Source organism: Carcharodon carcharias, chromosome 7, assembly GCF_017639515.1.
Source record: "Carcharodon carcharias isolate sCarCar2 chromosome 7, sCarCar2.pri, whole genome shotgun sequence".
In the NCBI taxonomy this organism is placed as follows: Eukaryota; Metazoa; Chordata; class Chondrichthyes; order Lamniformes; family Lamnidae; genus Carcharodon; species Carcharodon carcharias.
The window spans coordinates 168,483,664-168,555,752 of NC_054473.1; the positions used below are offsets into that span (position 1 = coordinate 168,483,664).

A 72,089-nucleotide genomic window follows, 5' to 3' on the forward strand; every position below is an offset into this window, starting at 1 on the left:
TTTCAGCTGCTTCATCAATGACCTTCCTTTCATCATAAGATCAGAAGTAGGGATATTTGTGGATGATTACACAATGTTTAATGCCATCTGTGACTCCTCAGGTGCTGAAGCAGTCCGTGTCCATATGCAGCAAGACTTGGACAACATTCAGGCTTGGGTAGTAAGTGGCAAGTAACATTCATGCCACACAAATGCCAATCAATGACCATCTCCAACAAAAGAAAATCTATCTCCCCTTGACATTCAATGGCATTACCATCACTCAATCCCCTATGATCAATATTCTGGGGGCTCCACCAACCAGAACCTAAATTAGACCAGCCATATAAATACTGTGGCTACAAGGCCAGGTCAGAAACTGAGAAATCTGAGGCAAGTTACTCACCTTCTAACTCGCCAAAGCTATCCAACATCTACAAGGCACACGTCAGGAATGTAATGGAACTCTCTTCACTTGCCTGGATGAGTGCAGCTCCAACAATACTCAGGAATCTCAACAGCATCCACGACAAAGCAGCCTGCTTGATTAGCACCTCATTTACCACCTTAAACATTCACTCCCTCCACTACCAACACACATACCAGCAGCGTGTATTTGCAGCAACACATCAAGCTTCCTTTGACAGCATCTTCCAAACCTGTGACCTCTACCACTCAGAAGGGCAAAACAAAAAATGCATGGGAACATCACCACCTGGAAGTTTTCCTTCAAGCCACACACCATCCTGACTTGGGACTATATTGCTATTTCTGCACTGTCATTAGGCCAGAGTCCTGGAACTTCCTTCCTAACAGCACTATGGGTGTACCTACACCACAGGGACTGCAGCGTTCAAGAAGGTGGCTCAATATCACCTTCTCAGGGGCAATTAGAGTTGGGCAACAAATTCTGTCCTTGCCAACGACACGTGAAAGAATAAAAAAACTTAACCATAGGAACAGGAGTAGGCTTTTTAGCTCTCAAGCCCACTTCTGCCCCATATCCCTTAGGATGTTTGGTGAATAAAAATCTACTAATGTCAGATGCAAAGTTAACAATTGCCCTTGCAACAATTGCCCTTTACAGAAAAGAGTTATAATGTTTTACCATCTTCGCATGGAGAAGTGTTTCCTATCCTCACTCCTGAAAGGTCTGGGTCTAACATTTAGGCTATGGTCCCAGTCCTAGGCTCCATAACCTGCGGAACATATTTGAACAGCAGACAAAATTTTCTTTTTCAATTTATTAGCACTTCCTTTTGAAGGCAGTGTCTCATTGTGAAGTAGTTTCAAAAGTGGCAGTAACCCTCCTTTATCTCACTCAAGTAGGCATTCTTTATGTATGATTCTGCGGACTATGCAAAATAGGAACATCAGAACCAAGACTGACCCCATCTTCACATGCTTTCCCCATATCTACACTTACCAGCAGACTCTAGTTGACCACAATCCGAAGCAGAAACCCTGGAAGTTTACCCCAGTCCCTTCCTGGAGACACTGGCCAATGGCCTTAACCCCTCTCACCCAAGACCTAGATCAAATAAATCAGCATGGATGGAAAATAGATCTGGGATCTTCCTAATCAATATCACACTAGGGCTGCTTTTACCTACAGAATCAATGCAGCCAAAAATCTCAATAGTAATGCAACTTCAAACAGAATATATATTGGAAATTACAATGGACACAAGAAAATTGTATTTTAAATTTTGAAATTAAATTAAATTGCATCATGACTTCTGCTTTTTAAATAGTTTTAAGTTCAGAAAGTTACATCATGCTTTCTTTGTGATGTACTCAACATTTCTTTTTACATAAAACTGAATTTTATTAAATCCGTTAATGATACCATGTCTGTAGATTACATTTATTTTCTTAGTTTAGTTGACTTTGGCCTCTTTGAACTACATGCAATCTGCAGTCTTGAAAATTATGGTAATCCAAAAAGAACTTAGTAATGTAGTAATGTTCGGAAATATCATTGCTAAAAGAACCCCCACATGAAAATCTAATTAACAGTAAACGATGGTAATAAAACTAAATGGAGAATATTAATTACAGTTCATTGGGTTCCTGCAAACTGGCTATTGAATTGTTTAACAACTATTGATTCTGTAAGAGAGTCATGTGCTATATCTTCTGGTTCCTATAATTTAGAAATAATCACACTTCAGACGCAAAGTGCTGCAGCTTCATCGAGTGTATTTCTTGCTGCTCTCCGCATAGTTGGCAGACTGATGCACTGTTACTTGGCAGATGACTGCAGTGCAGCAGTGAAAAGTGGCAGCTCGGGATATATACCTGTATTCACATAACAATTAGATCTTAGTTCCTTCCAAATAATATAACAATAAATCAAGTAAATTCATTGCAAATCCTCTATCTGTAATTTCTTCAGGTACACAATGTTCTCTTCCCCTATTCAGAAAGTTTTTACTGCTCAATTCACTCAATGTTTAAGTTTAACACAAAATTTTGTTATTCAATTGAAATAAATTTCCAAATTGGTAATAGTAATACTAGGGCAAATTAGATATTGTCAATTATTAGAGTGTGAACTTCCCTGTGGAGGTATTATGACACAGCTGATGGTAAAGGCCGAGTTGCTCAAATCTCAGAGGGAAACTTGAAAAAACTGTCATAACTCATTTTTGAAATTTGTAATTTTCAAGATGCAGGCTTTGAATTCAGTAGTAATAAGACCAGAGTCTCAAGAGATTTTTTTATAAAATTAAATTATACATTTATTAATATATGAAAAATTGTAAACACATACATATGTCTACAAAATTACTATTATAATAACTACAAAAACCCCCTAATTAATCTGACTTACCGTTACACCCCCATTAAGGCAATGGTAAAACTCAGATTTAAAGAGACACCTGGCAGAGCACACCCTGGGCAGTCACATTCAAAACGTTTTTTTTTCAGTCCTGAGTCCTTGCAGGCAGGCTTGAGGTTTACAGGCTGGAGGCTTCTCACACTTGATAGACCTTAAAATGCCTGGGCTTTACACACAATCTCCGTTTATACATATTTTTCCCTTTGAATGTAAATTTTCCATTGTATCACTAAGCTTTTGATTTTACCTCTTCTAACAATAACATCTTTTTATTCCACCAATTTTATTAGTAAGCTGAAAAAAATAAACACATTACTTGGCATCTTCTAGCTATGTGCAAGATTTCACCCATTCTTTTGAATGGTTTATTTAAAAATGCAAATTGCCCTCTTGACACCTGTATTTCTAAACTACCCCACGTTTATCTAATTGCCATTTCAAACCTACTTCTTTCTATACATTAAAGCCTCGAAACTAACTGGCTTTAATCCAATTATGACACACACAAATAGACAGACACCACTAAACTCTATTTAAAAATATAATTTCCAATAACATTATTGACATTAATCTCTTCATGACAGGAGGCCACAAGAGAAGCTGACCTAAGGTTCAGCAAGAAGGTTCTGAGGAACCTACACTGGTTATGAAATGACCATAGAAAACTGTCATGCCTCCTTACAGAAGAGCTAGGAAAGTCTGACACAAAAGACATGGTAACTATTGAGTATTTTTATTTGGAACAAAACAGCATACCAAACACCAAGCTCATACAAAGAGACCAAGGCAAAACTCACATGGGGTTGAGTAGTAAACTGGTATCTTTGTAGGCAGCAGTGCCTTCATTACACTATTTCCCTACTTCAAGCACAAATGGGCTCATTTTTACAATAGAATGACGTCTAGTGATCAACAAGCATAAATTCCTGCAAATTGTTCCCTCATTTTTGTTAACTAGAGAAGATCAATCGAAGATTACCAATGATAGTACCTAGGGCAGGTAAAGAAAGCAAATTGCCTTTATTACAAAGGGATTGGAGTCTAATTGAAAAGAAGTCTTACTACAAATATGCAGGGCCTTGATGAGACCAGATCTGGAGTATGAGTAAAGTGAGGTGTCCTTACCTAAAGAAAGATATACTTGCCTTGGATGGAGTATAACAAAGGATCAATAGACTGATTCTTTGGATGAGGGGATTGTTCTATGCAATGGAATGGACCAGGCCTATATTCCCTAGAATACAGAGGAATGAGAGGTGATTGTAAGGGGTTTAACAGGGTAAACATTTGGAGGATGTTTCCCTGGCTAGGTAACTAGAACTAGGAGCAACAGTCTCAGAATAAGGGGGCTGAAAGGAGGGAAATTTTCTCCACTCAAAGCTGTATATCTTTGTAATTCTCCCGCTCAGAGAGCTGTGGATGCTCAGTGGCGGAGTATATTCAAGACAGAGATTGACAGATTTTTGGATACCAAGAGAATTAAGGGATATAGGGACAGTGCACAAAAGTGGAATTGAGGCAGATCATGATCTTGTAAAATGCCTTTACTTCTGCTCCTATTTCTTATGTCCTTTTCTGCCCAATGATTACTTCAGCCCAAGTTGTGGGTCTTTGCAATTCTCCGTTTTCCCCCAACAGCTGCTAGATCATGTATTCCATATCTGTTCTCAAACATGAGTTTCTGTTAAAACATTGTCTTTACCAAGGTTCTGCTTTGCATCTGCATATTTCTTTCTTTCTGGGAAGAAGCAGATAGTCTTGTATCCCTGTTGTTTTTTCAAGCATCAGAAAATATTTTTAAAAATGCTACCTAGTAAAACATTTAATTCAAAATAGTTTATTGTTCATTGATTAGAAGCTTTAAGGGGTAATGATACATTGATAACTACACAATTTCCAAACTAGCATATTTACTGACTAAATTAAACATTTCAAAATGTTTTTTCTGGGTGCAAAGGTCCATTTGAAATGACTGCCATGAGGCTCAGATTCCTTTCAACAGAGTGTTTTATCTTTTATTCTCCAAATGTGAATGCTGGGAATTGGTCACGAGGAGAGAGTGTTGAACAAAGTAAGGCATTTCTAAATTGAGGGGTGAATCTCCAACTCAATATCAGTGGTGACAATTCAGTGTTTCATCTTTGTTGAAGGTAATAACAGATTATTGCACCATTTTTCTAGCCCACGTTTTCCAGTCAGTATAGGAATTCAGAACTTACAATCACAGACACAATCAACAATAAAAAGGACTTGTTTTACATAGTGCCTTTCATAACCTCAAAGCACTTTACAGGATTAAGTACTCCTGTAGTGTGTTCGCTGTTTCAATGCAGGCGTGAATGGAAGCAGCAATGCACAATTATCCTTAATTAAAACTTGCCTAATTGAAATGATTGGATAACTTGATTTTATTCTGTTTTTTAAATTGTTTATTTTAAATTAATGGATATGTTCAATTTTCTCAGTGCAAATGATGAATCTGAGATTATACTTTGAATCACCCAATTACTGGCTGACGGGTGACTACGCCTGGGAGTGCATGAGTATGGGACAAAATAGGAAATTTGTCCTGACTTCGGTGCCCATTTGTTGGAACCTGCTCACTCGCTGTTTCTTCCAATTTTGTGGGCTTTTTGCAGCTCATCCACAAAAAGATGTGGGACAAGTGGAAGAGCTCTCATATTTAGCTCTCATATCATACTTAGATATTTAGCTCTCTTTGCTCACTGTCCAGCAGGAAAGAGCAGTGACACAAGAGAGTCTGGTAAATAGTAAACGTTATAACAAATCAGAGTGCAAGTACTGATTCCAGAATTAAGCAAACAAATGACAGGTTATATATTCTAATGTTATTCAGTTTCAAAATCTTCATGGCATGAAATTCTCTCTTTAAAAAAGGAAACAAGCTCAAGTGGCATTGTTAAATAAGTTCTTTTCCCAAAACTAAACAATAATTCATGTATATTTCTATCTTGCAAAGTACTTATAGTAACAAAGGAAGAGATTGGTCATGGAGAAAGTTCTGTTTTCTAATATATAATAGCCAAAAAGGGTAATGTGCTTTGGGATTGGTTTCATTCGGGAAACTGTCTTCAGTCAGTGGGCAATAGGGTGAGGGATGAGTCCAAATATCTACAGATAGCATTTTGTGTTACAGCTCAAACTAAAAATGGCAGTATGACCCAAGTGAGTTGGCAAGTAATTCTCTCTTTGAAACATATACTAACGATGGTAAACTATCCCTGAGGTAGACTTTTCAGAAGTGGTATTTAAATGTGTTTGATTGCTGTCACCAACATAGGTGCTTCTAAGTGAAAATTAATGATCAGCTGAAGCGTATTAATAAATTGAACAGTTAGTTGGCTCTGAAGGCTGTTTAACTTTGAAGAGGCACACTGATGTCTGGTAAAATATAACTATCCTTTCCTCCCAGGCTGACAGATGTTACAATAACATTGCACGGTATTTAGAAGTGACTACATACCAAACTTGTTTCATTGGTAGTGGGACATCCTGAGTCATGAAAGTCACCATATAAAGGTATGTCTAATGACTTACCAACTTAACATGCAGTTAGACATGCCAGACATTAATAAATTTTACTCTCATTAAATATTTGCATGGAATTTTTGATGGGCTTCAGCATTCATGTAATGATTATATAATGATAAACATAATAAGTTATCAGTAAAATTGCCTGTTCCATAATGAATTTCTTAAGGTTACAATTTTTGTTGCACTTTCTTTTTATTTAAATAATATTAAGTAACTATGAACTGGTTAAAGATTTTCTTTTTTAGCTGGCACAGACACGATGGGCTGAATGGCCTCTTTCTGTAGCATAACTTTTCTAGGTTCTATTTGAGAACAGTCATTGCCCTGTGAAGCTCTAGTTAAAGTTTACTGATTTTCTGACATTGAGTTACAAGACTCAGAATCTGCTCAGAGGCTTCAATGTGTCGTGTCCTCAAGTACTGGACACTGTTATGATTGGTATTTTCCAGGAAATATCGATAGTTTGCCATCATTCCAGAGGATGATGAAAGACCACGAGGACTTGTATCAGCCAGCCAGTTTAATCGCCATATCACAGCACCATTCTGAAGGTGAAAGTTAGCTACTGGATTAAGGGCAGCCCCACGATGTTTTTCTCCATACAGGTACCAGGCACAAAGTCGCATTAGTGGCATCTCAAGAACTCGAACTAATTTGTCAGATCTCACCCACTCATTGGTGGTAAGTAGGCGCTTGAGCGTTTCTAGCACAGGTCCTTCAATGACGTCCTGGATTTCTTTGTATTCAAGTTCTGTAAAGATTTGGTTCCTTTTCCCTTCCTTGATGTGGACACTGAGGGTTCCAAGCAGCCACGTTGTGAAGCCAGGAATAGGAGACAAACTAGAGAACTGGTTCATGTGAGGAAACTCACCCTGCAGATTACACAGACAAAAAAAAAAACAGATTGAGGTGAAATTGGCACTACTAACGTCCTATGACTGTTGTCCTGTATCACAAAGTCTGCTCTGCTACTCTTTTCAACCTTAATGCCATTCTGTGGAATGTAAGCCAAAGTGCTACACTTGGGTTCCTCAACAAAAAGTTTCTTAATGGGAAAATGTAAAATGTTCTCTTTGTCCAGTTGTTCTCATTTAGAATATTAAGGTGGCAAAACTGCCGAGATGTTATTTTGAAACAGGCAATACAAACAGTAGATGAATGTGCTGCAATACATTTTTTCTCAGAACTAGATAAAAATTTGCTTTAAGTTTCACCATTCGTTAACTGACAAATGAATTGTGTAGGTTTTTATCAATAGCATACTGGCAAGAGACATATAAACTCACTGAGCAGAACAGTCTTCAATATATACTTCAAAAACACATTTTGCAATATTAATAACATTCACAGACTAGTGACTGTAAAAATAGCAATGGAACTTCTTAAAAACAATGCTGTCATTAATATTGCAGAGTACAATTTTAAGCTATTAAAATTTTAGTTCTTGAATGAGCCGAAGGATAAAATGTAGCTGCAACACACTGCACATGCATCATTTATTGCCCGATTGTATTTCATCTATATGAACTACAAGTAAGGATGATAACCAATTAGGTGACAGAAAGAAATAGGAATCTATAAAAACTACTTTTGGGTAATTCTTTACTTGCAACCCTTAAGTTACCCACTTTTTCCCATTTATCTCAGAATGGGTTAGGGATGTATCAAAGCTCTTCTGGCAGAAAAACACATATTTCCAGAGCAACTGATAACCTGTCATTTCCCACCTACTAAAGCCCTTTAAATGCTTCTACCCCATAAATAAACATGGATTAGTGCCCAAACTGGAGTGCATTATAACACATCATTCTGAATAGTATTGGGAAAGATCATAAGGACCTGTAGATTTAAGCAACAACAAAAGAAAAAGAATTGAAGCCCTGTGAAACAGAAGACTGCAAGCTGTAGGTATTCACCTGATGAGTTATTCTGTTCATTTCTTTACTTATCCTCTATCAAGGGGTTGGAGCAAATGACAATCCAACAGGCTTCTGCCAATGATAAAATGACCAATCACTTGAGGTTCCTGAATATCCCCATATGGTGATTGTATGCTTTCCTCGTGTAGAACTTCTTCCCTCAACCCAACCTTGATCTACTCCCAACATTCTCATATAGAGGAGGTGCCTCCAATGGAGAGCACAACTCCCATTCCCAGGCTAAGGGAAGGCTTCCTGAAAGCTGCAGGCCCCAGAAATGATTTCTGCTGTAAGTCCTGACCAAGCAGCTGGTATGAGTTTTAAAGTCTTCCTGCTCACTCAGGCAAGTAAGTTACTTTCACACTTAAATATCTGAAAGATCACATTTGCGACCCCACTCACCCCTCTTATCCTGAGATGAGGAATGGATAATAATAGATGTATGTTGGCACATTATTTCTTTACCACCACTGATCTGGTGATTTTTATGAACAGCTACATTTAAATCATTTTACCTACTTTATTAATAAAGTAGCATTCCTCTTTTTCTCAAACACAAAACAAAGACAATAAAAACTGGGCAAAATACAGATATACTTCATGGATTTCCAGCAGAGGGAATGATAAAATGTTTTTTATTTAGGGTTCATCTAATTTGGAAACACAGGCCTGAATTTTCCATTGCCCCCGCATGCCCACGTGCCATCACGATATTTGGGAAGGCGGGTGTGGTATAATTTCAGATGTGCGCCCGCCACCAATTAACAGGCCAGTTAAGGCCCCTGAGGCAGCAATTGATCTTGATTTTTCGCAGCCCGTGCGATCTTCAGGACGTCGCACAGGCACAACGGGCAGGCGGGTGGGAGACATTTGTATAAACCTCATCCACGGGCAGGATAAGAGGGGTGAGTGGGGTCGCAAATGTGATCTTTCAGATATTTAAGTGTGAAAGTAACTTACTTGCCTGAGTGAGCAGGAAGACTTTAAAACTCATACCAGCTGCTTGGTCAGGACTTACAGCAGAAATCATTTCTGGGGCCTGCAGCTTTCAGGAAGCCTTCCCTCAGCCTGGGAATGGGAGTTGTGCTCTCCACTGGAAGCACCTCCCCTGAGGAGGAAGGGAGGGTCAGAAGGGGGAGGAGGCCGTCTCTCAAGGGAGACAGTCACCTCCATCTGTCAGATGATAGGCCCCGAGATCTCCGCAAACTGTGTGGGTGGGCTCCCCATGCCAGTGGCCCTAAAGGTTCAACTTCTCATCCTCAACTTCTATGCCTTCAGCTCTTTTCCGGGGGGTGATCTCTGCAGTCTCCCAATCAGCTGTCCACACTTGTGTCAAGCAGGTGACAGGTGCTCTATTCAGGCGTGCATTGACTTTCATCCACTACTGCTGGAATGATGCCAGTCAGACAGATTGAGCCAGAGGATTCACAGCCATTGCTGGCTTCCCCTGCGTCCAGGGTGCAATAGACTGTACACATGTGGCCATCAAGGTGCCAGCAGGTGAGCCCGGTGCCTTCGTCAACAGGAAGGGCTTCCACTCCATGATCGGGCAGATAGTGTGTGACCACAGGATGCTGATTCTACAAGTCTGTGCAAGGTACCCAGGCAGCTCCCACGACGCTTACATACTCAGACACTCCCAGGTGCCAGGGCTCTTCAGTGCTCCAGCCCGGCTGGATGGATGGCTGCTGGGTGACAAGGGCTATCCCCTCAAAAGGTGGCTCATGACGCATCTCCGCCATCCAAGAACAGAGGCTGAGCAGCGGTATAATAGGAGCCACAGGGTGTGGTGGAGAGAACCATCAGTCTTCTCACGATGTGCTTCCGATGTCTGGACCGCTCGGGGTGCACTACAATACCCCCCAGATCGTGTTTCACTGATAGTGGTTGCATGCTGTGCTCTCCACAATCTGGCGCTGGAAAGGGGTGACGCAGTGGGTGAGGAAGACATGGACGCAGTTGCTCTGGATGCACACGAAGAGTCCAGCAGTGAGTCCGAGGATGAGCATGCACAGGAGAACGCTGAGGGAGTAGATGCTGAACCTGGCATACTCCAGGGAAACAGGGACACCCAGGAGGCCTTAATCCAAAGAACCTTCAGCTAGCCCACCACAGATGGACCTTCTACACATGCCAGAGCTGCAGGCTCCGCACTCGATACCTGAGTGCTATATCTGCCTGGATAATAACATTAACTAAGGCCCTTGTCAATAAAGCTCAACTGTTAAACAACTCGCTCATAACAACATGGCTTCCCGTACACATGCGGAAGTAAGGAATCACCCCGAGGCATGGCAACATGTCAAAACTTATTGAGTAAACAGAAGTAAGTTCATAAAGCAAAACAAAAATGGTGTTGGACATCACACCAAGTCTTCCACTAAGTACTATGGGCCAACATAAAAGCACCAGTGAGAAACCTGTGATGTGCCTAAGGTGCCTTAAATTTACACTTATGGGTGCCATGTCTAGGTGCTGTCTCCTTGCTGGCACTGGCATCTGAGACACCCTGCTCACTGTGCTGTCCTCATGGCCTCGATCACCTTGGTGGACGTCCTCTGGCCCGTGGAGCATTTGATGGCCCCGCCTGGGAGGGAGCGGCCAGCTCCACAGCTGGCTTGTCCCTCGTTGCCGCAGCCTCATCAGATACCACAGTCACTGCAGAGGGGCGGAGGAGCTGCTGCTCTCATCCAGAGCGCTCTGAGAGGAGCCTGCAGAGATGACAGGCAGCTGCTGCGCTGACGTGAGGTCACTTTTGGACCTCCCTGCTCACTGTAGATGGATGGCCACCGAGCTGGGATACTTGATGCCCAAACCATCTCCCACACTGACAGTGACCAGCTGTGGCCAATGCCGCTGTGAAGGCTTACAGGTCTGAGCGCAATCCCAGGAAGCCCCGATTGTTCTCCTGGAAGTGCCTCTCTATGACAGTCACCACTCTCTCCAAGGAGGAAGCATGGTGCTTAGCCATGAGGTCCATTGCATCGGTGATACTCAGCGTTGACTCCTCCAACATGGGCACCATGCCACGAATAGCCTCATGTATCTCCGTCAGATCGTCCCGCATATCCTGCTGCACTTCCAGTGTTTGCTGCCTCACGGACGACTCCAGAGGCACATCATCAGCCACCGAATGAGCAAGTACCTGGTCCCCAGCAGTCCCCAAATGCTGGCGCACTGGGCACTCTCTGTCTCTGCCGCACCTCAAGCGAGTGTGAAGTACCCTCACCACCATGCCCCAGGACACTAGCCAAAGATCTAATTCCCACCGAGGTGCTAGTATCTGCGCTGGCCTGCCTGGCTGAGATGGTGTGACGCTGGTGACTGCATTTGTTCAGGGGCTTCAGGAGTGACAGGTGGGCCCTCTGCCTCCTCCTCCCGGCCCTGCTCCGGTGATACTGAAAGGAAGAAAAAGGACATTTGATTAGTTAAAGTGCAGACAATGTCAACTTGCATGCCACTCCCCCAGATCATTATGCGCCCGTTCTTCCATAATCAAGGGTAAACCCACGTTGTTAACTTCAATCATTGAGCGTTCAGCAGTGCCATGGCTTCTGTGACACACATGGTAACCTCAGTGCTCACCAAACATACCACCCTATGGCATCCCAACCTCACCGCCACCGGTGGACCCGGGGGCATGGCGCCTCTCAAGATCCATGGCCTGCTGCTCGAAAGCCGTTAGGATGGCCAACTGTCCTCCAGCAGTTCGCATTTGTTCTGACGCATTGTGCGCAGTCTTTTCCTGAAAAGGAGAGCAGAGCATTGATTAGTCCAGCCTGCACCTGAATTCCCATCGCATCTCTGCCAACCCAGCCAGAGTGGGACATTGCAGGACTCCAGTTCTTTGTCACTCCGCAGCTGCCGCACACTCACCCAAACAAGCCAGGGCTGACCCCCCTCCATTGCCCAAATGCTACCTCCTTCAAATGTGGCACAAGATGTCACTTCGCTAAGCAAGGAGGCACAAGTGCGTGGAGCACAAACACCAGAAGATGGATTGGTGCCCCACCAATTGGAAGCTCCCCATTCAGCATTTTAGCATCCTGACTTTGACATGCTTCACAGTTCTAGCACTCTGCCTAGGTGCAGACCCTTGACTTTCAACCCCCATTCTATACTCTGGGTGTCGGTGTCACACATGCTGCGGATGCAGAACACATCCTAACTCAACCCTCTCAGGGTGAACTAGGCAATCTCTGTTGTCACACCCAGTGAGGGATAGATACATGCTGTGAGGGATTCAATGACATTAGTGCACTCAAGAGTTGGCAGGGGTGTGGAGGGGATGGGTTTGGGGGAAAGGGTGACAGCTGCATTAAGTGACTTGAAGCAACATGGTACTCACCCTTCCCGAGAGCAAGAGATCACTGAACGTTTTGTGGCACTGGAGCCACGTGCGCCACACCACATCATGAGAGCTAACACTCTTGGTCGCCTCCTCCCATGCACATTTGGTCAGGTGGGGGGGCCTCAGCCTCCATCCCTCGGGAGAAGGACCTCCCGCCACGCTGCCACCTCCTCCAGGAGGGCAGCTAGGCACTCGTCTGAAAAATGAGGGGCACACTGCCCCGCTGGCCTGCTCTCCGGCCTGGCCTGCCTCAGCGGCCTGCTCTCCGGCCTGGCCTGCCCCAGCGGCCTGCTCTCCGGACTTGCGTAACCAACGCTGCCCCTCTGCCAAGTCCTTCTCCCAGCCATTGTGAGCAGCCTTTCCAAAGCTGCCAGGCCTTCATTTATATAGGCCGCTGGGTCACCAATGGACCCGGCAGTCTGAGCGCGCCCACCGCTGCCGGCCCACTCGTGAACTACGCTGGGTGGGCCTTAATTGGCCTGCCCGCGTAAAATGGCGGCGATCGGGTCCGCGTCTGCCCGCGCCCAACCCGCCCACCTGACATGGGGAAAATTCTCCCCATAGAGCTGAGTTTCCACTGACCAAGAGTAATGGCTGGGGTGAGATTGGTGGCGCTGGGAGGGCCATAGGGTTGCAGTATCTGGCTGCAATATTAGTGTCTTGTTATAGTAAAATTCAACTGAAATTAACAAGAAAATGCAGGAAAAACTACTTGCTGAGGATTGGGCTGCAAACCTAGGGATGGAATTGTGGAATCAACATTTTGATTAATTACATCCATTCAATCAATGCATTGATTATGCAAGCTTACAAAAAAAATGCCAACAGATATGTAGTTACACTGCACTGAGGAAGTAATACAAATCAGCGGGGATGCAAATTTAAATCTAATGTAAGACATGTCCCTTTTAGAAATTTTGGGCTGAATCTTGTGCCCTCCTGCATGACAAATTTGGTAGTGGCGGGCATTTAATTGGCCGGAGAAGCAGCAGTTGGAGAAACTCCAAACCTATTAAGTCCGTAGCAGGATGGCCTTCCCATCCAGCTGTCAAATTAAGGCTCTTAAGTATGCAATTAATGCCCAGTTAAGAGTCTCTTCCTGCTGCCGCTGGTATTATACCCAGTGACTGGTAGGGATCTCGCATATGAGGAGCATGACAAGCAAACCCATGTAAAGCTGCTTGCCGGCTCCTGGGGACAGCCCTTCGTTCAAAGGCACTCAATGCCTGATCAAGGGACTAGCATTGGGAAGGAGAGGCCTGCTGAGAGTCACTCCGTACCCTTGCTGCTAACTCCCCTCCCACCATTCCCCCATGACCAACACCTTGCATCCCTCCTCCCATCATCACTCACCTGTGGCCTGGAATCCAGCAATGATCCTAGGCCTCAGGTGAGTGTCGTACAGGAAGCAGCCATGACCACCTTTGGCTGGCATCTCTCGGTGGGCGGGACTTCCGCCTCCTGAGTCTTTGATTCAGGAGAAGGCTCACTGATTTCCAGTTAGGTGCTTGAGTGGCACTTAATTTGGCAGGCCTTCCCTAAGAGGTGCTTGGGGCTCTTGCTGAATCTCTAGCCAGTGGCAAGATTGCCATTGCCTCCATTAAATACCACACTTTGTTACAGGGTAACAAGTTATAAATAAAGTTGACACAAAATTCTACTCAATTAATCTTTGTTCTATTTTAATTGCAATTACTAAGGATCTCCAGATGCTCCTAATTTAACAGATTATTAAAAAATAATTGTGTATTAGAATATATATGATGATGGATTCTCCCAACGCTTTGATGGGTGAGTGATCAGCAAGGAGACCAATTGTTCACTGTCTAGGCTGGTGTCATCTCACATGTGATATTAAGCCAAATCACAATTTGCAAATCAGATTGCAAATACTAAATATGAAGTCACTGGCTTTGCAACATGCTCACTTGTCCTGCAGGGACTCGACTCCATTCTCTTCAATGTTGAGGTTGTTCGATGGCAGACTTGTCCATTTGGATCTATTCAGGGTGCTTTTTGCCCCATGTAGTGGGGTCCAACTTAAAGGCTTTGAGATTGGCTTTCAGGATGTCTTTGCATCCGAGTATTGGGCATTCTTTGGTGCGGGTTCCCATACTAAGCTAGTTCTAGAATATAGCTTTTAGTATGCAGGAATCCTCCATACTAAACATATTGCAGCCCCCATGAATATATATGCACACACGAAATTGCTATTTGTATTGGTAAAAGCCTTGCTATCTACTCCTTGCTCCAACAACTTGCACTTCCACAACAGATCTGACATGGAATAGTAAATCAAAGCACTTTACAAGGGAAGGAGATACCAAACAGTAAGCCAAAGCCTTTAGGGGTGGAGTAACTAAAGGCACAATGTAAAGTATGGGATTTTAGTGACTTTAGATAGTGCAAAGTTACTTTGAAAGGAAATTCATGAATACAGGAGCATGCTGAACAAAATACTGGTTTCTGATGGTGAGTTGAACGAACAGTAATCCAGAGTCAGAGCCACTTGAGAGTGTAAAAGGCAGTGTTGCTTGTGAAAATATAAAATGATGCAAGGGATAGCACAGAAAAAATGCTGGATGGAGTTGAGCTCCTACAATTAAATATACCACAGGAGATAAAAGGATTAAAAGATCCAGAGACTTGAGCACAAAATCTAGGCTGACACAAGAGTGTGGAACTGAGGGTGCGCTGCCTTTAAGATGAGACAAACTGAGGCCCTGCCTGGCCCCTCAAATGGATGCAAAATATCCCATAGCACTATTTCGAAGACAAACAGAGGAGTTCTCCTCAGTGACCCAGCCAATAGCTATTCCTCAACCGACATCTCACAAAGGGGTCACACTGTTGTTTGTGGAACCTTTCAGTGTATGAATTGGCTGCTGTGTTTCTTACAGTGACTAAACTTTAGAAGTATCTCAGTGGTTATAAAGCGCTTTGGGACGTTCTGAGGCTGTGAAGGGATTAGGGTTATATAAATACAAGTCTTTATTGTGAATCAGTTTGAATAGAGAAATCAGTACTGCATAGTGTGGCTGATTTTTTTGATTTCAGCATTCATCAAGTGGTTGACAGGTACAGGGGGTCACACCACTTACCCAATGAAGCTTGTCAAATGCCAAAACCCTCTTTATAGATGGGTCTCAAATAGAATATTACTGAGCTATGTGTACTAAATGAACACAGATAGGAAGCCGAACAGTCTGCAGTAATTTAGGTGATGGCTGGTTTGTCTTTTCAGCACTCAGCTTCATTGTTGAAGTACGTTGAAATAGCTTGGATGTTAGGACATCTGGCATGGAAACTAATGTGGCATTGTAGTTGTTGAGCACAGAACGAACAAGATAGCAAATTCATCTTTAACAAAGGAGTAATTTGAAGAAAGGTAGAGTGGAATCATCCCAGAATTCCTTAAGTGTGACAGCGGGCGTGAAAAACACCATTTTATCCACCTGCCACAACGCCGGATTTTCGTACTGTCCATTTCCTGCTGGATTCTGCAGCCATAGGAAACACACCATTTCACTGGTGGGTTGCCTCTGAATTGCCCGCCACACTGTTACCTCGCCATTTCTTTGCTCTGGGTGCCATATCTAAATTGCAGCCATTCACAGTTTTCAATGCTTGCAGCCCAGGACTACTCCAGTGAAGAAATGGCCGTGGAAGCCAAGACGGGTTCAGTGACCGTCACTGGAATGCCTTTTGGAGGTCCGTCCTGATGTCCTCCGCTCCCACTCTGGCCACAGGAGGTCCAGCAATCTCACCAATCTGGCATGGGAGACAGTGGCAGTGGTGGTCGGTGCCAATGCTGCACAGAAGAGGTAGGCCACCCAGTGCAGGAAGAGGATGAAAGATCTCATCAGTGCCACCAGGGTATCTTAGTACCTAAACTCACACACTCAAGGCCATCAAACATTCACTGGCATCTCACTCACTGCTGCTCAAGGAACATCACCACTTTCTCTCACACATCCTCACATCTCCATCTGGCCTCAGCTCCTCTGGAGGCTGCCTCCTCAGCCCTCTTCACCTTGAGTCCACTTGCACAGATCAACATGTGCCCCCACACACACTCTGGGATGCCCCCTTCCCCTGTACAGCCCTCACCCTACAGTCTCTTCCCTTAGCTGGGGCCTCTTCTTCCCCTTCCCCAAGCAAGCCCTAGCCCTGCAGCCGTTGAAAAGCCACCCCCTGGCTTTGGCTGGTTTGGTAGGCAGAGACCTGCCCATTAGCCCCCCCTAAAAGTGATGTGGTGCTGTCTGTGAAGTCTGGCGCTGATGACTGCGAGTGCTGCCCAAAGCAAGGTAGGCAAACAAACCTCAAAGTTCCAAGCAAAGTGCAGCTCACCAGGTGCACGTCGCTTATGTACAGTTGTGGAACACACATGGTGTCTGGATGATCCAGTGTGGGAGGATGATGTGAGCAGATCTTATAATGAGATGCTAAAGTATTGAAATTAGGTTCCTAGTGTGCGGCAGTAGGAAACACGGCCCACCACTGACAGGTGGAACAGGTAATCGCAAACTGGTTTCATGACAACGTAAACCAATTTTTGGCCTTCTTGCCATATTGTCCGCACACGCTGCCAACCAGGAGCGGAAAATTCTGCCTGTCATCTTCACAATTTCACAATGGGATTTGTCCAATTTGCTTCTGCATTCCACTGAATGCACTTGTCAACTATATCTATGGTGTCAAACGTGTCTGTGTCTTACAACTGTGCTTGCAAGCAATTCAGTTGGAACAGATATAGTTTACATCAAAGACAACTTGCATTTATATAGTGATTTCAACAGAGAAAAATCACCTCTGATGTGCTTTATAAAGATATAAGGAAAATGAACATTCAGCCAGGGGAAAAGATATTAAGAGGAGTGACTAATAGTTTGGTTAAACAGGTGGGTTTTAAGTGGGGATTTAAAGGGGGAGAAGGAAATTGAAAAGGGGGAAATTCCAGAGTGGGATCCAGGCCACTGAAGGAAGGGATGTCAATGGTCAGCTAAAAAATGAGGCAGATTTGCAAAAAACACATTTGAGAGAAAGTCAGACAGTTTCAGCCACAGAAACCAGAGCATAGCAAACAGAATCAAAAAATATAGCAGGGGAGACTGGCAGATGTTCAGTTCAGAAAACTGCTGAATGTTCACAATGCACACTAGAGTTACAAAATTTATTGGATAGGTACACAAGCATACAAGCTAAAAACAGAGTAAGTAGTGCATTAATGCAAGCTAAACACTTCACGTTACTGAGATGTCAATCGTCCTGTTAAAGGTGGTGGAAATTAGCATTGAGGTTGTTGATGTATGAAAGTCAACAGACAACATTATAATCTGAATGTCTGTCAACATGACTTGAATGTCAGAATTGAAATTCAATGCTGATTAGCTTGCAAAGCTCCTACACAAAGATTAAGATTTCAACACATCTCTAAAATTCAAGGGTACTGAATGAACTTTTACCCTGAATAAACAGGAACATTATACTGGTGCCACAAGTTGTCTCATTAGCACAAATCATTTCTCGTACCATATCAACTTTAGAAAGATATTGCAACTTGAATGAAGCCTGTCCAAAGCAATTAAAGGAATATTCCAAGCTCCAGGAAGCTTCTATTAATTCAAAGAACTTGTCAAATATCCAGATATCTACTTTTTGTGTTAATTCATTTTGGTTATTTCAATAAAAATAAGCTTCTAACCTTAAAAAAAAACTGATTGGCTGTCACCTGATCAGGAGGTCACTTTATCTGATTGGGAATTAAGCCACAGCACCCAAGTACCATTAATTTGGGTCGAAACCGATGGCATTGTTCAGAGAGCTGGGAAGGGTGGCCGATGTGAGAAACTGAAATGTCACAACGGTGAAAGAGGAGGTGCTTTGCTAAAACTTGGAGCTTAATAGTGCATTTAACCTTTGCTGTAGCAAACCTACCACAGCTTACTGCTGACAGCTGATACAAAAGTGTATTCTATACTGACATTCTTCATCTTGACACAAGCAAAAAAAGTGGATTACTTCAACAACATTGAGTCAGCACAAAATAAAAGCAGCTGAGGCTGGAAACAGTGACAAACAGGTGAATGCTGAGACGGGAGGAGTTTACATTGCAGTTTTTAAGGGAAGATTAAAGGGAAAGACTATGAGCGGAATTTTCGCAGAATTGCACTAAGTGTAGTCGTGGACGGGTAAAATGGAGTCCTAACCACTGATGAAAATGGCAGGTTTTCACGCTGTATCTTCCTGAGCCCACCTCGTAATTTATGCATTCCTGGAAAACATGCCGTTTCCATGACGGGCGGTCTCTCATTCGCCCACATGCCATCACCCTGCTGCCATCTTTAAATGGCAGCCGCCAGCAAAACACTCAACACCAACTCACCACCGCTGCCTGGGAGACATGGCCAGCAAAGACAAAAAAGACTGCAGCCCCACGCTTCAACGATCTGTCCCTCGACCGACTGCTGGATGTCAGGGAGGCCCACTGGGATGTGCGCTACCCCCGCTCTGGCCACAGGATGAGAAGCAATGACACCAACCCAGCTTGGAAGGCGGTGGTCAGCGTGAACACCCAGCAGAGGACAGTCACCCAGTGCGGCAAAAGGATGAATGATCTCCTCCATTCCACCAGGGTAAGTCACCCTTTTCATCACTCCCAAACTCTTATACTCACAAACCCATCACACATCCACAGGACCCTCACTCACTGCCAGTGCAAGGGACATCACCGTTCATTCTTTCACAAACACCGTCATTGTCCTCATCCTGTCCATGGGACGACTCACCACCCACACAGGCCAAGCACACTTATCAGCTGGCCCGGCAGGAGTCCTGATAGCACCCTTCCTGGATTTGTGTGACCGCCCCTTAATGCTTCCCGAAGAGTGCTGGTCACCCCTCAGATGGCCAGAGATGAGTGCGCTGCATGGCTGCCCTGTCAACCTGCGACATGGGGGACACTGGTCCAAACCAGGAAGCTGAGATTGCAAGGGGCTGAGCGCTTCCAGCAGTGACTGCTACATGGCCAGTGTTGGTGAGAAGACTGTACAACGTGTGCAGTCCAACTGCTCCGCGTTTCATTAAAGTGGTGGCGGACTCGAAGTCTGTGCTGGGAAGGTGGGGGTGGGGCGGTAAGGAATGGAACGCTTGGTGGTCCTTTGGTGCCTCCGTGTTGCTTGCACGGGCGGGCAGGCTAGGAGCCTGACCCCAATCATATCACTGTGGCTGCGCCTGATCTGTCTTAGTTGCAGAGGCATGGTCAGTTTATACAGGTGTTCCTAATGCATGGCCACTCCCCTCGCTTACCCTGCCCCCAACGTGATCGCCTGTACGCGGGATGCAGCACCAGGGCTGCACTTGACCACACCCCCGCCCCCAGCAGCTGCCTCCGAGACTGGCCAGCACTTGCCCCTGGACACCATCCCCCCATCTCAGCAATCGCCTGCAGGGCCAGGTATCAGGTGCCCCCGCCCCCTGCCGCCCCTGAGGCCTGTGAACAACGGGCGAGCTGTGGAGAACGCTGCTGCTCACTCACCTCAGTTCGCCTGAAGTGAAGGCCGCCAAGTGCATGTTGCCTGTGTGCTGTTGCGAAACACGTCAGCGCGCTTTCCCACCGACATGGGCGGACGATATGCCGGGGTTCCAAGAGCCTAGCGGGATAGCCTTTTAATTATGTGCTAATGTATTACAATTAGCTCCCCTCCAACCGATGGTGAGAAACGCGGCCTGCCGTTGGCGGGCTGGGCGGACGATTGTAACCTGTCTTCAGGCCACCATGAAGCAGGTCGTACCATATTTTCCACACACGTCACCTACCACACCTGCTGCCAGTCGGCTCGGAAAATTCTGCCCTATGTTTGAATTCCTCCCAATCCTCCTCCCCACAATTTAAATGATGAATTCCACCTACAAGCCGGCTCAATGGCATCTTAGAGAATGATAAATGGAAAAAAAAGATATATTTTTATTTAAGAACAAAAAATTAAGATCAGGGAAGAATGATAGAGCATTTAAAAACATATAGTGTGGATGGAGGCCAGTGAAAGCTAATATTTAAAATTTTATCTGTCCTAGATTTAAAAGGCTTTTTGCATAGAATGCAAGAGGAATGTTTATTTTTACAATAAGACAGTAAAAATCTTGAGGATTTCTTTTCAATTCTAGAAATTATAGTATTTCAGATGTTGCAGTATAATGGTTTCTACCACAAGTTAAAGTCATTTGTTACTCCTAGACTCTGATCACAAGATGTTGCTGATCCCAACCATATTTGACACTGGTCCTTACGGACTTTATACTTGATGTGACGAAGACCTACCTTAAGCTCTTTCACTACTTGCTTGATGAGGTAATTTCCGAGCTCTACCCCCTGCAGACCTCGCTGTGAAGAGCTGATGGAGTAGAAAATAGCTGTGGTGATCTTGTTAACATCCTCACTCAGCTCAGGAGAATGACCACATCGGACAATAGCCTACACAGAACATTTAATTAAAATTTGTTTTAAAATTATTTATTTTCCTATTCAGCTTTTGGTAGGTATTTAGACATTTTGTCTTATATTACATATTCCTTAGCAAATAAAGCAGTTTCAATATAGTAGTGATGACTATTACTGAAAATAAATGTGTTGAACCACTTCATTTAATGCAGCATTTTATTTCTTCATTAAATACAATGCAAATAAAAAAATATATTAATTATCATAATTATTTATAGTTTTTCAAATACAATTCAAAAGCATTATTGTTTAATGTAAAATATGGGTGGATACTTATCCTCCATCAAGCCCATTTCATGCACATTATTGATTCTGTCATAAAAGTAAAAGCTCAAAACAATTTTAGCTGAAAAAAATCTAACATAAAGATGGTTAAAACATTTTTCATTATAAAAGATAACTGGAATTCCTCCTATTCATTTGCCATAAATTTGGAGGAAACAGCACAAAATGGCATAAATGCCCATTTACAGTGTTTTTCTGTCGTCTCCACTGATCTTTCCCCAAGTTTTAGCAGGAGATTGGGAAAAACTCCTTGGAAATTCTACTCCATAGCTAGGAGTGATGCAAATCAAGATGGAAGATACAGTTACTCTTCAGAATGAAAAAAAATTGCTCCATAATGCCATCTGGTGCCAAAGCTGTCACAAAATCGCTGAATATCATGGAGATTAGAAAACTCTATTAGTGACTGATTGCAAAGGACTTGTTAATATAAAGGAACAGGGCTTCGATTTTAATATTACTAACGGATATCCTGTGACAATGTTTAGGATATTTAGAACAATCGAAGTGCTTATTCCAGGTGGGAATTAACATTTAAGTTTATTGATTTACAACAAGTGAATAAATCAAATTTCATTTTATCAGATTTTTACTGGTGCTTTGTGAATTGAATTTATTATTCAGTGAAAATTGTAAATATGTACTCTTTACCATTTCTAAAACTGAATACATGCGACAAAGTGGTATGTTAGATTCATTAGGTTGCAGCTGATATTGAGCCGTACTGTGAAATGGAGTTTAGCTGCGCTAAGGCACAATTCTGTGCTTTAGGAGCATTAGTTATGGTTCTGGTCTTTTGCAACAATGGGAAATGTTCTCCTAATATGGTATAACGTGAGACAGTCCTGGAGTTTGATAATTCTGTTGTGGGACTATTAGATGGGTGGCGGGTGGTCTTTGATGAAGCAGAGAGAGGACCCGAAATTTGGGAGAATACTGAAAGGTGATCCTGAGGTTTGTAGTTGAATATGATTCTTAGGCCCACATTTTGATCTTCAAGGCAGGAAACACGAGTCGGGCCATTTCACAACGTTGTATTTCCGGCTCTTACCTGGCAATGCCCACCTACACTATTTTCATCATGGGCTGGAGCTGGGATCACTGCCTCCCGAAGCAGGTCTGACATGGAAACAGAGGAGGACAGACGCCAAGCTGGGCAGGTTTGAATGCCTTCTTTGGTTCCCTGGGACATCAGCCCAGGTCAGTAGCTGAGTGAGAGTTCCTCTACTTCTCACCTCCTACCTCCCTCACTCCTCCGTGATTCCTCTCACCCCTCCAAACCCCATCCATGCCCCAATGCTCTCTCTATACACATATGCCCCCTCCATAACTACTCACCCACCCCCAATACACCCTCAATCCCTTTGCCTCCTCCATTCTCCCCACCCACAACCTATACGCTCTCCACACCACATCACTCACCGATGCTCACTCACCCAGTATCTACTATGTAGAAACCTCTTCAGCCCTACAAAAACATTGTGGAGTCTATGAGATGCTCATGAAGCTAAAAAAATAAACAAAGTCATTCAAAAACCATTTCAAAAAAACACAATCCTTTCAACTGGTCATAAAACTGTCCTGATAAAAAAAAATTACAGTTCCCTTGACAGCTGCGTCAACAACCCCTGCTGAGCTTAATCCATTAGTGGGGTTTGGAGCTTAGCCAAGATTCTATTGAATGACTTTGTCAACAATCTCTGCTGAGCTGAATGCATTAATGAGGCATGGGATTCAGCTAAGCATTCATAATAGAATTCCAATGAATAGCTGCATTAACAAAACCTCCAGAGCTGAGTACATTTAAACCTTAGATGTCTTTGAAAGACCTCAGCCAACTGTTCAACGCTTTGAAACAGGGAACAGGTGTTTGAACAGCACTTGAAAGAGAAGATTAAATCACAGGGTTATTGACAAAGTCAAATCTGAATATCAATATCATTCAATGTGGAAGAGCACTTTCATTCATTAGATAATGTACTCTAATGCATCTGAACACTTTTTCACTTTCACAGTACTGGCTAATTTAATTGTCACTACTGTGAAGTTAGTGACAACTTTTGAACTTCCCTGTCAAGAGGTTCCTGATTCCAAACTAGGGTCCCCTTATGGTTCATGACTCCTCTGAAGTTGCAGGGTGTCCGAATTTTTTTTTTAATGGGATGTGGGTGTCACTGGCTAGGGCAGCATTTATTGCCCATCTCTAATCACCCTTGTTCAGAGGGAATTTTAGAGTCAACCACATTGCTTTGGGTCTGGAGTCACATGTAGGCCAGGCCAAGTAAGAACAGCAGATTTTCTTCCCTAAAGGACATTAGTAAACCAGATGAGTTTTTACGACAATCAACAATAGTTTCATGGTCATCATCAGGCTTTTAATTCCAGATTTTTTATTGAATTCAAATTCCAATACCTGCAGTGGTGGGATTTGAACCAAGGTTTCCAGAGCATTACCCTAGGTGCCTGGATTACTAATCCAGTGACGATATCACTTGCCACCACCTCCTCCGCAATGGAGCTAGCAAGGGCAGGAGGGTTGTGTGCTGGTCTCATACCCGTACCCTTTATCCTGTGCTGCTAAATATTACCGGCAATGGAAATGGGGGCAGGAATTCTGGAATAGGGTCCTATCCACTTTTAAAGCCTACCAGCCTCTGTTTTGACAAGGCCAAAGGTATGAAAATCCAGCCCTCATCGAGCAGATGAGCAGACATGAGCCTATTGGAGGAAATCTCATGTACAGCAACACCAGTTTGTGACTTTGTAAATGATCTCTGCAAGCAATGAATGGAGTGTTTCGTGAGTAGTTTGTGTACATATCTCTGTTCTCTCCCTCACATAGCTATAAGAGTCAGAGGACCAAAGCACAGAAAATGGCCCTTTGGCCCATCGAGTCTGTGCCGGTCAAACAAGCACATAACTATTCTAATCTCATTTTCCAGCACTAGGCCCATAGCCTTGTATGCCATGGCACTGCAAGTGCACATCCAAATAGTTCTTAAATGTTATGAGGGTTTCCGTCTCCACCACTCTTTCAGGCAGAGTTCCAGATTCCCACCACGCTCTGGGTGAAAAAATTCTTCCTCACATCCCCTCTAAACCTCCTGCCCATTACCTTAAATCTATGCTCCCTGGTTATTGATCCCTCCACCAAGGAGAAAAGTTCCTTCTTATCTACCCTATCTATACCCCTCATAATTTTATACACCTCAATCATGTCCCCCCTCAATGTCCTCTGCTCCAGGGAAAATAACCCCAGTCTATCCAATCTCTCCTCATAACTAAAACTCTCCAGCCCAGGCAAAATCCTGGTAAATCTCCTCTGCACTCTCTCTAGTGCAATCACATCCTTCCTATAATGCAGATTCCAGAACTGTACACAATACTCTAGCTGTGGCCTAACCAGAGTTTTGTACACTTCCAGCATAACTTCCATGCTCTTATATTCTATGCCTTGGCTAATAAAGGCAAATACCCAATACGCCTTCTTAACCACCTTATCTACCTGTCCCGCTACCTTAAGGTGGACATGTACAGCATGGTCCCTCTGATCCTCGGTACTTACCAGGGTCCTACCATTCATCGTGTAGTCCCGTGCCTTGTTTGTCCTGCCCAGGTGCATCACTCACACTTATCCAGATTAAATTCCATTTGCCACTGATCAGCCCATCTGACCAGCCCATCTATATCCTCCTACAATCTAAGAATATCCTCCTCACTATTTACCGCTCCACCCATTTCCGTGTCATCTGCAAACTTACTGATCAACCCTCCCACATTTAAGTCTAAATCGTTTATATATACCACAAACAGCAAGGGACCCAACACCAATCCCTGTGGAACCCCAATGGACACATGCATCCAGTCACGAAAACACCCCTCGACCATCACCCTCTGCTTCCTGCCACTCAGCCAATTCTGAATTCAATTTGCCAAATTGACTTGGATCCCATGGGCTCTTACCTTCGTTATCAATCTCCCATGCAGGACCTTATCAAAAGCCTTGCTGAAGTCCAAGTAGACTACATCAAATGCATTGCCCTCATCCAAGCACTTGGTCACCTCTTCAAAAAATTCAATCAAATTGGTCAGACATGACCTCCCTTAACAAAACCATGTTGACTGTCCTTGATTAATCCCTGCCTCTCCAAGTGTAGATTAATTCTGTCCCTCAGAATTGCTTCCAATAGTTTCCCCATCACTGAGGTTAGACTGACTAGCCTGTAGTTCCCTGGTTTATCCCTTCCTCCCTTCTTGAATAACGGTACCACATTGGCTGTCCTCCAGTCCTCTGGCACTGTGGCCAGAGAGGTATTGAAAATTATTGCCAATGCCCCTGCTATCTCCTCCCTTGCCTCACTCAACAGCCTGGGATACATTTTATCCGGGCCTGGAGATTTATCTACTTTTAAGCCTGCCAGACCACTTAGAAGACCTAATTTCTTTAATTATATCAAAATCCTTCTGCCTGATTTCCATACCCACGTCGTCCCTCTTACTTGTGAACACCGACACAAAGTAGTCATTTAGAACCTTACCTACGTCTTCCGACTCCACACACAAATTACCACTATGGTCCTTAATGGGCCCTACTTTTTCCCTAGTTATTCTCTTACTCTTAATTTACGTAAAATAACTTTGGATTTTCCTTTATTTTACCTGCCAATGTTTTTTCATGCCCTCTTTTTGCTCTCCTAATTTCCTTCTTAGGTTCCCCTCTACACATTCTATACTCCTCCAGGGCTTCCGCTGTTTTGAGCCCTCGGTGTCTGCCATAAGCCTCCCTTTTTCTCTTTATCCAATCCTGTACATCCATCGACATCCAGGGTTCCCTGAATTTGTTGGTCCCATCCTTTGTCTTTACTTGAATATGTTGGCCCTGTACTCTTTTTATTTCCTTCTTGAATGAGTCCCACTATTCTGACAGATTTACCTAAAAGTAGCTACCCCCAGTCCACTCTGGCCAAATCATATCTGTTCTTATTAAAATCGGCCTTTCTCCAATTTAGAACTCTGATTTCTGGCCCTTTCTTGTCCTTTTCCATAATAACCTTGAATATAATGGAGTTATGATTACCGTCTGCAAAATGCTCTCTCACTAATACCTCTACCACCTGCCCGGCTTCATTCCCTTAAACTAAGTCCAGCACCACCTCTCTTGTAGGAGCTTCTACGTACTGGCTTAAAAAACTCTCCTGGATGTATTTTAAGAATTCAGCTCCCTCTAAACCTATCACACTATGACTAACCCAGTTAATGTTGGGAAAGTTGAAATCCCTCACTATTACTACTCTTTTTACACTTCTCTGAAATTTGCCTACACATCTACTCTTCTATTTTTCTCTGACTGTTTGGGGGCCTATAGTACACTCCCAGCAATGTGATTGCTCCTTTTTAGTTTTTCAGATCTACCCATATAGCTTCATTTGAGGAGTCTTCTAAGATGTAATCCCTCCTTACTGCTGTAATTGATTCCTTGATAAATATTGTGATACCCCCTCCTCTTTTACCTCCTTGCCTGAAGACCCTATATCCTGGAATATTGAGCTGCCAGTCCTGCCCCTCTCTGAGCCATGTCTCTGTGACAGCAATGACATCATACTTCCATGTGTTAATTTGTGCCCTCAACTCATCTGCCTTACTTGTTAGAAAGTGAAAGTATTCAAATTGCTCCCAACAAAACACGGGTGGAAATGAATGCTTTCAGATTTCAAATTGTTGTTTTCATTTTTCTAAATGAAATGAAGAAAATGTCATATCCCTCTTATTATATCCCTCTTACTTTGTGTCTGGCAGCTGTTACCCAATTCAAATGTTTACCTTTTCTAACTGTTATATAATTAGAAGTAGGTTGGTTTCAAAATTAAACTTTTATCAGAACAAACGCAATTCCCAGGAGGAAAGACTCTCCCCCTCAGCTTCATCCACTTTGAGCTTTAGAGAACATGAAACAAAAGCCACAATAGGTGTGTAATCAACAATCTATCATTTTTTTTCCTCTTCCCCACACTCAAACTCTTTTTTCACACATAATTCCCTACTCTTTTGCAAGTGTTATGGGATCTTTAGCACCCTCCTGACTCCTGGGGGGAGAGACAGTGCCTCGGGTTAATATTTCAATCAAAAGTGCCATATCCAACAGTGCAGCATTCCCTCAATACTAATTCAGTAAATATAGATTTTTAGCTCAAGCCCCTGAAGTGAGATCAGGGACAAGAGTATTATAACTGAATCATGGACAAAACCAAGCAAATATTTTTGATGGGAAAATACTCATGAGTGCTTTTTGAGCATTAAAATCTTGGTAAATATTCTACCTAACATAAAAACTGGGCACTAGCTAATATACACTGGAGACTAAAGGTAACTATAATGAGCTTACCTGTATATTTTTGGAGATGTCTTCTGTTAGTGCCACATGTAGAACTACCAGAGGTTCCCTTGGCATAGCATTGTGTGTAAAAACATAGCACCTTCTGTAAGGTCCAACTCGGCGTTTAATATCCGCCCAGTTTCTGACAGGATGCACTGCTTCGTACCTGAAAGAAATAAATGTGTTTGAACTGCACTCACTGGAGGACTGGAAGTGAAGTGAACAATATAAAAAAAAAGCTACCTCAAAGCTCAGAAGTGCAACAATTAATCAGATCTCAAGCTAAGCTGTTGTCCAGGAGGAAACAAAATAGAAATTGTGCAGACAGATTCTGAGCACTAATAATTTATTAAAAGTGCATTAAAACTGATGACATTGATTTTAACTGGTTAGGTGAGCAGTGAAGCGAGTTAGAAATTCACCCAATGCACCAGAAATCAATTCAGGTTTTTTTTAAACTCTCGGGCCTAATTACAATCTCTCAGGAGGGTGACCTACTCAATTCACTGTTACAATGGGAAAGCTGCCCCCTTGGTGAAACTTCTGGCAGGTCAGCTTAGGATCAGTACACTGTTGACCACCTGCAATTACAGTATTTTTACAGGCTTTTTCTGTGTCCACATTTAAAAGTACAGAAAGTCAAAGTACAACATGACTAATTAATTCTTGCTCTCACCTCTAAACATATTTCATTTGAAAGGATAAGGAAATGGGGCTAATTGTTTAGTGGTTTCAGAGAGCTGGCACATGCACAATGGGCTGAATGGTTCTCACTTGTGTCATAACATTTAACTGGCCAGAAATTTGCAAATGACAGTCAGCTTTGAGTGCAATAAGATCATCACTTGAATTAGACTGTATTGAGGCTGAATTAAAAATGACTTGTAGATCTGCTGGCAATGTAGGATCACTTTAATAACTAGTGCAAAAAGCGATTAAGAAACACTTACTCGCTAATTTTCTGTAACAGATCACAAGAGGATTGCCAGGTGATGCGCTCCAGGTTCAAGAATCCGATAGAAAACCAATCTGAAAGTAGCATCTTCAATATTCCATTCATTTCCTGAGGTTCAACACAAAGTTAGTGAGCAAATGTGGCCAACTTCAGAAGCTTGGAGAAATATTTCTTTCTGATTAAACAATTCAGTAAAACCATGTGGACTGTTTTTACGTGGTCTTGTCATCACCATTCCCATTATTTCTAGAATAAACAGCATTCAAGTGTTCTTTTAATTGATCATACAGTTTGACTAATGGACCCCTACCAGATGCCATTACAATCTATACAAAACAGCATCTAATGGAATACACACACATAAAGAATTGCATTTTATTTTGAATATGAACAAATTGGTAGTTTCTTTTTAAACCAATATTCTTGTAATAGCTGGGTGGTTATATTTAGGCAAATGCCATGAGTTCTGTATTCAAGACAAATTGTATTCATGAGCGTAAATATAGTGGTACCATCACTTGGTATAAGTTGTAATGTTCAGTGAAGTTGGACAGAAACAACTGTATAGCAGCTTCTTGGAAAAGCTGCACAAGGATTTGAATGCAAACAAATCTCAAAATAGACAATCGAGCAAAACACTGCTGAAAAGCATTTAACTAATGTGTTGCTTTATATATTTTCATTGTAATTTATATAAACATATGAATAAGAATAAAAATTGATCATATAAGAAAATTAACATATCTGATTAAAACTATTCAATGAATTGCAATTTCATTGCTGGTTATTTTCACATAAAATATTCAAGGGAGGTTATAAAAAGATTTGCATTTATATGGTGCTTTTCATGACCACTGGACATCTCAAAGCGCTTTACAGCCGATGAAGTACTTTTTGAAGTGTAGTCACTATTGTAATGTAAGAAACATAGCAGCTAATTTTTGCTCAGCAAATTCCCACAAATAGCAATATGATAATGACTAGATAATTTTTTTTGTGATGCTATTCAAAGGATAACCATTTGCCATATAAATATTATGAATAAATTCTGACATACTCAGATGACAGCAGATTCTTAACTTTGTCATGAATAATCCTGTGAACATAATGTTAACAACAATGTCTTCTAATGTATGTGTTGGATCCAGTGTCCTTTGGTTCGTTGGGGCTAAAGGATCCAGGTTGCACGCTTGTTTCGGGGAGACCAAGTTCGGAAAGAGACAGACAACATAAAGATCGTTGTTAGAATAAACACATGCTGTTTATTTACAAACTAAACTCAGCAGCTACACTTGTGTGCTCGCAACTCAAAACTCTGTCTTCACTCTTCAGTGTCTAACTCAAGACTCTCCCAGAGGTAGCCTGTGCCACTCTGCTATTGGGTATTAAGATCATGTGATCTTACATTACAACACTTGTCTTCAAGATATATTACATATCGGATTACTGCACTATGAATGCACCCTTAAAGCATTTTATGTAACAATCTGCAAGAAAGGGACTTTAGCAAAAGTAATTCTCCTAGTATAGCTGAACCATTTTTTATGGACCTATCTTTCTCCCTTCCATATCATATGCAGATACATTGCATGCTGTAGGTTATGCTGTATAAAGACACCTCTGGTAATGCAAAACAAAAACAAAAATTGCTGGAAAGACTCAGCAGGTCTGACAGCATCTGTGGAGAGAAAGACAGAGGTAATGTTTCGAGTCTGTATGACTCTTCTTTAGAGCTAAAGAGAAGTAGAAATGTGGTGAAATGTATACAGTTTAAGGGGGCAGGACAGATGAAGCTGGATAGAAGGCCAGTGATAGGCGGAGGCAAAGGAGAGATTGCAAAAGATGTCATAAACAAAAGGTCGAAGGGGTGTTGATGGTGGTGATACTAGCTAAAGGAGGTATTAATGGTGACATTAAGAGTAAAAAGCAGGATGAGCAAGTGACAGATGGCCTAGTGAGGGTGGGGTGGGGGAAGGGGCCAGTGTTGGAAGAAAGGTTGAAATAAGCCAAAAGGTGGGGATAAAACAAAGAATGGAAATAAATTTTAAAAATAATAGAAATAGGTGGGGGGAAAATATATAAAAATTTAAAAATAAACATTGAAAAAAGGGGATTAAAAGGGGGTGAGGATGGACAAGAGAGTTCATGATCTGAAGTTGTTGAACTCAACGTTAAGTCCGGAAGGCTGTAAACTGCCTAATCGGAAGATGAGTGCTGTTCGAGTATATTTGTGTGTTTTACAGTAGAAGTAGAACCACTGTTTGGTTTATTAATATACAATATGTACACTCCTACTGTGCAGAGAGCATTACAATGAGTGAATAGTTGGGTTGTGGCTAAATGTGCATTTTCTTGCCGCTTGGTTGCTATTTCTGACGGTCAGTAAACAAATTTGATGGAGATAAAAATATATAGTATCCAGAAATTTGAACCGCTTGGTAGGTTAATAAGCGATGGAAACAGCTTCATCCAGAAGCAAAAACCGTTTGGATTAATAAAGAGACACACTACTGAGGCCTGTATTTTTGAATGCTTGTTTTAGAAAACAAACCTTGGCAATACTGGCTCTAAAATTTTTGCATTGAATCAAAAGGATCCAGATGTGTCTCAAACATAGAACGTGGCAATACAACTCTGTGTCAGGTCCTGATCTGATTCTCAAGCACACTAAAACCAAGTAATGTGAGAATCCTCCAAATCACTTCAAGTTCACATCAGTTACAGTACAGCTCCAGCATGGTACACAGCTGCATTTAAAAAAACAACTTTCAAAACTTTATATGGAACATTTTTAAATGCTAGGACAAAACTCTTGCCTCGCTAACCATAAAAATAAGCTCCTTGAAAAAAGTTCTTCATTGCAATCTCTCATATATGGTCTTTCAGTGATTCATGGAGGATGAATTATTTAGGTTCACCGTTAATAGTGCTTTGATGATACACATTGTTAATGCACCCCTGTGTTTGTGAGATTTAAGCTAGTCGGCATCGTAACAAGCCTCTACTGAGTGCACATCCCAGATGGCAAATACACTTCAGATTGGTAACTGCGGTATAACTGCAGCCAGCGTAACAGTGTGACCAAAAAGGGTTGTTACATCCTGTATCATGAACAGTTTCAATCTCTGCATGGCATCCGGAACACAAACTAATGGAACAATAAATCAGTTTGAGGAAGGAAAATATACTGAATCATTATTAACCAATAAAACAAATTAGCCAATTTAAATGTAGTCAATAACATTTTTTTTTAACAATTCAAGTTTTCCACCAATTATCAAGAATAAATAAAAGCTCAAAATAAATTTTAAAACTTTTACAAATTGTTGATCTTCACTATCATTTCAAGAGAATTGCAATAGAGACAGTCTCTGATGTTTGCACTTGAAGTAAGGGCTATATTAAAAGTACACAAGTGCTGGCATGTCCACATTTTTCAATCTATCTTGACCTCATCATAAAATCAAACCTAAACCACAAAGGCAAGTCACTATACTTCTGCAATGTTTTCATAACATTCTTCACTGAGTCTGCACATCTATCATTTTATTTTCATTATCTTTTCAAAGCAAAGACCGTTTTGTTACGGAGAGGGATGAGAGAGAAATGAAAACCTTGTGTACTTCCCTTACTATCTGTAATCGTTGTATTTTTGAAAAGGAAAATGTGGGTGCTGCTTAACCCAAGTGTACAGTCTATTTAAAAAAACCAGCAGCACGCTTTTCATGATGTAAATAGAGGATTATTTATTCACATATTCAGGCTGAATATTTAACACTACTTCATTCACTCACCACACAAATACAAACACACACACACAGTTGAGGAAAATACATTTAAAAAGGGGAGTGCATTTTTACAAATTACAGACAAAGGAATAGTTCACAAGATATACTTGCAACAAAGGTTCACCGAACTAATTCCTGTCCTATGGGAAAAGATTAAATAGACTGGGCCTTTATTCTCTGGAATTCAGAAGAATGAGAGGTGATCTCATTCAAACATACAAAATTATACAAGGTTCGACAGGGTAGATGCAGGAAGGATGTTTACCCTGGCTGGGCAGTCGGAAGCCAGGGGACACAGTCTCAGAATAAGGAGCAGGCCATTTAGGACTGAGATGAGGAGGAATTTATTCACTCAGAAGGTGGTGAGTATTTGGAATTCTCTACCCCAGAGGGCTGTGGAGGCTCAGTCATTGAGTATGTTCAAGACTGAGATTGATATGTTTCTACATATTAAAAACATCAAGAGCTACAGGGATATTGCAGGAAAATGGTGTTGAAGTAGATGGTCAGCCATGATCTCACTGAATGGTGGAGCAGGCACAAAGGGTTGATTGACCTACTGCTATTTCTTATATTCTTAAGTCATGCGATTTCCTAATCTCAGTGCGGGCCTGGTGAAGAAGGGTTTCATTTCCATTCTTGAAAGTGCAGCTAGGTGAATTCAATAACCAAAGTCAGATATCAAAGTCATTGCAGAGCCCGTCGAAGAGGTAGATTTTTCAGCAGGTCACACATGGTTAGTTGCTTGTAGCCTTATTAATTGGTTTTCTGCACTAGTGGACTTGAAAAGGAACAGGTTTGGAGACTTCAGGATGTTGCATTCTCCAATCCTAAGGCACAGATGCTGCTGCCTTTGCTGTTTTGGTGTGTTGTTTGCAGACTGACTGGTTTCACCCTAACACAGTCAGTAAAATTGGTTATCTAAAGACAGTATCGATCAGGTGACCACATGATTAATAATTCTATTATCCACTAAGAACGATTTGAAATTGGAAGCTGTGGCTACACAATGGGGAATGAATAGTGGCCATTCACACCTACTTATGATTTGACTGGTTTCTCTACAGCTGTCTTTGTTAAGTTTCAAACTCAGTGACAGTGGGCAGAATTTTCTGCCTGCTAGGTGGGTGGGCCCAACCCAATCTCCGGCAGGCTGGGAGCTGATCCCCGCTGGAGAAACGGGCCCCGCCGCCATTTTACGTGGGCTGGCCAATTGAGGCCCGCCCAGTGTGATGTCTGCCGGGAAGCGCTAAGTGCTCCCTGTGCAAGCGGGGGGGGGATTCCCCAAAAGTGAGAGTGAGCTCTTTCGCACATGCGCATGAAAGAGCGCACATCTCCCTGAGGCTAAGTACTGTCTCAGGAAGATTGCTGACACTTTTAAAGACGTTAAAAAGTAGAAAAAAAATCCTTAAAACATCCCCCTCATGTGACAATGTCACATGAGATGGGACATGTACATAAATTATACTAAAACTTTATTAAGCTGTTTAAAACCCTACATGAAACCTCATCCTGCTGGTGGATGAGGTTTCATGTTTTTTCTATTGCCCGCCATGGCTCCTGGCCTGCCCGCCAACCTTAAGGCAGGTCCTTTAATTGTTTTAATGATCTTGTCAATGGCCTTAATTGGCCACTCACAAGTCGGCGGGCGCACAATTGATTTTGCTGCGCCCCCACCTTCCTGAAAATTTAAATGGGGTGGGATGACATTGGTGGTTCCCCCCCACCCCCCCATGTCATCCCGCATCATTTTACGCATCGGTGAGCGGGCCCCGCCCTCTGCTCGCCTTCGGCAAAATTCAGCCCGGTAAGTCTAGAAATCCATAGATTTTGAGTTTCGGATAAGTTCACAAACAATTGAAGGTATGAATTCCACAAGCAGTTTTGTCTTGGTACTCCATTCAAGTGAGGTACTCCACCCGTGTCATTCAATTAGGAACTTTCCAGAGGCTTGAGATACTTCTGAGTCTGTGCAGAAGTTGCAAAAGTCACCTGGCCCTTGGCAGCCACGTCAGAAGCTTTTTAATGCCCGTTTTTATCAGAAAAGGCAGTTCAAGAAAATACAGTCCATGCTTAAAGCTATGAATATGTCATGCCTTTATTTGGCATGAAAATTTCTTTCATCATTTTAAACCTTTATTTCTTCCATATTTTCGAATCTTGCATTGGGAAGAGTCATCAATGCATAACTATAAACACAATTCAATTTGTGTTCTAAGTATGGAGTACACTCCAGGGGCTCGGTTTATGAATTCATACAGCATCTACAAAAAAAGGCTTCTGCATTCTGATAAAGCACACCATCAGGGAACCTATTGCAAAGCTAAAGAAAATTCCAATTTGTGAATGATTATAATTAACCTATGTTCCGTGGAATTGCAAAGCTTCATTGAAAATATGTAAAACTGCATTCATTAATGGAGGGTGAACTGTTTACATTTACAGTTAACAATGTTTTAGTACTACCGAAAAAGTACATTTTGTCAAAGTTTTTTGTTTTACACTCATCAGGACAATCGCAAGGGAAGCAACAACTTTATACTGTATGAGAAGAGAGTGCAGATTGGCTAGCAGGTGGACTCTGGTAGAGGCGATGCCATGGAGAATGCACCAGTTAATGGTGACTAACAGTTAACTGCCAAGCACTGTTTGAAATTTTAAACAAGACAGCTTGACTCTGATTGGTCAAGGCATGCTCAAGTTCTGTACCACAGAACAACTATAACAGTGCTTTGATATTCTTCTCTCAGCTGGCTGCAGATTCCACAAGAAGTGCAATAGGTGCGTTAACAAAGCTATTAATTTCTTTAACGTGTAAATGAAGTCTTGCTGAGAGAAAAAGAATCATCATATAATTGTATGCCCAACCACATTACTAATTGTGCTGGCTTTGATGTACAACAAAGATGAAGACATTTTAATGCAGCACTGAGCTTAGTAGACACCAAGAGCTTTATAGGTTTATGGCAAAAACTACAAAATACCAAAGGCAAAATTTTCCAGTTGTCTTATTTTAATGACCTTTTTGGAATAAAAGGATGGAGGAGCAGCGAGCAGAGAATTACCAGAAACAATACAAGGGATGAAGGGCTTCAGTTACGTGAAGAAACTTGAGAAGTTGAGATTGTTCTTCTTAGTGCAGAGGAGATCAAAGGGAGATTTAATAGAGATGGTTGCTTAAAATCGAGGAGGTTTTGGAAGAGTAAATAAGGAGAAACCATTCCCACGGGTGGGTAGGTCAACAATCAGAAGAAATAGATTTAAAGGTAATTGGCAAACGAAAGAGAGTGGAGAAGAAAAGAAAATTCTTGCACAGCTAGTTGTTATGATATGGAAAGCACTGCCTATAAAGGTGTGGAAGCAAATTTGATTGTAACCTTTAAAAGTGAATTGAAGAAATGCGTGAAAAGCAAGAAGAAATGCAGAGTGTTGGAGAAAGAGCATATTGAGACTAACTGGATATCTCTTTCAAAAAGCAACTTGCCTTTTTCTGTGCACACTGGTTAGGCTAATAGCTGAACTCGGTTACTCAGTAGACACCCTGACTAAAAAAATATCAGCAGTATGACTTACAATACTATCTGTGCTTAAGGAGCCTGGGCTAACAAACGTGATCCTGCTGACCATACAGAGTTCTACTCCAACTTACACAGGTAAGGTAAAAGCAAAATCATATTCCTCAGCAAATCAACCTAAGGTGAAACAGCATTCAAAACTAACTAAATGCATACTCAAGGCCTCACGAAAAGAAATCTCTGATGCTTTCCTTGAGATGGCATCAGGGTTAATTGAACTGCCACATTCTACAGGATGAAATGCCCCCGCAATTTGCTTTTCAATTCAAGACAAAGCAAGGCAATGCTTTCTGTGGAAAAGTTTCATGTTGCTTCTAGTTCCAGAAGAGGACTAGACTGTGCAACAAACGTGCATTAAACTATTAGGAATCTACATACAAAGTGATCTCAAACGGGATCACCAAGGGTCTGCAATGCTTAATACAGCAAAGGGAAGATTTCACATATCACATCTTCTCAAGCATCACATATTTCAAATTGACCTATTAACTGCGTTTAATAGTTACATAAAACCCATTATTGAATGTATAGTGCCTGTTTGGAATGCAGAACATACCAAAAAGAATGCGAACAAGCTCGAAAGCAGTCAGAAATGAGCACTGAAACTGATCCAAAGTAACACATACCAATGTTATTCTGACATAATCAAAAACTGAATATGTGTTCCCTTGCTGAAAGGTGGAAAAAGCTCTGTCTAGAATTTGCTAGAAAACTCTTGAATCCCACCTCCCATTGCCACCATCTCTTGCCACAACCACATGAAAGTAAATGTGCAATGGAATTAGGAAGAAAAGACGCTATTCCAAATAAGATATAGAACAAATAGACTATGTTGCAGCTTTTGCTATGCCCATTGGCAATGCTCTTTACTTGTACCTTTTAAGATTAGATTTCCTTCTTTGAAACATCAAGTAACATTTTTTATGTCAGAAAAATTTGTCTGCATGAGTTTTAAGAATTCTGGCTCTCTAAGGGATGAAGAACATTTTTCTCTGAGGAAGCACCAGGCACCATAACAAATTCTCACATAATTACAATGACCTTTGAAATCATTAGAACTGAAAGGTCATTGGCATGAAATGTTAACTCTGTTTTTCTCTCCAGAGATGCTGCTTGTCCTGCTGAGTATTTCCAGCAATTTCTGTTTTTATTTCAGGTTTCCAGCATCCACAGTATTTTGTTTTTGTATTACTTTGACTTTTACTTGTTAGGTCTGGCATTAACAAGGCAATAAAAGCCTTAAAATGGGGTCTAGCCTTACCGCCCCATTAACCCTGATGATGTGGCTGGTGCCATTTTGAAAGATACCTGAGGGTCACAATACTTGCCTGTTTCAGAACTGGCCCTTCGTAATAAACAAATAGAGGAGTCCTAGGACCCCACTGAGTGTCATTTTAAGCTCAAACTCTTTGCAGCGTGTGCAGTTCTAAAGGATATGGAGCCAAAGTGACCAAGCAAAGGTAATCTGGCCCAGTGTCACTTTGGAATCCCTGCTCAGTGATCCCACTGCACTTTCCTTACTGCTGGCCTTGGCAGAGCAATATTAACAGAGTTTAATAGGGCAAGCTGAATTGAGATGGCCGTTTTGCACTCCGCAGCTTGCCAGCCTAATATAAATGAGGCCTAGATCTAAAAATGCCAGCAATAAAGGCAATCTGGAGAGGGGGCGGTGGTGGGGAAAATCATAATTCAAATCAACTTGCTTTACAGTTGCATCAGCAAAGACCACAAACTGCCCAGTGTGTGGCATTAGCAAATTTTAAATCTACAGGAAAAACTTCTTTCGCCCTTACCAAGCTCAGACTATGCTTAAGAAAGAAGGTCATGTAAATGTGAAGAACTCAAATTAATTATAACTAGCTTCAGAAGTATACTAAGTTACAATAATAGCTTGTAATTATATTGTATGATGTCCCAAGGCTCTTCACAGGACTAAAGCCTTACATTGAGCCACATAAAGACACTTTGGCAGATGACTAAAAGCTTGGTCAAAGAAGAAGGTTTCTTAAGAGCATCTTATTGAAGGAAAGATGGGTAGGGAGACAGAGAGGTAGAGAAACAGAGGGTTTTAAATTCCAGAGCTTTAGAGCATTGGCAGCTGAAGGGTTCGGGTTAGTGATTAAAATAGGAGATGGTCAGAATTGGAGGAGCACAGATATCGGGCAGTTATAGGTCTGGAGGGGATTATAAAGATGCAGAGAGTTAGTGTGTAAACAAAACCATAGAGGAATTCAATGAGAATTTTTAAAAATTGAGCCCGTTACTTAACTGAGAGCTGGTGTAGGTTAGCAAGCACAAAGGTGGTGAGTGAACAGCTCTTGGTGCAAGTTAGAACACAGGCAGCAGAGTTTGGACGGCCTCAAGTTTACAGAGGAAAAAACATGGGACTCTGGCTAGGTGTGTGTTGATGAGTTGGGTGCATGAAAATAAAGCTGGAAAATGGCTTCATATTCACAACGCCTTCTGTCTTATCAATAGTCACATTATGTGTAGCTGCTGACTGCTACATATATTAGAAAGCTGAACAGATAGTTATTAAAATTGTATTTCAAACTGGGTGACATGTTGATTGAAGATGTAGGTTATACAGGCAATGTAGCATCCCACACCTCAACATCTGTAGCAACAGCATTGTTTGAACAAATTCATCAAAATGCACAGAAATCTGAATTTATCAACACAGAAGCCAGTCATAGAATTAAAAACACACAAAGGTTCAGGCTGTAAAATTAGGGGAAGATAAATTAGAACAGTGCTGGAATTCATCTATTGTGGTATGGCAAAAGACATGATGACAATAACTCTACTTGCAAAGCAGTAAAACTAATGAGGCATGCTCCACCAAGCTTTCAAGCCTTTGTAAGGCTTGGAAAAACAAGCATTTCCATGCCAACTCAGGTATACCTGTTATAAGGCATGTGCAAATCTCATCTTGCTTTAAGAATAAGATACACATATGAACAAACAAAATGAGCTTTGAAACACATTCCACAACTGCCTTAGGAAAATCCATAACATCAGACGACAGGGCAAGTTCAAGAATACAAAAGCTCAAGGAAAACTGCCCTGTAACCCAATCAGACGCTGATACCCTATAGCAGCTCAGAGTGAATTCCAGAAAGCCAAACGAAATCATGGCCTGTAAAACTGCAGAGAGCCAAGTTAGTTCAAAATTTAGATGGATAGGTTTAATCAAAAAAGATGCTGAACCCACAGTGGATATTTTCTTGCCAATGTCTGCTAATTAGAAGAATCCAAGGCCAAACTCCTCAGTCTCAGAAGTAAAGGAGAAAAAATTACAACAAATTCATTGTGGACAATCAAAATGAAATTTTCCCAAATGGAATTGAGCTAAATATTCAGAAACCAGTTAACTCCATCATATTTGTGCCATAACCACAGTAACCGATTCAGGCTTTAATTTCACAAGTAATAAGCTATTTCACCTCACCACTGAAGAGGTTCCTAAAGAAATTCACACAGACCAGACACCGGCCAGAATTTTCTGCCTGTCGGGCAGGTGGGCCCGACGCAATCTCTGGCAGGCGGGGAATCGATCCCCGCCAGAGAAGCGGGCCCGCCCAGCGTGATGTCCGGTGGGAAGCGCTATGCGTTTCCTGTGTGGGCAAGGGCGGGGTGGGGGGGGGGGGGGGATTCCCCAAAAGTAAGAGTGCGCACTTTCTACGCATGCACATGAAAAAGCACACATCTCCCTGAGGCAAAGTGCTGCCTCAGGGAGATCGCTTACACTTTGAAAAATATGAAAAATAGAAAAAAAAATCCCTAACATCCCCCTCATGTGACAATGTCACATGAGATGGGACATGTTCATAATTTACATAACAATTTTATTAAACTTTTTAAAGCCCTACATGAAACCTCATCCCACCTGTGGATGAGGTTTCATGTTTTATCTATTTGCCGGGGCTCCTAACCTGCCCACCAACCTTAAGGTTGGACGGGCAGGGCCTTTAATTGTATAACTGGTCCTGTCAATGGCCTCAGTTGGCCACTGACATGTCGGCGGGCCCGGAGCTGATCTTGCTGCACCCCCGCCTTCCCGAAAATTTAAATGGGGCGGGATGACGTCGGGGGTTCCGCCTGACGTCATCCCGCGTCATTTTACATGTCGGCAAGTGGGCCCTACCCCCTGCTTGCCCACAGCAAAATTCTGCCCAATGTCTTTCTCTATACACTTCAGGTTCTTGATATCACCTCCATTTCCAAAAAACATAATCACCAGTAAGCCATCTAGATAGAAAACAGCCTATCAAAGATGAAAGGCCTGCATGTAGACATAGAAAACTCTTGGTACCAAAATAAAATTCTTCTTCAAAGAGTCACCATTGGTATTTGAATAGCCAGGCGACAACATAAATTCTGAGGACTGAAACCTTCACTGAGTCAATGCTCTAGGAACACAAAAACATTTAGGAAAAATTTTCCTTGACCTTCTTCCCAATCTGACAGTAAAGGATAATCAGTATTTCAGACACTCACATTACAATCATCCAGATATCAAAAATCTCGGCTTGAAAGAGATCACTAGACTCCTCTAGAATGTCAAGAAAGTGAAGACTGGCATCAAGGGGCTCATGCTACCAAAGAAACAAACTTTGGCTTCTACTACCAAACAGTATAAGCCTGGACAACTCTACTGTCACAGACTAAATCCCCCTTCAGACCAGCTACTCAGTTATGAAGCAAGAAAGCTAGTACACATCCATTTTATACTCCTGCTCAGAAACTACTGGGCCACAATCTGTCCACTAATATTCCTCACTTGAGGAGCTGCGCAATTCTGAAAACACAACTTTTACATTCTGGTGGAATAACAGTGACACCTATGTGTTCAACTATCCTGAGAGTAACTATTTTGATGGTTATGAATTTTGGTTTGACAAGGAGCTATAAAGGCTTTCACAAATGAACTATGAAGCCATTAAATTTTAGGAATCTGAGGAAGAAAAATGGTAACTCCAATGTTCTTCAGAAATGTTGTACGATAAATTTCACAATCCACTTCAGAGATTAAGGAGTTTTTTTGAAAATTACAGGAGTTAAGAGCTCTCTCATTCTGCATTGAACAATGAAGCTCCTTTATACCCATTGGAGGGAGTAGTTTCTTTTATACTATGCAAGTTGGAAGAATCTTCCCTCTGATTATGGATTTGGAAATGAGCCATGGTAGTGGACTGAAGAATAGTGAAAAAACCTGCAGCAGTTCAAATCAAACAGTGCAAAACCATTTCTACTAAAGTCATGTGATTTGATCAGTGGCAAACAACATCCATCACTGACATCCCTGACAATTAAAAGCTCAAAAAAACTGAAGAAAGGGGGCTCTCTGGGGGTGTGTTCCACTACAGGAACACATCTTAGAACTGAAATGGTTGCTGAAAATCGATTTCAGTGACTTATAGCCATCCTCACAACCTATGAAATATTGCTACCTTGTAATTGGCTTACCTTTTAACACATTATTATTATCACTCAAATAGTTTTTATTGTATTTACAACAGCCTAGTTAAAAGCAATTTGTGTATATGCAAAGCAATTTCACCTTTACAATAACTCAAAACTGGGCAATGGTGTTAAATAACATGTTGAATTCAGTCAGGCATCTAAGATGATTTTTGAGGACGTAGCCTCATGCAACTTTGGTTTCAAGAGGGTATTTCTATATCTACAGCAGACTGTTGGGTTCAAAAGCATTGAACAATATCAGTGACAAATTCTTTCACGTAAAATTCTTTGTTCACTATTTTACAACATAGCATTAACCCATTCAAACTAAAGAATAAACTTGCATTTATAAAAGTATCTCCCCACAATACAAAGTGGTTCACAGTCAGTGAATTGCTTTGAAATGCAGTCACTGTTGTTAAACAGGTATGGGGGCGGTGACCATTGGCTGGATATTAAAGGGTGAGCACTCCTCCACCAGCCTTGGAAGCCATGACTGAATTTTACGTTGTTCAGGTAATTGGTTGTCTAAAGTTGCGGATTCCGCACCTCTGACACAGGATTGCTGCCTCCAAGAGTTGCTGGACAATTGGAGGTCAGCAGCTCTTCAGCGCCACTTAGAGTGCTGGCCACTGCTGGAATGCAGCAGGTCCTGTACCAGGGACCATCAAGGAGGCCTGGATAAAGTTAAGCGGCATTATGGATTGCCACAGCCAATCAGGAAGGCCCTATTGAGAGGGATGTTTGGTGGGGGGGGATTCAATTGTGAGAGATGGGGGGGGGGAATCTTCCAGTGGGGGTGGCCCTCCACGGGCCACAGGGTGCCTGATTAGAAAGGATCTGAGCCCTTAGGGAGGCCAGGTTTTACTGGGTTGGGTGACCTCCCCAGATGGGGAGGTGCACAGCCACTGAAGAGGCCCTTAAGTAGCCATTAAACGGTCATTTAAGGGATTCAATTGGCCTAGGAGTTGGCGAGCAGCCCGCAACCTTCCCTGCCACTGGTAAAATCCCAGCGGCAGCAGGTAGCTAACAGGTATGGCACTCCCCACCATCCCACCGATTTTACGCCCCCCTTCCTCCAAGCTTACTCTTGGGGATCCAGGAGTGGGGGGTTAGGGGCGCAAGGGGTCATAAAATTGCAGCTGAGATGAATGACCAATTATTCTGTTATGGCATTGTTTACTGAGGAGTAAATGTTGCTCAAAAACCAGGAAAACTTCCTTCTCCTAATGGTGCAATGGGACCTTTTACAGCTACCTGAATCAGAGCTGCTGTTCCCTCAGACATGTTCCACTGACATGGTACTTTGAAAGGGAACACTGGAGGTCTGGAGAAATAGTAATGTTAGGCAGATAGACCCCGGTCATTATCATTTCACTGATTCCTGAACCTCTGGCCCCAGGTATCAATGGAATGGCTGGTCTAAAAGGCAACTTATCAGGTTCTGAAAGCTTCAGGACATGATCTGGAAATTATAATCTGAGGCATTTTCAATCCATCCCCATTTGATTCCAGGACTTTAGCTGCAGTCTGTAATTCAGACTGGGATCTGCTGTAGATTCCAACAAATTTTCCCTCACATCATTAATACCTGTGAAGAGGACAATGTTCTGCACTGTTAGCACAAAGCACAGCTGTGTAGGTTCAACCAGCTTCCCCAGTGCTGCGCACCCTCATGGGTATGATGAAATTTAATGCAGCAAAAGTGTGACATGATACACTTTGGGAGGAAGAATGAGGAAAGACAATATAAAATAAAAGATAAAATTCTAAAGGGAATGCAGGAGCAGAGGTACCTGGGGGTTTATGTGCACAAATCATTGAAAGTGGCAAGTCAGGTTGAGAATAAGGTTAATAAGGCATATAGGATGCTGGGTTTAATAAATAGAGGCTCCAGTACAAAAGCAAGGAAGTTATGATGAACCTTTAGAAAACACTCGTTCGGCCTCAACTGGGTTATTGTTTCCAATTATTGGCAGCACACTTTAGAAAGGATATGAAGGTGTTGGAGAGGGTGCAGCAAATGATTTACAAGAATGGTTCCAGGGATGAGGGACTTCAATTAAGGAAAGGCTGGAGAAGCTGGGCTGTTCTCCATTACAGCGCAGGGTGATAGGATATTTTATAGAGTTGTTCAAAATCATGAGGGATCTGGACAGAATACACTAGGTAGGGGGAAATTTCCCATTGGTGAAAAGGTCAAGAACCAGAGGACACTGATTTAAAGTGATTGTCAGAAGAACCAGAAGCAGCATGGGGAAAAACTTTCCTATGCAGCATATGGTTAGGATCTGGAATGCGTTGCATGAGAATATGGTACAGGTAGATTTAATCTGAGATTTCAAAAGGAAATTGGCTAATTATCTGAAGGGAGAGTATAGCAGCGCTACACCGAAAAGGACGAGCTGAATTCCTCCTGCAGAGAGCTGGCATGGACACATATGAACATATGAACTAGTGGGCCATTCGGCCCTTCGAGTCTGTCCTGCCATTCAATAATATGTTGGCTGATCTGACTGCAACCTCCCACCTATTCTCGTAACCTTTCACCCCATTGTTTATCAAGAATCTATCTACCTCTGCCTTGAAAACATTCAGACTCTGCTTCCAGTGCCTTTTGAGGAAGGGAGTTTCAAATCCTCACTGCCCTCCGAAAAAAAAATTATTCTCATCTGTGACTAAAATGACCGACCCCTTATTTTTAAACAGTGACCCCTAGTTCTAGATTCTCCCACACGAGGAAACATCCTCTCCATATCAACACGATGGGCTGAATGGCTCCTTCCCTGTTGTAAGAATTCTATGATTCTCTATTCCTCAAACATCCTTCTTCTCAGGCAAATGCCTATGAATTCTGGGTCCCACCACTCCGAATTCCTACATCACCCATTTCGACAGAAACATTAACCCATTCAAATTTAGTTAATATAATAAAATAATTTCACATGAACGTGTTAACAAACATTATTAATATACCATACTAATGTTTGTACGTATTTGCACTTAGGTAGGGACTTTATAGCACAAGCTAATTAATGGGCAAGAATTTCCTAGAGGGAGGCATCCTGCAGCATGTCCCCCGAGCTTGATTTCTGTTTTCTTACCCTTCAGCTCGAAAAATTATTGCACCACAAATTGCTGGAAATGCAAACTGATAACAGCAGTGAACACAATGGGCCATCTGGGACCTTGGTGAACGATGGTACTAAACAATCTGTCCCCTTAAACAACGGGATTTAAGGATAGAGAAAGAAACAGAAGAATGGAGAGGGAAATAGGGTGAATTAGAATTAGATACCGAAAAACAAATAAAGTTAGGGGGAAAAAATGATTGGATTAAGAGGGAGGACAGAGATAGGAAAAGTAAGAAAAAATTACATTTATAATTTTAAAATCTAAGAACAATTTACTATCTGGAGGAATGAGACTTCAAATGTTCCTTTATTCGGCCAGGGAGGCTGGGTGGAATTTAATGCCCTCCCCGTGGCGAGTTTGGTGACAGAGAGGACATTTAATCAGGTGGGTGGTTGCAGCACGTGGACCCCAGCATCTTCCTGCTGCTGCCCTGATTAAGTCCATCATGGGAAGGCTTGCGGACAGCCTTCCTGCCCTACTGTCTATGAAGGCCCTTAGTGGATAATTAAAATCCATTTAAGGGCCTCATCCCACACCCACTGGTATTCACCCATGGGGACTTGTCATGCAGGAATACCCGAAAAGTAAACCCTCTAATGCATTAGCTAAGTCATTCATTGTGGGACACCACTAATCATCTCGTTCCAATTCAAGTACAAATCCATTATCCTTACTCTCTGTTTCTACCACTTAACTAATCTTATAACCAGATCAATAATTTACTGTCAATCCTATGAGAGACTGTCTTCTCAAAGTCTATATAAATCATATCCATGGCACTTCTGTCTATTACTTTAGATATTTCAGTATGTAACACATGATGTACCCTTTACAAATCCATGTTGGCTCTCTAATCAGCTCAAATTTCTTTAAGTATTTAGGTACATAATTATAAATTCTAATAACTTGCCTACATCAAATGTTAGACAGATTTATAATTTGCTGGCTTCCCTCTTATTTCCTTAAATAATGGAGATATGTTTGCAATTTTCCAATCTAAAGGGATAAGTGTTGAATTGTGCGTGCTTTGGAAGATTATGGCTAAAGCACTTGCAATTTCCTCACCTATTTCCTTTAAAACCTTGAGGTGGAACCATTAGGTCCAGGGATTTGTCATCTGTAATGCCATTTTTTTTTCTAATACTGTTCTCTTACTTACAACAAACTGAAGGATGTTGCAGTCCTTGATTCACTATTCATTATCCTGGAAGGTCAGGGAGATTCTCTTCCTCTACTGTAAAGACTGATACAAAGCAATTGTTCCACAAGCCTGCCAGTTCCTTACTTTCATTGCAATATTACCCAAATTTGTGTTTAAAGGGCCCACAGTACTCTTAACTATCATATTCTAATATAATTGTTCTTACTTTGCATTAATCTTGATGTTCCTCAAGTTTCTATTCATACTTTGTTATTGCTGAAAAATAGTTTTGTTATCGAAGCTTTTAGACTTGAACTCTTCAGGATAGTTCACAAAAATACCAATGTCAGGGGAAACATCAAACTTATACTGTATGAGAAAAGAGTGCTGATTGGTTGGCAAGTGGCCTCTCGATTGGTCGAGGCATTGCAATTTAGAATGCACCAGTGAACAAATGGTGGCCCCCTGAGCAATTTGCTCACCACGCAAGCTTGATGCTAAAATATGGCGCATCAAAGGCATCCTGTGGGATAATGGCTACCCTGATCAGATCATTTTGCACAGTATATCGAGAAATTTGGCCCTGAAACGTGACAAAGGCAAGTTATCTCAAAAATTTGAGCAACAGGTGAAGCTAGCAGTTTCACATAGTTACAATTGTCACAAAACTACCATATTTTTCATATTATTGTGGGGCATTGTAAAGTAGGCTTATATTGTGTGTGGGGATGGTTCTGTCGGTGTGGCTGATTTAATTCAATTAGAGTTGGATAGGTTGCAAGGTTGAAATTATCAAGAGTTAGGAGTAAAAAGGGTATTTGAAATGCTGATGAGAACTAGGGTATGAATGGAATTGCATTTTAAGATAATTGGAGAGGTGTTGTTTTTAAAGAAACATGATAAAGTTTTACAACTGAAAGGATAAATAGGGTAAGGTTATTACATTTGTTTTTCCCAAAAGGAGAAGGCCATATTGACAACATGAAAGATTGTTACGGGGAAAGTAAATTCCAAAAACATATGGGAACAATGGGATTTACAGATTAAAGAGAGAGAAATATATTTAAAGGGTGAAAAGTTGTATCAGGAGCAGCTGTGTAAGATCTAAAAGATACGTCATGTGTAACAGACATGGGAAAACACCTCTAGCCACTTTGGAGAAGTCTGCTGTTGCAGTAACCAAAGCTGTGTTAAAAGCCTTTGGAATTCCACTGTTCAGTGGGTACTGTGGTAACCTTGCTGGATGCCTATCTAAATTTAAAATCTATTTTGGACTGTTACCTTAAAGGTGCTGTGTAGTTGGGAGTCCGTTTGATTAGAAATGTTGAGATTTATTATAATATTAAGTATTGGTGTAACTGTAATCTTGTATAGGTGTTTTAATTCCTTTGTTAATAAATGTTTTAATTTAGTTTTTAAAATATCAAAGGTGTGAGTGGACTTATTACTTCAGAATTCAGTGCACAAACTCTCTTATAATAAATACAAATCGCCAAACCATTGTGATAGAGTGGCGAAGTTTCCCTTGTGGATTTGGTCAACCCTGCAAATACTACCTGTCATATCATGACACTATGCAGTAGCAACACGATTGGTATAAACCACTAACAGGATGCTGCCGTCTAGCCAAAAAGACGCTCTGCCTATCACACAAACAAGTAATGTGGTATATGAATTTCAGTGCCAGTGTGATGCTAGGTAAGTAGGTCTTACGTCCCAGAAACTGGCAGATTGTATCAAACAGAACATCCCAACCGCTGTTTGCAATGAGCAAGGTACATACCGTACCCAATCAGCCCATGCTTGCAAAACTCAAAAGCAGTGTCCAACAGTAGATGTGATTCCACGATTGGACAACGTTTGCTAAATAATCCTCAATGTACTACAAATTACACTGTCAACCAATTTAAGGCTGGTAGTCAGGCTCGCAATGTGGCACATTTGTGTATACTGGAAGCTACATATATTAATACAGAGGGCTCTGTTCTTTGCAGACAGAAAGAACATGTACACACATCGCACCTGTTTCAGCTAAACAATGTAAGTGACAGCCATTTGCTGGTTCATTCCTCAGGGCAATGCCTTGACCAATCAGAATCAAGCTGCCTGGTTTAAACTTTTTAAAAACGCTTGGCAGTTAACTGTCAGTCACCATCTCCAGGGCAACACCTCTGCCAATCAAGAGTCCATCTGCCAACCAATCAGCACTCTCCTCTCATATGGTATAAATTTGTTGTTCCCCCTGTCATTGGTATCCTTGCGTACTGATCAGTGCAAGATGAAAAGCTTCGACAAAAAAAATTTTTTCAGCAAGTTCTGCACTACCAACATATTTTATTCTTGTAGATCTCACTATCTTTTTTTTACCTTCCTTTGCTGCTCTTTATATCAATCTCAGTCCCCTCAACATAAGCCACATTATACATGCTTGGTAAAGAGCCCGAGCCCAGGCCCATAAGTAGATTATGTAAATGGAGATTGTTCAACAGCTGGACAGAACTGTTAACTTTGCTTGATTGACATTTTAGTGTCAATTGTTCTTTCTGTGATCTTTTTTGTCAATGTCTCAATGTTTATTTGCACAAGATTAAGAGGTGTGAACTGCTTAAAATTTCTGTTATTGATACTTCAATGATCTGCTTGATTTAAATTTTAATATGGTAGCTGAGACACCATTTTCCCCCCCATTGTTACTATAGGTTACTATTGGTTCTGTACATGGTGCATCCTGGGTGAACTGGCATGAAAGTGCCATGAGTTGGCATAGGAGATTTAAGGGGCCATGGGGAGTGGGTGGAGAGCATGAGTTGGCATGGGGGCATGGAGTTGACATGGGGAGTGGATCAGGAGAGCGGTGGGATGTAAGGATGAGGGCTAGAGGGCCTAAAACGTCAACAAACAACTGAGACAATCCCAGAGAACCAAGACGGGCCTTACACCAGCCCGCCTTGACACTTGGCTGCCCCTTTGGCCACCTCCGGGAGAGGGTGGGGGTGATGGTGGGTAACTCTATTCCAAACCCGGTCTCCTGGAGTGAAAATTGGGTCTGACAGGGCACTTTCTACAGAAGCAGGTCCATTGAGCTGGGAAATTTCCTGGCTTAAACTATCTGTCTTGGAGATGAAAATCTAATCCCAAGTCTCAGAAGGTGTTATGAATATCAGGTTTTATAAGCAGATATACTTTAAGCTGTCTCATTAATTCCAAGATAGAATTGAGCTGGGGATCTAGGGACTAGCTAATTAGCACTTCTACCTGGTAAAAAAGCCCATATGATTAACATTGCCTCAAGAGGGGAAGAGTCCATAGAAAGTCATTGCAGTATCAAGTTACAGGATTTCTAAAATATCCCCGAATGTCACAGGCAGGTCAGCCTGCAAGAATCAGAGAGAGGCAAGGAGAGACAGTGAGAGTAAGAGAGTCAAATGGAGGAAACTTTCCTTTGGAGTATAATTTGCCTATGGAATAGTATTTAGACAAAGTTGCTTTTAGTTAAGTGATCCTCCATTCAGTCCCTGGAAATTCAAATATCTTTTTACAAGTTATTGGTCCCTAAGGGAATCATAACAAACTGTAATTTTACCCAATTACCGTTCTGACCAGTTTGCTGACCTCCATCCATATCCCATTCTGTTAAAATTAGCTTTGACAAAATCCAGATCTTAGCAATTGTGTTAAGTTTCTGTTTCTCATGCCTAACATTGGATTCTAAATCCCAAATATGCTAAGATAAATGTTTCTGTGCCGTAAAGATTTATTAAACTGACTCATTACTGAATCTAGCTAAGCTGCTCTCATTGGTTCTGGAATATATTTCTTAGAAAAAAAAGGGTCCTCACACAGTGAAATACAAGTTCTAACTTTCCACAGTGAAATTAAATTTGTTTTAAAAGTGCAAATTTAACAATTTTTTGAAACTCATGAGGAAGACTGATGGCAAGCTCCGGCTTCTGCGAAGCTAATGATAGAGTGACAAATTTTCCAGCAATTTGTGGTGATTTCCAACTCCTGGCATAGCTCCTCCTTGTCACAAATTGCTGTTTCTTTTTCCACAAAGTATGATGTGCACCTTAAACTCACTGTTATTCTGACAGCTAATTATGGACCATTAATATTTTTGGTAACTGGCCATTTCTATACCCCTACTCCTTGCACATCAGTGTCTGGTTTCTAGAATGACTGGGTGCACTCCACACCTCTCAGTTTCAGCGGTGGTTCTGTTGGTAGCATTCTTGCTGCTGAATCAAAAAGTTCAGGGTTCAAATCCCACTCCAGGAATTGAGCACACACAAAAAAATCAAGACTGTGCAATACTGAGGGAGTGCTACAGGTGCTCCCTTTCAGGTGTACAGTAATGTTTAATTGAGGCCCCATCTGCCTGCTTGGGTGGATGTAAACGGTCCCTTGGCACTATTTTAAAGAGCATGGGGAGTTATCCCTGGTGTCCTGACCAATATTTATCCCTTAATCAACATCACAAAAATAGATGATCTTGTTGCTGTTTACAGTAATGTCAACTTAGCTACCGAATTTCATACAACACTATCAACATCCTGGAGGTTACCATTGACCAGAAACTGAACTGGACTAGCCATATAAATATTGTAGTTACAAAAGCAGGTCAGAGGCTAGGAAACGTGCGACAAGTAACTCACCTCCTGACTCCCCAAAGTCTGTCCACCATCTACAAGGCATAAGTCAGGAGTGTGATGGAATACTCCCCACTTGCCTGCATGAATGCAGCTCCCAGAACACTCAAGAAGCTTGACACCGTCCAGGACAAAGCAGCCCGCTTGATTGGCACATCCACAAACATTCACTCCATCCGCCACCAATGCACCGTAACAGCAGTGTGTGTACCATTTATAAGATGCACTGCAGGAATCACCAAGGCTCCTTCGACAGCACCTTCCAAACCCACGACCACCACCATCTAGAAGGATAAGGGCAGCAGAGAGATGGGAACACCGCCACCTGGAAGTTCCCCTCCAAGTCACTCACCATCCTGACTTGGAAATATATCGCCGTCGTCGCTTCACTGTCGCTGGGTCAAAATCCTGGAACTCCCTCTCTAACAGCACTGCAGGTGTACCTACCCCACAGGGGCTGCAGCGGCTCAAGAAGGCAGCTCACCACCACCGCCTTCTCGAGGGCAACTAGGGATGGGCAATAAATGCTGACCCAGCCGGCGAAGCTCATGATCCCGTGAATTAATTATAAAAAAGATAGATATATATATATATATACATATACATATATATATACTTCATTGGCTGTAAAGCACTTTGAGAGGTTCAGTGGTCGTGAAAGGCGCTATATAAATGCAAGTTATTGTCCCCCCCACCCACTTACCCTCAGCTGCGGGCTGTCTGCTGTTTTAGATTCCAGGGACCGTAGGAGATCCGCCCGCAGGTCAACAATAAACTTCACTCCGCCCTCCAGGCGGCTGATGTGGTTGACGAGCAATTTGTACCGAGGAGTCAGCGAGTGTCGCAGCCGGTCCTCGGCCTGCAGCAAAGCGCCCAGGTCCCGGCCCCGGGCCTCAGTCACCCGGCCGCACAGCTCGGACACCAGGCCGTGCTCGGCGCCGTACTCGGCCGCCAGCTTGGTGAGGAAGGCCGGCCTCCCGGCGGCTTCCAGGCCCCGGTAAAACTGCACGAACTCCCGGCTCGGCCCCTCCAGCAGCGCCGGCGGCTTCTCCCGCGTCTCGTAGGGCGGCAGGGCCGCCACGGTGCGGCGGAGGATGTCGTCCATGTCGGGGCCCCGGGAGGAGGAGGAGGAAGACCAGCAGCGGCCGGGGGCCAAGCTGCCCCGGCGGAGGATCAGCAAAGCCGCCGCCTTCTGGCGCTGCGCCCACAGCAGCGGCCAACGCACCATCTCGGGGCCGAGCTGCCGCTCCCACTGCGCCCGGCCTGGGCCTGGCCCCGCTCCCGTTACCCTGGTAACGGCGACCAGTTCAGGCCGGCTCCCAGGGTTAGAGGGAGAAGGTATGGGGGCCGGGGTCATCTACCGTTCCTCCACCCCTCCCCCACCCCTACCCTACCCTTCCCTTCCTCCACCCCTCCCCCACCCCTACCCTACCCTTCCCTTCCTCCACTCCTCCCCCACCCCTACCCTACCCTACCCTTCCCTTCCTCCACCCCTCCCCCACCCCTACCCTACCCTTCCTCCACCCCTCCCCCACCCCTACCCTACCCTTCCCTTCCTCCACCCCTCCCCCACCCCTACCCTTCCCTTCCCTTCCTCCACCCCTCCCCCACCCCTACCCTACCCTTCCCTTCCTCCACCCCTGCCCTTGCCCCACCCCTCCCCCAACCCTGCCCTTGCCCCACCCCTCCCCCAACCCTGCCCTTCCTCCAACCCTCCCCAACCCTGCCCTTCCTCCACCCCTCCTCCAACCCTGCCCTTCCTCCACCCCTCCTCCAACCCTGCCCTTCCTCCAACCCTCCTCCAACCCTGCCCTTCCTCCACCCAACCTCCAACCCTGCCCTTCCTCCATCCCTACCCTTCCTCCAACCCTACCCCCCTTCCTCCAACCCTACCCTTATCATCACAACCAAACCCCTCCCTATGGCCAGACAAGTGAATACCAGTTAGAAGAAAGGGGCTTTTAAGTATTTTGCAAATGTGTGCCTGCTTTACCTACATTGTACCGCTGCCCTCTCTAACCCCATTTTCAGCGGAGATCATGGCCCTAAAAATGTACGGAAAGTACATTGAAGACCTATGTAAAAAAAAAACACATGAATCCCAAAGATTGCATTATTTTGAGGTTAATCAACACCTTGTTTTAAAAATTCTCTTTCTTCAATCCCACCATAGCTTTGTCCCTTCCCTATCGCTGTAATCTGTAGTAAAGAAACAAAGCATTGGTCCAACGTAGGTATTAACGGCAGAATAAAAAGATCAGCTCTGTCTGAAAGCAAAAACAAGCCACAGAATTGCATTTTGTGGGGGACAGAGTTCATAGCCTACAGTTGTCCTTGGCCTGCTGCAGTGTTCCAGTGAAGGTCAACACAAACTTGGGAAACAGCACCTCATCCTCTGATTTGGTACTTACAGCCTTCTGGATTCAACATTGAATGCAATAACAGTCTGTGTCTTGTTGTCATGTGTTTGCTTTCAGGCAGTGTTGAATTTTTATTCTGCCATTAATGCCTACTTTGGATCAATGCTTTGTTTCTTTACTACAACCATCACCACCTCCTTGATCTTTTGTTCCCTGACTTCTTTGATATTTAATCTCTCCTGCCCTCCACCCTATCCCAGCCCTTCCCTTTTGTTCTATCACCGACATCCCCTTCAACAGTGTAAAACCTATCATGTTTCTACCTCCCACGTTCCAAAGAAGTCATTCGACTCAAAATGTTAACTCTGTTTCTCTTATCCACAGATACTGCCAGACCTGCTGAGTTTTTCCACAAGTTTCTGTTTTTATTTCAGATTTCCAACATCTGCAGTATTTTGCTTTGATGTCTGGTTATCTATTCCATCATCTAAGTTGTTAACACAGACCGTTAAACACACCCTGTCAATTAGATATCTGCCCATTATCTCTACCCTCTGTCTCCTGCCATGCAGCCAACTTTCTAATGGCAATAATTTGCCTTCAATTCCACGAGCTTTAGCTAACAGTCCCTATTGAGGGTCTTCTGGAAGTCCATATAAGACATTCCTCTGCCACTAGTCACCTTTACAAAATTTTCAATCAAGTTCATCAGACACGACTTGCGGTTTATAGATCCATGCCATGCCCCTCTGATCAGTTGAAGATTTTCAGGATGTTCAGTTACTCTTAATTATATACTTAATTGTAGATTCTAATAATTTCCTGACACAGATGGTAGGCGAATTGGTCTATAATTCTGTGGTTTCCCTCTCTCACCTTTCTTAAATAGTGGAGTGAAATGCACAATTTTTCAACCTAAAGCAATGGATACCAAGTCGAGAGAACCTTCAATTAGGGTATCTGCAATGTTTTCACCTACTTCTTTAACAACGCTGGGGTGAGAGCCATCTGGGGATTTGTCACTCTTTAGGTGTAGGAGGGAGGTCTTGTGTCTCAGTAGATATTGCCCCTGTGTCTGAGCCAGAACGTCCAGGTTCAAGCACTACTCCAGGGCGTGTTGGCCACAGAAGGATTGTTCAAATCGAGGTTCAACTGGTTGATAATTATTCCACTTCCCCACAATTCCCCCAAAGACAAAAAAATGTGTGTGAAGATATGAAACAAATAAACTCTTTAGTGTAATTATTTTCTTCTTTACTGTTATTTCATGTACATTAACTTTGGTGAGTTTCTGCCCCAGATCCAGTATTAGATTCCTTGGAATGCCTGATATACTGACATCTTCTACTGTAAATACTGGATGCAAAGTAATTATTCAACATGTTCACTGTTTCCTTATTTTCACTGGCAATATCATCGTCATCAGTCTTCAAGGAGTCCACATTGCTCCTGACCTTTACCCTCACAAATTGTAAAACAGAAGTGTTTATTTTAGATATTCCTCGCAAGTTTATTTTCATATTCTTTTTTGTAGCTCTTGCCATCTGTTTTGTCACCCACCCTTGTTCTTTATACTCTTCTCATTCAGTAGGATCTGTGGATTTTTTTGCATTTTTGTGCATTTTTTTTAGGTTTATGTTGTCTCTAACCTATAGTTATCCATGATTTTTTTTGGGAAGTAGATCTTGTCCCTTAGGGGAAAATTTGAGTTATAAAGGCATTATGGCCAAAAAGAGGCCATACCAGCTCTCTGGAGAGCAACCTAGTCAGTCCTATTCCCCCATTCTATCCCCATAGCCCTGTAAGTCTGTTTCCCTCAAGTACTTCTCCAATTTCCTTCTGAAATTATTGGTTGTCTCAGCTTCCACCACGCTCATAAGAAGCCATTAGAACTTGCTGCATGAAAAGGTTCTTCCTCACATTCCTGCTGCATTGCTTGCCCCAAACCTTAAGTCTGGCTTCCCTAGCCCTAGTATCATCAACTAATGGGAATAACTTCTCTTTGTCTACCTTATCTAAACCTGTTATAATCTTGTACATCTCTATCGATTCTCCCTTCAATCTTTGCTCCAAGGAAAACAACCAAACTTTGTAGCTAAAGTCTCACATCCCAGGAACCATTCTGGTAACTCTCTTATGCACCCTATCAAGAACTGTCACATATTTCCTAAAGTGTGGTGACCAGAACTAGATAAAATACTCAAGTTGTGGCCCAACAGGACTATATGAAAGTTCAGCATAATTTCTGTGCATTTATACTCAGTACATCAATACACCATTGTCTACTATCTACCAGTCTGAACCCTCCTACATTTTTAAGGTTCTTAACTTTAATTAAAAATGTTAAACTACATTTCAATTTGAGATAGATGCACACTGCAGAGAATTGCACTCTCACCAAATTTCCAATTTTTACACCCTGTTAATGATGCACTTTATTAATGAGTGCTCTGTGCAATCACTCTTAGGATGCAAGGCTGTGCAGCATGCAGCAGACTATCATGAAGTTTGGCCCCTGCTCTGCTGACTACTGCAGGGCTCCTCCAGAGAAGTTCAGGCATCAAAAGCATGCAGTTTCAGTACACTAATTGTTTCCTTTATCATATTTTGTGTGATGGCATGACTTTCATTGTACGAATACTGTGCACATGTATGTATGTGGGTTGCACGCCAAAGTCATGAGTCATGTCATCTATGGATAGTCCTCATCATCCAGTGGCCGCTCTTTGGGGGGATTTTACCATGGAGGAAGGCATGGGTTTAGGTGTGGGTGGGGCTACTGCCAGTAAAACTGCGAGCACATCGAGAAGCTGGCGTATTAGACAGGTTGTACGCAGCCCTCTTGGGAGAGATGGGTTGCCAACAAACATATGTTAATCGCTCAATCAGAGCAAGATTTCAACACACTCATAATTTTAACGTCACACCCATGGGGTTCCTGGGCTTCTTGAAACAGTTGAAAGCAAGGTGAGAAGTGAGGGTGTTGATTGAAACTCATATACTCAGCACTCAGTTGCTTTCTTATCATTTACTGGGAAAGGGTTTGTTCATGGTACTTCTGCTGAGAGTTTCTACACTAAGGAAGTTTACTGAAACACACCAGGTTGGGTGGCTGTGTTTTTAGATAATGTCACTTACAGTAGCATGCAGTTGAGAAATGGGAAGAAGCCAAGAGGACACCAGAGAGTGGGAAGAAAGCTACTGGAGGTGATTCTCAGCTCACGACTGTCTAGATAAGCATAGAACAAGGCAAGTGTAGTCTCATCCAGCTGTGGATTGGTATTGGAGAATGATGGTGCGGTCAACCACGTCAAAGCCTGAAAAGATTGAGAAGCACTTGGAAGGATAGTTTAGCTTTGTTGCAGTCACATAGATGTTATTCACGATGTTGAAAAGAGCCACTTCAGTACCTTGGTGGGGGTGGAAACCTGATTGTAAGTATTCAGTCATGGAATTCTGGGAAAATGAGCACAAGTTTGGGAGGCAACAGCACCATCAAGGACTTTGGAGAAGAAAGGGAGGATGAGGATAGAGGGAGTGCAGTGAAGATTTATTCGACTGATTCCTGGGATGGCGGGACTGACATATGAGGAGAGATTGAGTCAATTAGGATTATATTCGCTGGAGCTCAGAAGAATGAGGAGGGATCTCATTGAAACCTATAAAATTCTAACAGGACTAGACAGAGTAGATGCAGGAAGGATGTTCCCGATGGTGGGGGAGTCCAGAACCAGGGGTCACAGTCTGAGGATATGGGGTAGACTGTTTAGGACTGAGATGAGGAGAAATTTCTTCACCCAGAGAGTGGTGAGCCTGTGGAATTCACTACCACAGAAAGTAGCTGAGACTAAAACATTGTACGCTTTCAAGAAAGAGTTAGATATAGCTCCTGGGGCAAAAGGGATCAAAGGGTATGGGGAGAAAGCAGGAGCAGGCTACTGAGTTGGATGATCAGCCATGATCATAATGAATGGCGGAGCAGGCTCGAAGGGTCGAATGGCCTACTCCTGCTCCTAGTTTCTATGTTTCTAATTTCAGTGCTGCTTGGAAACTGTGGTAATCTGAGATGCAATAGACCTTTAAGAGAATGTGACCAAATTGACCACGTGACTGTATTACCCAGTGGCTGTGTAGCGCAGGGTATAATGTTAGTCAGTAGTTTAGAATTGGGTCTGGTTTGAGAAGCACACATTGTGATAGTGCCCTGTTACTTGTGTTAATAAACAGCATGTGCTTCATCTTATATTGGTCTCTGCGTCTGCAGTATATTGTTTGCCAACTCACGCACTGTTAGATAGGCGTACAGCCGTGTTCACGAGAAAAGTGACCCGACAGAAGGAATGTTTTCAACAAAGACCATGGATTGAACCTAGAGCTTTGCTGATCTGCATGCTTCATTTCCAAATGGGGCAATAAGTTTACTAACAAATCCATCAAGGGAATCTTTCTTGTACATGAAGAAGGACATAAAATCTGAAAAATACTTGTTGGTTTCACTTTGATGAATGTAGTAATTATGTGTGATAATTGTCTCCCTGAACAAAAGCACAAGAGCAGAAATTGGACGCAATAGAGGGGATTTTAATGTGGAGAGGCAGGCATGGGTTTAGGTGGAGGTATGGTAAAAGCTGGCAAAGCTGTAAGCACATTGAGAAGTCAGCATATTAAACTGATTTTATGCAACCCCCTTGGGAGAGATGGGTTGCTGACTAACATTGATTAATTGCTCAATCAGTGTAAGATTTTAACACACTTTTGATTATAATGTCATCCATGGGATTCCTGGGCTTCCTGAAACTCAGTTGAAAGCAAGGTGAGAAGTGAAGGTGTTGATTAAAACTCAAGGCAACACTGCAATAAATACTCAGTACTCGCAATTGCTTTCTTATCTTATAGTGGGAAAGAGTTTCTTCATGGTACCTTTGCTGAGAGTTTACTTCCTACACTATGGAGGTCTACTGAGTCACATCAGGATGGGTGGTGCTTTGGCTTCCTTAGATTGCAGCAGCATCCTGTTGAGAAACCTGTAGCTGAACAGCAAAGAGGAGAGCAGCAGAGGGTTGCAGCTCGCAGGAGGCACTACCCACTGCATATTGTGTACAGACAGAGGCTAAGCTTCCTTGACATGTTGGAACAACAGTGCTTCAGAAGGCGCACATTATCCCATCAGGTGGTGACAATCTCTGCAACCTCTTATAAGAAGGCCTGCTCCCTGCTAAACCTGGTGTCCACTACACCTTACCAGTGCCCGTCAAAATGACCACCACCCACAACCTTTTTCACCTTTAGATCCTTCCAGGGCTTTACTGGAGACTTATCCATGATCTTCCACTCAGCGGTGTACAACTGTATAAGGCAGGTGGCTGATCAATTGTTTGTCAGGCTCAATTTCTAGAGAAAGACATGGAACAAAGTAAGACTATGCTTCAGTTGGGTGTGGGGATCCTTGAACTAGCTGGGAGCAATCATTAGTTCCTTGTGAGAGGTGCAAATCCCGGGGTGCTGGAATGAAGGTGAGCCAATCTCAAGGCCCTGGGATAGCGGGGAAGGGTGTGGCTTTTAAGCCTTGTTGGGCTGGACAGGGCAGACAGCGTGGCGGTTGATGCGTGGCTTTTAAGCCTGGGGAAATGTTCAAAGAACTGAGCAGGGTATTATCGGAGGCCTATGGCGGAGAATCTGAGGCCTCAGGAAGCAGTTGGAGGCTGGAGTGGGGGGAGGGGAGGGAAGTAGTGGGGGGAGGAGAGGGAAGTGGTGGGGGGAGGGGAGGGAGGTGATGGGGGGAAGGTCGGGGAAATTGGTAAGGGTTGGGGTGGAGTGGTGTATGATCACGGAGCGTGGGCGTTGCCTAGGCTGGCATGCTGGATCCAATAGTCCTCACCTGGGTGTAGCTGCCATGTATTCCAAAGCTCAGGAACCCTAGCCATCCCCAGAAACATTCAAAAAGCTGAAAAGCAATGAGTCTCACAGCCAAGTTGCCAACTCAGAATGGGTAGGTTATCTGTTCCTCCCCCCAACCCCACTGCCTCCGCTGAAACCGGAAGTGAACTGATTGACGGTGGGATTCTGATTTTTAATACGTTGACCCCTTAACCCCTAAACTAAATCCGCCCATTTCTCATGGTTTAAATTCTGCCCTGAACGTTTCCACTACACTGTGGCTGATGCAATTCATTGCATTTCAAAAGCAGCGTCTGGGATTGGATCTGTTTAACTGGTGTTGTGCTTTGTGTTATCATTTCAATGCTGGCACAGAAACAAATGGGCAATCCTCTTAATTCATCAGTCATAACAACTTAATATTATTAACAAATGCAAATTAGCGTGCAAGTCCATTATTGAAAATTTTCAAAAACGTTGACGTGCTTCTCAATTTGACTCAACTGTTTTTTTGGTTGGAAAGACAGATAACTGAATACATTAATATAATGCAATTCTTTAATTGTATGTAGATGTTGTCTTTCTTTCCACACACATTTTTTTAGCTATATTGGTTGGAATTCAGTTACCAGTTAATTTTCAAGTTGTTCCAGTTCTGAGACGAGCAGAAAATTAAGAGACCATTCACCTGTGTCATTCATTCATATTTTGTAGCTCTTTAAATGTTTAGAAAGGAACTTATTATTAGCATTATTTTAGTGAATGAAATCAGTAAATCTGTATTTTTTATAGACTGTCTTCATTCAGGTTCTTAATTGTTATTGTACTCATTTCTGCTTGTGTTCAGACCCTTCTGGATATTATTTCAGCAATCAAATTAATTTCTTCCTTTCTCCAATCTTGCATATGCAGTCTACTATTTCTGCCCTGAGAATTGTGGCTGGGTAACTCAGCTATAGTTTGCCAGAATTGATCTGTAATTGTTTATCAGATGATGTGCAACTTGATGCTTCGTTTTAGTTTTATTTTATTTTTTGTTCTTCCAAATTCAGTTGTGCCTTTCCTGATTAGCAAGGTGATCCTCATTCAGCTTAAATGATATTATTATAAGCTATTAGAAAAGCAAAAGGCCTGTTAACCTTTATTGCAAGGGAATTTGAGAACAAGGATACAGAAGTATTGCTATAATTATCTGGGGTTTGGTGAGATTATACTGTGTGCAATTTTGGTCTTCATATTTAAGGAAGGGTATATTTGCATTGAGTGGAGTTTGACTAGAATGATCCTTGGGATGAGAGGGATGTCCTGTGATGAGAGGCTGAGTAAATTGGGTCTATATTATTTGGAATTGAGAACAATGAGAGGTGATTTCATTGAAACATTCAAGATTACGAAAGGTCTTGACAGGTTAGATATTGAAATGTTGTTTCCCCTGGCTGGGGAATCTCAAATAAGGGGACACCATTTCAAGATAAGGGGCCAATGATTTAGGAGTAGGATGAGTAGAAATTTTTTCACTCAAAGGGTTGTGAATCTTTGGAATTCTGTACCTCAGAGGATTGTGGATGCGCCATAATTGAATATATTCATGATTATATTACTTCAGAAAGTTAAAATTCCTTGAGTAGATCCCACAATCATGAAACTCTTTTATACGGCTGTTGTTGAGAGTGCTATCATTTTTGGATGTTTCGCTTTGTACTGTTGTCTTAGGAAAATAGACTTTTTAAGGGTACAGAGATTATTGAATCAGGCAGGAAGGATATTTGATGAGCAGATACTTCTTGACAAAATCTGTTCTCAAAGGATTTTGATGAAAGTAGAGTGTCATGAACAATGAGCATCACTCCTTGCCTCAGTATTACTGTTGGATGCATTCATGGAAAAGGCTACAATCCCTCAGATGCAGGACAAATTGGTCCTTGAATTTGTTTGTGCCCTCCTCTGTAAGAACTTTTAACAGGAGTTTGATGAATGAACAAGGATATGCACTCAAGGTGAGATTCACTGACTGATTATTTTACTGTGCTGGAATAGTTATTAATATATTTTAATCAAAGTTAGACTTTTGTGGTAGGGTAATTCTCTTCCTTAGTGTTATTATTCATTTATATGTAATTTTTTTAGTGAACGAACAGTATGTCCAAAATGGATTTATATTTGGACAATAAATTGAGATTGAGAGAATATATATATACTTAAGGCTGAGATAGACAGATTTTTGTCTCTTGGAGAATCAATGGATATGGGAAGTGGATGGGAAAATGAAGTTGAAGCCCAAGATCAGCTATGATCATATTGAATGGTGGAGCAAGCTCGATGGGGCATTTGGTCTTCTCCTGCTCCTATTTCTTATGTTACCTTTGGTACAACCCTGTATCTTAATTTCATGTAATACAAGGCTTTGATGTATCATATTGGAATGACACAGAATTCTATTTTAACCATTCACTTGTCTTTTCATAGTAGAATTTATGAAATGCGCCCTGGTTGATATTTATACTTCAATCAACATCTCAAAAAACAGACTATCTGGTCATTTATCGCATTACTGTTTGGGGAAGGTTGTTGTGCCCATATTGGCTGCCACCTTTCAACAGTGTCTATATTTCAAAACCTCCGTAGATTGTGGCATATAAGTGGGCCTTTGAAGCCTTCAAAAATCCTTCCAAAAACGGGGGTGACTTATACGCTGTATATAAAACGTGAACCCACTGATGTGGTTGTTGTGTGGCCGCCATTTTGAAATGTGAAAAAAAACACTGGTAATTCATATTAAATTAATGTGGTATGGTTTATTGAATGAATTAATTTTTCAAAGATACCTTTAACCACAATCAAAGCATTTTAAAACCGTCAAATGAATTCGGCCGAATCTTCCGTGGAGTGCAATCACCATCAGATTGCACTCCTCTGCACCTATTTTCTTATCTGGACTGGAGCTTCACATTTATCGCCCCGACTTCTGATCCAGCCCTGCTGAGAAATGTGAGGCGTAGCGGCTCTGGGAGCCCTTCAGCGTAGTTCAGAAACGTCAAGGGAAACAAAGCCACACCCCCTTTTACTGCACTAGCTGTCCTATTCCAGTAAGTTTAAATGTCCCAAAGCCACTTTGACATTCTAGGAGAAAATTTAGGTGTGTAAGGTCAATGGGTGAGGAGATAGGGTGTGTCACGTTGGTTCAGGTGATCGGGAGAGGTCAGGTAGTTGGGTAGTCAGCTAGTCAAGGGTTGCAGTTGGGGGTGGGGGGTTAGTCGGGTAGTCAGGGGGATATAGTTGGTGAGGGGGGGTCTACTGAGTGGTTGGAGTAATATGTGTGGCTGTAGTCGGATGCTTAGGGGGGTCAAGTTGTGGTGGGGGGGGCGCATTTGGGGTGGAATTTCTTGGAGGGTAGTTGTGCAGTCAGGGGGTATAGTTGGGGGATTAGGGCAGGTCAGTATTGGTTTAATCCTTCTAACCTTTCCTGTGTAACTATTCTGCGGAACCATCTGAAGTCTCTGACTTTAAATCAGAGTTTTGGAGGGTTCCAGGCGTGGGGCAGTTACCCAATGGAAGTTGAAACTTCCCGGGCAATTCCCATGCAGTACTTGCATGGGATCTTTTGAGGGATCCCCCAGCGAATATACTGAGGTACCTAGGGGTACAACTACCTGGAGTTCGAAAGATCTGGGCTATTGTCTTCAGCATTCGATGCAAAGAGTTGACTGACTTCATTCTGAGTCATTTTGGCTATGGCCTCATCATAAGGATCCAACTCTGGGGTCAGATTTGGCACTTTTGCTTTGAGAATCATCCCCCTACAACAAATCATCTTCCACTCCATCCACTGAATTCGACATTCTGCATTTTTTGATTAATCTGATGACACTTTGTACACTAATAGCATCCCATGATTTGATAATGAAATGACACAAAACACCAAGCGGGGCAACTTTGGGAAAGTTTCTTCCTCCGTCGACCATCCATCTATTCCATCGGTGTGAACATGATCCTTGAATGGTTTGTTGATGCATGCATCCAAAGGTTGAACTATGGACATTAGACACAAGGACACAAGAAATATAAGCAGGAGTAGACCATATGGCCCATCGGTCCTCCTCCACTGTTCAATATGATCATGGCTGATCTTGGGCTTCCAACTCCATTTTCCCAACTGCTCCCCATATCCCTTAATTCCTTGAGACTCCAAAAATCTGTCTATCCCAGCCTTGATATTCAATGATGGAGCACCTCCAACCCTCTGGAGTAGAGAATTTCAAAGATTCACAAACCCTTGAGTGAAGCAATTTCTTCTCATCTCAATCATAAATGATTGGCACTTTATCCTGAGACTGTACTCCCACGTCTTAGGCTCCCCAGCCAGTGAAAACAACCTCTCAGCATCAACCCTGTCAGGCCCCTTCAGAATTTTGTAGGTTTCAATGAGATTGCCTTCAATCTTCTAAACTCCAGATAATATAAGCCTCTCATCATTAGACAACCACAGGGACCATTTTACTGAACCTTTGCTGTACCACCACCAATGCAAGTATGTCCTTTCTTAAATGTGGAGACCAATACTGCACACAGTATTCCAGATGTGGTCTCAACAAAACCCTGTATAATTGTGGTAAGACTACTTTAATCTTGTACTCTAACCCCCTTGCAATAAAGGCCAACATGCCATTTGCCTTCCGAATTGCTTGCTGCACCTGCTTGCTAACTTGCTGTGTTCCTTGTACGACCCCGGGTATAACTGCAATCTAGGTGGTATTTCTTCACAGGCACCACTTGATTTCATCGGTTATATGGACTCTGAACATGCACTACACAAATAAGCTGCATTCTTTATGTAGGCCACTAGGATGCCTATGCCACACATTATCAATCCTCACTTCACTCTATTCTGATCATTCCAACCGTTGCCATGGACATGCACAAAAGCTCCTTCAGGGAACTTGATGTTTGGCATGGTTTTATATTTGAAAAGTACCATAGGCTTTAATTTTGCTCTATTGGCCAAGCAGGCTGTGAATCTTGTTTTCTCATGTCCTGTTGTTTTCACTGGAACTGTTTTTGAACCTTTCCACTCCACAGTTTGGCATCTGAGCATATCAAAATTTATGTGTGTTGCATCCATGTTGCCACTGTGACTCAATGGGTACTCATGTTGTTGCCACTGCCTGATGATCAATTGCTGGAAATTGGTAATTTTGGCATTAAGGTCTTTTGGCAGTCTCTGAGTGATCTTGGTCTCCTGCTGCAAAATTAGACTGTTTTGTTCCATAAAGCAGCTAAACCAGCTAGCTGTTGGTCTGAAATGTTTGCTGGACTCATGATTTGATTCGGCCCACTTAAGAATGTAAGCGTTGCATTTCTGGTGTAACCATTTCGACGATTCTCAAGGACCCATTCTGATAAATTCTTCTCAGGACCTGGCCTGTGGCTGGACCCTGTTTGCATTTGGTCTTGGACATCTTCTTCAGCGCAGTTTCCTCCTTCTTCCATTCTCCATTTTCACTAACACTGAGTTTCCTGGCTGGCGCACAGTTTTTTGAGGAGTTAGCAAACGTTATAACTTTTAGCTTGAAAGCAACTTCCTACTTCATTCGTTTTGCTGGAGGACACATTTCTGTTTGTCACTCGCCATACCATGCGTGGTCTGCTCAGTGTGGGTGTGCCTATAACTCCTGTGCATCTTTTTGATAACATAGTCCATTTCGCATGCTTGATCCCATGCACTGAGCTACAGTATAAGGTAAGTAAAACATGCATTTCTATGGTGAAAAATTAAGGCAGACTGCTAATGGTGTGTTGTATTTAATTTTCTTTATTTCTTTCTTTCTCTTTTTTTGTTTCTCTCTTTGTCTTGCTCTCTTTCTCTCTCTCTTTTTCCCTTTCTTTCTTCCTTTCTTCTTTTCTTTCTCTCTTGTTCTTTCTCTCTCTTTCTCTCTCTCACTCTTTCTTTCTCTTTCTTTCTCTCTCTTTCTTTGTTTCCCCCTTTGTCTTGCTCTCTCTCTTTCTCTCTCTCTCTTCCCTTTCTTTCTTCCTTCCTTCTTTTCTTTCTTTCTATTTTTCTCATTCTTTCTCCTCTCTTTTTCTTTCTTTGTCTTGCTCTCTTGTTCTATCTTTCTCTCTCGCTCTTTCTTTCTTTCTCATTTGTTCTCTCTTTCTCTCTCCCTCTTTCTCTTTCTCTCTTTCTCTCATTGTCTTGCTCTCTTGTTCTCTCTCTCTTTCCTTCTCCCATTCTTTCTCCCTGTGTCTTGCTCTCTTGTTGTCTCTCTCTCATTGGAATTAAAACTATTTTCATGGATCTTCTGATACCCAACATAAGGTATCCTTAAGGTCATCTGAACTCAAATATAACATTCTGTTATATGGTGTCATGGAGCTGGTATAAAATCTTTACTTAGAAAGTCAAATAATGGAAGTAAGAACTTATCTAAAGTTTATGTTAGAATTAATTCTTGTGCAGACTTATGGCATTAATCTTTCATATGGTAAATTTATATCATCATATGGCAGATCATATCTGTGGAACTCAAATTTTATCTTCTCCCTTTTTCAGGATGTTTGTATTACTGTTTTCGTTGTAAGTCACTGCGTATCATTCCAAACCTGATAAGGGAAACAAAGGCTAGATCCTGAGCTTCTGTCAATGATCTTCTGTAACTTTGTACTGTGAGATGTAAGCACAAGTATTTTTAATCTTTTGATCTTTATAGTAAATCACACTAGCTGTATGTTTTAGTGGTAAAATGCATGCTGTTGTAAGCTTAATTTAATATCTCCTCTTTACTTACCCTGCTAGTTACATCCTGGCTTACACTTTCATCAGCTTTGTAAAAGAAGTAATTTAAATAAATTGCTTTTCAAATAGAGAAATGATTTACAGCAAATTCAATTTTCCCAATGCAGAAATCAAGCATTCATATCCTTACTCATTCTTGATTATTATTTAATGTGAAGAAGCTTTAAAAACAAATAATTATGTTTCTTTCTTCTTGAAATGTATTTAACTTAGCATCAGTTAAACATATATAAAACTCATTGAGAATATGGCCTGTAAGTTAATAAGGGTTCTTTGTCCTCAGCTTCATTTCCCTTCACCTGTCTGTCCTCAAACTCTAAGTGCCCAAATTTCAGCTCATCTTCAGAGCTTCATCATCCTGTTCCTCACAAATAATTGTTAATGGTAAGAATTTTAATCTATTATTTCTAGTTGATCCTCATTAGCACTCTTTATGATGCTGAAATATTTAGGACGTGAATTTGGCTTCCATAGCTACTGGAGATGGCAGTATGGGAGCCAAGTGCCTTTATTCTAGTTTGCCCTGTGCCACCAGCCCTTCTGTTGTAACCCACGCAGTGTGTCATCATGAGAAGGATGCTCAAATGGGTGTCCCCTAAATGCTTTGAAAGCAACTGATTCAGTATTATCCTGATATTACACAGCAGTATCAGGAGATGTGACACCGATCTACAAAATTGGACAATGCAGGTCTGTGAGGTGAATCTGCACATCACTCCACAAAGATCAAACATTCAACTGCAAGATGGGCCCTGCACCTGCAATATTTAAAGGGCCACTCAAAAGTTGCATGGGAAGGTGCTTTGTTGAATTAATTTTTCTTAGGCTATGTTTGTGGAAGTACTGTGTTGTGTTTTTGGAATGGGTTGTTTTTTCCCAATTGGTGCTTACACTCAATGAGGATAAAGGATACCTGACCCAGTGCAGTATGGTTGGTGGAAGACAGCTTTCACTGGAGGAGACTGCAAATGGCTTTATAGATGTGCTTGAGCAGTTTTGAGCCCCGGGAGCCTGACTTCAGGCCACTTCAGTGAGATTGAATATGTGAATGTTAGGCATGAGTTCTGAATGCTATTATTTGCTATTGAGTGAGTGATGGGGTGTAGTGCATAGGGCCAATGAGAGGCAAGTAATTTGGTGGGTATGGGATGTGATGCAGTCAATGACCTTGACCATGTGTTTGAGATCATTAAACTTCTTTCTGCTACTAGGTCCTCCAGGCCAGATTCCAAGCATTGACCTCACTGGCTACCGCCTCCCACTCCCTTCTGAAGACATGCCTGAGGGCATCCTCAATGAGGAAGTATGGCCTCCCTATTTCTATCCACCTCCATCGCTAGTGCCTCCATAGCAGCATCAGTGAATAGTGGAGCCCTCTCCTTGATCTGGTATTTCATTTACCCTTGCCTTGAATGTTTCTGTTTCAGTTGTTTTCAGTCTTCAATGCAGTTCCAATGCAGCTTTCCTTTAAGAGGGACAAACTGCCTTTAAGAGCTAGAGATTAGCTGAAACACATACTAGACTTGCATACATTTAGACCTGCTATTTTGTGTGTAGTCAGCCAGCATCATGGGCTATGCTGGAAATGCATTTCACAATCATGGTAATAAGAGGGCAGCATGGAGCTTGTGTGCCGCCTACCCTCAATGGAGCCAGCATGGGCAGGTTGCAAATCATGTCTCTCACATCCAATTGATGGTGCAGACAAAGCTTTAGCCCTTACTCTGATTTTTAATTTAATTAGTTTGTTGTATCATCTTTTATTGATAATGCTGTTTTATTCTTCAATCAATGACTTTGTTTTTGTATTCATTCATATTACTAGCTTTACATTGAAAGCAGTTTGTTCAATCCACTACATCTTTCTTCTGGACACTGTACAGTATCTATTTCATCCTCTAGCAGCTGGAAATATCTCCGGCTGTCTAAAGCTTACTGATTTAAGGCCTAGCATCATCTTTTGTCCTATTTCATTTCTTTACTTTTTCATCTTATTCTTCTAAATCTGCAAATCCTGTCATTCAAGCTCTTGCTTTTCTCTGCCTTCTCATTGTGTTGACATCAAACTAATAACACTTTCTCGTATTCTAATTCACTCAATCCCAATACCTCAAAATTGTAGAAATCATTAGGCTAGGCTAAACTTTCAAATGGCCACAGAGGCACAATCTGGCTGACAGTCTCCCACCATGATCCTGCCTGAGGGTCATTTTCATTCCAGGGGGTCCGGGAGCAGGGAGGGGGGATGGGGCGGGGGGTGGGGTGGGGGGGTGGTTGCGGGAGGGGCTGGAGGAGGTGGATATGGCTACCCACCTGCAACCAGTGGATAGCCTATTAGGCCAATTAAATAGCTTATTGAGGCCACAGAGCAGAAGCTGAGCTGAAGAATTTTCCACATGGTATGAGGGCCTCCCACTGAGGCCATCACACAGCCAAGGGATGAAAGCAACCTCTTAGGAAGGCAGCACTCCATCCACTTCAGGAACAATTCCTGCCCCCACCTCACATCAGCCATAGCCAGTGGACCATATCTGCAGCCACTGGCCATCCATTGGAGGGGGTGCCCCTCCAGGATGATGCCCTAGCAGCTGTGTCCTCTTTTATTGAACAACATTTTAAAAAATCTCTTTTGAGAGTGCCTTCATCTTAAAGAACCCTCTCCTTCTCCAACTTATATTGGCAGTTCCATCTCTGAGGATGGGGCTGCTGATGGTTATTGCTGAAATGCTTCGTATTGGCCCTCCAACCTTGGGAGACAACCTGCCATCTTTAACTAAAACAAAAATAGCTGGAAAAACTCAACAGGTCTGACAGCATCTGCGGAGAGGAATGCAGTTAACATTTTGAGTCCATATGACTCTTCATCAGAGCTAAGGAAAAATAGAAATGAGGTGAAATATAAGCTGGTTGAGGGGGATGGGACAGGATAGAGGGCCAGTGATAGGTGGAGGCAAAGGCCATCTTTAATTGGACAGCAAGCATGCACCCTGGCCAACAAGTGGCCTACTTCTCAAAATTCGCTACGGGCATTAGTTATCAATGTGATGTGGGACTAGGACCCAGAAATTCACTGAGGGTCGGGGTTCCAGTTCCAGAACAAAAATTCAGCCCATTAACTCTCCTTTTCATCCTATAATCAAACTTAAAAGCCAAATCTAGTGTTACCTAATCACTGCTCTTGATTTGCCTTACCTTATATCCTACTATCTTCAACTTTGTTGGTATTCTGCACTATGAGCCTTGCCCCTGTATCTTGATTTCTCAATAGAAATGGTAGCTTTGCATCAAGCTCAACAAGGAGACAAACTAGTTGGAACAAACACACAGGGCTTTAGCTGATCAAAGCAGAATTTAACTGGTCTGTCATTGCCCACCGCAACTTTCCACAGCCAAAGTTCAATCAGTAAGCATGTCCTTTTTACTTAAGGTTGAAATTTGAGTCCATCCAGTTTCATTGCAAGCGAAGCCAAGTTCCAAAACACAATGAAATAACCCAGAAAATTTGCTTTCTGCATTATCATTGCAGAGCTCAGGATCTCACATTCCACTTGCATTTAATCTTTTATATCACATCGCAACAGATTCACTGTTCATTCTTTTCAATAGGTACTGCAATTATACCAACCAATATCAGCTTGCGCACCATTTTTCGAGTCTTTTAGTTGCTGCCTTCTTGCCCCTTTTAATCACATTTTTAATGGCTGCTGGGCTATAGCTCCACAGGTGCTAATCACCCTGCAAGTTCTGGCAGGCTTGCTGATTATAGAAAACATTACAGCCAAGCCTCATTCCCTAACATCTCTAGTACACAATTTCCAGCAGGGATTAGGTGCATAATCCTTGGCTGATTTTCCTCCTTAACCTGGGCACTGGGGCCAATTGTGACTGCCTTCCTGCCACACCAGCTGAGATCTGCTAATCTGTCAAAGGTCAGAATTAAACCTATGATATTCTGGTCTGCAGGGTTGAGTTTTATGTTGCTTTTACCAATTAAGCCATTGGTGTGCCATTGCTTACAAACTTAAATAATTTATGTCCTATATTTTTTCAAAATGCCCCCTCAAATAAATATAAACAATGTGAAGCTTGAACGTTGTCTGCAAAATATGAACCTCTATAAATGGACTCTACATTGCCCTTTAGGTGTTACATATCAAATTGAAAAGCAAGATTACAAGATGGGGGTGAATCCCCAAACCTCTGATGCTTTCTCCCCCACACATCAACCTCCAATTCTGCCCCCTAGCCTCCAAACAATCACTTTCGGCCCTACCGCACCCCCCCCCCCCCAACTCCTAGAGACTTCTAACACTCAGCCACTGACCTCTGATGATCCCCTCAGCTTCTGATCTTCCTCCCCACCACATCCACCCTCCCTGCAAGCCTCAGATGCTCCCTCCCTAGCCTAGAAAGCCACCCAAAATTATCTTCCAGCCTTTGATGCTCACTCCGTCTGCAACTTTTAACTCCTCACACCTGACGTCCCTTACCTGAGGGTTGTTGCTGACATCATAACAATCTGATCTTATCTCCCTCTTTGCCATCTGACTGCTGGTGTTTCACCAGGGCCATTGAAGCGAACCTCAAGCCCAATATCAGGGGTGTGTTGGTCTTCACCGTTCAAATGTAAGGAAGCCCCTGGTGTGCCCCAAATTTCTACATCATAGGCAGGATTTTATGCGTTGGTGAGTGGGGGCGAGGCCTGCGATGCGTAAAATGATGTGCGGTGATGTCGGGGGTAACTCCTGACATCAGCATGCCCCATTTAAATTTTCATGTAGGCGGCGCCCCTCAGCAAACTCAGCTACGCACCCGCCAACCTGCCAATGGCCAACTGAGGCCATTGACAGAGTCAATTAAGTAATTAAAGGACCTGCCTGTGCAACCTTAAGGTTGGCGGGCAGGCCAGGAGCCCCAGCGGGAATTAGAAAAAGCGTAAAACCTCATCCAAGGGCGGGATGAGGTTTCATGTAGGTTTTTAAAAATTTTAATAAGGTTTTTGTAAAAATTATGGATATGTCCCAACTCATGTGACAGTGTCACATGAGGGGACACGTTAGGGAAGTTTTATTTTTTTTTTAGCTTTTTTACCTTTAGAGCCAATCTCCCTGAGGCAGCACTTAGCCTTAGGGAGATGACTGAGCTCTTTCATGCGCATGTGGGAAAGAGCGCTCTCTCGATTTTGGGATTCCCTCCCTGTCCGCATAGGGAGCACACAGCGCTTCTGTGCCGACGTTATGCTGGGCTGGCCTTAATTAGCTTGCCCACGTAAAATGGTGCCGTGCCCCCAATTGCAAGCGCGCCTGTGCGCACCCGCCCTTCAACTTTGCCCCTGACAGGGGGGGAAATCCTGCCCCAGAAGTTTTTAGGACCAGTCAGATGGACTGCAGTCTTCTCTCATCCCTTACCTTCCTATGTTCTTATGTCACATATGACAGGCAGATATATGAGGTTTCTCTTTCACAAATAAACTATCTGTATAAATTCTAAATTAAAATTCTGTGGAACAGCTATGCAGAATGAATTAAGTTTATTGGAAATTCAACTAATGTGGGAGTGTGCAATAAACGAATGGAGTGCAATCTGGTATGATGTTGCAAAGCTACAGTTCAGAAAATTCAAGTTATGCTTAAAGTTAAATTTGCCAAGCTCATTTCACCCAGAATAAATTGCTCGTCACTGTCCGTTGGGATTACTTCTGGAAAGTTTTACCTAAAGCAGGCAAAAATCTAAGCAGAGGTAATTTTACGAGTGGATGTCATTTTACCTGTACTCTCCTTGCATTAGGCTTGTATTTAAGTTATAATTTTCCAGTTATAGTATCACTGCTGAAGCAAATTACAATTTATCACTGATATTGTATCATCAATTGAGCTGTTTAGACCACTTTGTTCAGCTTTATTAATTTGCTACAAAGTGTGATTGTAGCAATTAAATCACTGAGGCATGAATCAATCAATGTTTAATTTGTAGAGAACTACAATTACTATGGAAGAATAATCTTGCGGGTTCTTGTTGGATGTCTGCTGATATTCAAATCGCTACATTTACAGTTTGTCAATTTGATATTTGCCAGTTTTTATGTATTCAAAATAGTTAAAAAGTGAGAATGCTACATCTGCCTTGTACAAAAGGAGTAAGATGGTGACCACCGTCCCCCCATTGGGGTACAATATGCTTTCCGATTGTAGAACTGTCACAAGACGGTGACGGGGGCTGCAACACAAAGAAGTGCAAGTTATAATTCACATCACCCTTCCACATACTTAGCACTGCTGCAAGTCTCACAAGCAGGTATCATAGCTTACACACACTGCCAGCTATTCAACCATCACAGGCACCTCACCCAAACAGATTTTACTGCGCTCAGTGACACATTTCGCCCTCTCTAGAAGGAAAAGATGGCACATAAACAGAGGCATCAGGAGCTAACTGTTGGGGACAGGCATTCTGTACATTTTTACCCCAATGAGGAGGAACAGTGGTTGCCATCTTATTCCTATTGTACAAGGCAGATGTAACATTCTCACTTTTTGACTTAAGTAA

The 72,089-nt window shown here is 42.4% G+C and overlaps 1 protein-coding gene across 1 annotated transcript; it reads right to left on the minus strand.

Moving 5' to 3' along the window:
- Positions 1–3,541: 3,541 nt before the first annotated feature.
- On the minus strand, positions 3,542–51,906 carry mlycd (malonyl-CoA decarboxylase). Its single transcript, XM_041191919.1, has 5 exons — positions 51,220–51,906; positions 28,758–28,870; positions 27,817–27,973; positions 20,970–21,122; positions 3,542–7,251 (listed from the first exon to the last, which is right to left on the minus strand). Exons 1-5 carry the CDS (start codon positions 51,871–51,873, stop codon positions 6,718–6,720), a joined length of 1,611 nt encoding a protein of 536 aa, XP_041047853.1. The 5' UTR covers positions 51,874–51,906; the 3' UTR covers positions 3,542–6,717.
- Positions 51,907–72,089: the final 20,183 nt, after the last annotated feature.

Excerpts from the sequence above, each read along its gene's own strand:
- mlycd (XM_041191919.1), bottom strand. The coding sequence starts at position 51,873 with ATGACCCCGGCCCCCATACCTTCTCCCTCTAACCCTGGGAGCCGGCCT. Across the intron at positions 28,871-51,219 it reads CAGACAGCCCGCAGCTGAGG|GAAATGAATGGAATATTGAA; the intron begins GTAAGTGGGTGG and ends GTTGAACCTCAG. Across the intron at positions 27,974-28,757 it reads CTGTTACAGAAAATTAGCGA|GTACGAAGCAGTGCATCCTG; the intron begins GTAAGTGTTTCT and ends TATTTCTTTCAG.